The sequence below is a fragment of the Hyaena hyaena genome, unplaced genomic scaffold (assembly GCF_003009895.1).
Source record: "Hyaena hyaena isolate Hyena2069 unplaced genomic scaffold, ASM300989v1 scaffold_509, whole genome shotgun sequence".
Lineage (NCBI taxonomy): Eukaryota > Metazoa > Chordata > Mammalia > Carnivora > Hyaenidae > Hyaena > Hyaena hyaena.
The window spans coordinates 1,363,747-1,435,835 of record NW_024081142.1 but is presented as its reverse complement, the minus strand read 5'-3'; the positions used below and the strand labels follow the sequence as shown (position 1 = coordinate 1,435,835).

Sequence of the window (72,089 nt, the reverse complement as noted above, 5' to 3'; positions counted from 1 at the left end):
GCAAGAAAAAGTTCTTTCTATATTCAAGCTGAGCTGCCACATTGGTGTTCTCCCACCTTCACACTTGGATTTGAACTGAAACTTACACTATCAGCTCTCCTGCTTCTCAGGCCTTTGGACTCCTGGGTCTCCCAGCTGCATGACTACAGATCTTGGCCTTGTCAGCCTCCATAATCAGCCAATTCCTTACAGTAAATCAGTCTCTCTGTCTCTGTCTGTCTCCTGTGTATGCGTGTGTGTACATGCGTGTGTGTGTTTCTCTGGAGAATCCAGTCTAATACCAAGGACTGTCAATTACAGCAATAAGCAGTGGCTATTTTCAGTATCATCATTTTCACACTGGTTCCCTGAGCCTCAGTACTAATAGAGCAACACAAACAGGGTCAGATGACCTTGAATATTTAGTGGGTTGCTTTACAAGAAAGGAATCCCAAGTTTAGGGAATTCTGATATTTTATATTGTGCAGCTCCAGCAACAGACACTCTCTCTTTCTTCTAAGACTGTTCATATGCAAACATCCTTAAAAAGATAATGTAGACAAAAGGCAGTTAAAGTTTTTTCTTGCATTTCTAGAGAAACGCAAGAGCCCCACGGAGAATTGTCTACCAACAGTATAATCTGTAGATCAATCTTCACATCACTGAAAATGGGGCATCTGATGTCTCCTGATGTGATGCAATAAGAAGTACACAGCACCACCTAGGAGTCATCCTTGCCAAAGAGGAAGTCTCTGGATCTCCTCAAATCTAGAGATCTCACTGCTAGCTTGAAAATAATAAAAGAAGAGGTAGAACAAGGGGATAAAAGATCAAGTTGGATGAAGAAGTGATCAGCCAAATCAGCCAAGAAGATAGGAGGTTGTATGCAACCAATGACCCAGTTCCTTCAACAAATAAGTGGAATTTTCAAAGATGGGAGGAGAAGGAATAGTTGGATTAACAGACACTTAGGAGAAGCACCTGGGTGGTTCAGTTGCTTAAGCATCTGACTTTTGATCTCGGCTCAGGTCATGATCTCATGGTTTGTGGGTTCAAGCCCCACATCAGCCTGCTTGGGATTCCCTCTCTGTACCTCCCCCACTTGCTCACTCTCTCTCTCTCAAAAGAAATTAATAATTTTTTTTAAAAAGAGAGAGAGAAACTACGGAAACAATGCAATGTGTGGGCCTTGTTTGATCCTAGCCTAAATGAATCAACCGTAGTATAGTTTTTAGAAAATGGAGAAGATATGAGTATGGATGGGGAATTAAATATTATTAAAACTACATGAAAGAATTATTATTGTTATGAATTATGTTTTTAAAAAACCCTTGTGTGTTGAAGTTAATTACTGAACTATTTGTGGATAAAATGATATGATGTCAGCATATGCTTTAAATTACTTCACCACCACCACCACCAACTAAAGTGGAAGGAGAAAAATGTAACAAGCTTGGCAAGACATTATTAATTGTTAAAGCTGGTGATAGTACATGAAAGTTAATAATACTATATTCACCTATTTAATTTTGAAATTTTCTGTTGAAAATAAATAAAACTGTGGAAGAATGAGAAAAGCAAAACAAAAGTGAAAGAAATGAGTTATAAGCATAAAACGTAGTAGGGGTCCCTGGAAGAATTGCTTTAACTTAGACTTTAGTGGAACATCTCATATCTTTGGAAGCCTGTCCTTCAAGAGAAAAACTTACATTTTTCCTTTTCAACGTGGAATAATTAATACCTTTTGTTCAGTGAGAAGATACAATTCCTATGGCAAAAAACAAAACAAAAAAAATGAGGTAGGAGAAGGGAGGTAGGGAGAAACAGGAGGGAAGGGATAGAGAGAGCGAGAGAGAGAGAGAGAGAGAGAGAGACTGATACAGATATATCCCCTTTTCTCGTGGATTTTATAGTCTAATAGAGGAAACATCCATTAATTCAATAGTTACAGAGACGAGTGTTTAATTATGATTGGAAAAAATGCTATGAAGTTAGAGAGGAAATTTCTGTAAGAACAAACAGCACAAGAACTTGTGAGGCAAAACACCCTCCGTAAAGAGTAACCCTGATCGTTCTGAGATCTGACAAATAAGTAGACATTACATAGACAAAAGGGTTAGAGGAAAGCTGTTTAGGGCAGTCAAGAGAGAAGGTCTTGACCTTAGGATGCAGGAAGGAGAATACATTGAAGGGTGGCACGAGACTACATAAAGAAGGGAGACCCTAGGAGATCTCTGCAGTGGCCCCACTAGAAATACTTGTGGCTTATGCTAGAATGGTGGCAATGGAGATAGAGAGAAGTGGACCCATTGGGCAGATATTTAGAGAGTAAAATTAATCCGTCTTGGTGATGGATTAGATATGATGATGGGTATGGATGTTTCATGTTATACTCAGTATTATTATTTCTGTGGTATCCACCCAAAGCACTGAGCTTTAGGGCCTGCTGTGCTAGAGCATCACTGGATGGGTTGAGTTGTAGGGTGCCAGGAAAAGAGACTGTGGATTGGTCCCCAGAAAGGACTGATCCAAGTATTTTACATGAAACCTGGAAGACTATTAGGAGAGAGCTGACGTTGCTGTCTAGCACACCCACCAGGCTCACACATATTCACACCCACTGCCAGGCTCTGGCTCTTAGAAGCTAGAAGATATGGGTCAATACAAGTTTCTGGGTCATGAGCTCAGGTGCTGCCACTGAGGTCTATGGACCATGGGATCCTTGACTCCTGTAATGGGCACTGGGCTGAAATCTTGAGAGGAAGAAACTGGGGGAGATGGGAGCCATCCAAAGTAGGAGTTTAGATCTGGAAGTGACGAGTTCCACCATAATCCTTTGAGAGCAGGCTGGTCTTTTCTTGTGAAATCACCCAATGGTCCTTTTTATTGTATAAATGTGAAGGAAAAAACCCTCTATGAAATATTTCCACTTCAGAGGAGGACCTTTGCTTTCACTTTGCATAAACCAAGGCCTGCTTTCCACTCCACCCATGAGAGGGAAAGACCCAGGATTGTCTAGCAGGCTAGAGTCTACTGTTTTCCCTAATTGTAGATCTGGAGAGAGGGGAGAAGTGTGCCTGTGTGACAGCTCCTGAAATGCATGCGTCCTGCTGCTAGGCTTACTTTTGTCCATGAATAGCATCCCTTGGAAAGGAAAACAAAGTCAAAATACAAGAGGTTCCCCAATATAGTGTTTATTCCACAAAGCACTGGATTTCAAAACAAAAGACCAAGGGGTGCCTGGGTGTCTCAGTTGGTTAGGCGTTGACTTCGGCTCAGGTCATGATCCCACAGTTGGTGGGTTCAAGCCCTGCATTGGGCTCTCTGCTGACAGCTCGGAGCCTGGAGCCTGCTTCAGATTCTGTGTCTCCCTCTCTTTCTGCCCCTCCCACGTATGCTCTGTCTGTCAAAAATAAATTTAAAATGTCACACACACACACACAAAAGACCAAGAGTCAAAACTCTTCATGTCCACTTACTAGCTGTATGACCATGTGCAAACATCATATTCTCTGCATCTCCCTTTCCTCATCTGTGGAACTGTGATAATAAAGTCCCCTCCTCACCAGGTAATTATGGTGATTGAATGCACCACTCTGTGAAAGAACTCAGCATAAATGATTAAAGAGGGGCTGATTGATAGTTGCTTTCTTTCTGCTGAAGGGTATCATTTTTTCAGTCATCTGCCCTTGTCCCACAGGGAAAACTAACGAAAGGAAGCACACTATAAGGAGGATCATTCGGCATGTGTGCTCAGCCTGTCTCCAGTCACTTCTCAGTCTTAAAGGACACTAACCAGCCAAACCCAAATGTCCAAAAGCCTGGCCTTTCAAGTTGGCATGCCAGAGGGCAGCCTGAGCAGCTCTGCTTGGTCAACCAAGTTTCTAGCTTTGATGCCACCCCTGTCGGACACACTAGCACAGCCTTGACACATGAATGTTGATGAACAAGCATAACATCTGTCCTGCAATCGTAGGTGCTGGAAACCAAGGTTCATCCCACTGATACTCTTGTTGACTGTGAAAGCTGTGCTGAGTCCTAATGAAAGAGGACTTCAACTGCCTCCGTTTTCACCCTCAACGTTCTAATGGATTAAGTTCTTTCCAGCTTATCTCTTAACTCAGGCAAAAGACAAGTCTTCAACCAGGGCATCTCCTGATGGGAGCAAACCTACCCCCTCAGGCAGCAAGGACTGTCCTGAGCCAGCAAGACCCCATGTGACTGACCCCAAGACAAAGATCGACTTGACCTTTCCTGCCCACCTGCATGTACCTTTCCCTCACATTTTCCTTATATAAACCCGGGGAGTATTTTTGCCCCTTTGGAGACAGTCTTTGAGATGCTGGTCTGCAGCCTTCCCGATGCTGGCCTCACTGAAAAAATTCCTTTCTTGTTTGACTGCCACTTGTCTCCCTGCCTTCGGCTTTTGTCCGTGGTGAGTGGCCGAACCTGATCTGTTTGGGATCCCCAGAGCCAGGTGCTCTGGCAGCCCTGACTTTAGCTACACTAATGACCAATTCTTCCTTGCTTATGACTAGGAGTGATCAACTACAGCTTCTAAACTGGAACTCTCCTGGACTTGAGTGAAAAAATGTTAATCCAGTATTTCTCAAGGTGTGGTCGCTGGGCCACCTGCTCCTGAAACTCCTGGGGAATCTCATTAAAATTGAGGCAATCCCCAGAGCTACTGAATCAGAATCTCTAGGTGTGGGCTCAGGGATCAGCACTGTTAACCTTCACCACAGGAGTTTGGATGCTCATTAAAGTTTGAGGACTGGTTAAGCAAACCCTTTCAAACTGCTAAGGCTTCAAGGGCTGTAGATAATAGATAATACTTCAAGCCAGAACAATGTTTAAGTGTAGTGAAGTGCTGAATTCCAAAATATTGGTTATAATTTTAAAATGGAGTGCAATCTGAGGGGTGCCTGGGTGGCTCAGTCAGTTAAGTGTCCAACTTCAGCTCAGGTCATGATCTCACAACTCTTGAGTTTGACCCCAAGTCAGGCTCTGTGCCGACAGCTCAGAGCCTGAAGGCTGCTTCAGATTCTGTCTGTCTCTTTCTCTGCTCATCCCCTGCTTGCACTCAGTCTCTCTCTCTCAAAAATAAATAAACATTAAAAAAAAAAAATGGAGTGCAATCTAAGATGTGTAAACTGGTGGCAAAATCTGATTTTTGGCATTTCACTACATTAATCAAACACATTGGTTGCACTAAAATGGGCAGATCTGTCCATAAGGTAATAAAAATTATTTACTAATGAAAAAAAATTATTTACTAATGGCTTCAATAGGGTGTTACATCAGTCTCTGATAATTAGAATATGCACAGTAGATAACCACTTGCCAAGTGCATCAGTAGCTGTAACCATTGAATGTGAACATTCCCTTTAGGCTTTTCCTTGTCTGCTGTGAACTTAGAATTGGATTTAAGTAGGAAAAACACTTTACATTATACTGAGTAGCAGAGTCTCCACTTCAGGCTTCATTAAAGAGAATAAACATGCCATCTCTTCCCCTTCCATATCCATTAGTTAAGATAAAAAATTGGTCAGTGGGGCTGGTGCCAAAGAGGCAGGCTGTGTGGTTAGAACATTAGTTACACACAGGAGAACTGGCCAATTTTGTTGGACTGGAATTGAAGGAATCAGTATAAATTCATGGTTTTTAACATATACACATAGATGGGGAGATGGATGGATGGATGGATGGATGGATAGATAGATAGAAAGATAGATAGACAGATATGGATGTGTATAAGTGTGAGTGTGTCATGCTGTCCTAGTCTGCTGAGAAGACCTAAAAGCAATGGCATTCCAGTAGTAATGAGCACCAAGTTCATGCTTTCCAAAATACATTCTCCACGAAAAGAAACCAGGACACTTTAAAGAAATGACTGGTTTCAGGGCTGCTGCAGGAAAATAGCAGGTAAGCCTAAAATGTGGTGTTGTGCCAGAAAGTAAAGAAGTGCTCAAAGAATGTTGGGGGCATGTCAAATGACATAGGAGCCAGGCTGAGGGGCTGATGAATACTGAGAGCAACAGGTAATAACATACTGAAAAAAACAGAAGTCCGTGAGTCCCTATGGATATAAATAAGTTAATTTATAAATGAATGAAAGAAAGTGAATGATAAGGATTCTAAATAATAAATATAGAAGGAATATTGTAATTAGCAAATCACCATTTGGCAACTATCATGGTGTTAATTTATTTAATTATGAATCATCAATGGATGCTAAAACTAATGAGTGAGATTAAAAACATAATATTTAGATGATCTCAAAGCATCTCCCTACAAAACACTTATTCATTACTTATTAACAAATGAATAATAGTTATTCATTTTATAATAAAAAGACCAGGAAGATGCCATCCTAACCAAGTGACAAAAGGCAGCAGCAACAGTAATAGGACACATGCATACTATGTGCCTCCTGATATTATACACTGAGAAGAACACAACATCACTTCACTTCTATTTCTGCCAGAAATGTATAATCTGAATCCAATCATGAAGAAACACCAAAAAGAAAAAAAATTTTGAGAAATATTCCACAGAGTAAATTTTTAAAACTGTAAATGTCACAAAAGATAAGGAAAGACAGGAAAGACTAGGGAACTGTTCTAGATTGAAGGAAACTAAAAGAAATGACAACTAAATATGACACATGAGCCTAGATTGGATCCTGGCCCTATAAAGGAAATTACTGGGTCATTATTGGGACAGTCAGCAAATTTTGAATGAGGCCTGTGTATTAGATGATAGTATTGTTCAACATTAATTTCTTGTGGTTATATAAAAGAGAGCCTTTATTTTTAGGAATTATATATGGAAGTATTAAGGGACAATAACTTTCAAATGGTTTAGAAAAAATTAGGAGTATCCAGGAGAGAGGAAATGATAAAGCAAAAGTGGTAAAATGTTAAGAGGAGGCAAAATTTGTCATTGTCCTGATATGTTCTTTCCCTAAGATTTGCATATGAAACTGGAGGGGGCGCCTGGGTGGCTTAGTCGTTAAGCGTCCGACTTTCGCTTAGGTCATGATCTCGCGTTTCGTAGGTTCGAGCCCCGCGTCGGGCTCTGTGCTGACTGCCAGCTCAGAGCCTGGAGCCTGTTTCAGCCTGTGACTCCCTCTCTCTCTGACCCTCCCCTGCTCACGCCGTGTCTCTCTCTCTCTCCTAGAAATAAATAAAAATATTAAAAAATAAATAAATAAATAAACTGGCAAAAGACAGGTTAACAGGAGAAAAAGAGTTATTCATGTGCCCATAGGAGCCAGTAAACAAAGTAGCTGGCTTCTTAAATAGTTTAAGTTAAAGGCCTATACAGTAAAACGTTGATTGGTGAGCATAATTCATTCCAGAAACACACTTGTAATCCAAGGCACTTGTACATCACAGCAAATTTCCCTATAATAAATAAAGGAAACTCAGATGATTTGTTCCACAACCCAAAAATATTCATATAAAAATAATTATAATACAGTAATATAATACAAAACAATAAAGAAAATACAAAATATTAAGAAAAGTAAACAAATTAACTTGCACTTACCTTTGAAAACCGTCATGGCTGGTGTGAAGGAGACAAAAGAAGAGGGTTATTGTGTAGGACGACTTTCACTATCACTAATGGAATCACTGCTAACTATTGGCTCAAAGGAATTTTTTTCTGGATGGGGGTCATTGTATATATTCATACGGATGTTGACTACAGTACAATATTAATAAACTCTCGCAGATCACAACCAACACTGCAGATATAAAACAATAATGAGAGAATATTTGAGCAATTATATGCCAATAAATTGGGCAATTCCTAGAAACATAAACTACCAAAACGGAAACAGTATGAAATAGAAAATTTGAGCATACTTATAACCAGTAAAGAAATTGAATTAGTAATAAAAAAATCTAAAAAACAAGAGTCCAGGGCTGGATGGCTTTCCAAGGGAATTCTACCAAACATTTAAAGAGGAGTTAACACCTATTCCTTTGAAGCTGTTCCATAAAAATAGAAATCGAAGGAAAACTTCCAAACTCATTCACTGAGGCCAGCATTACCTTGATTCCAAAACCAGACAAAGACCTCCTTAAAAAGAACTATAGACCAAGTACCCTGATGAACATGGATGCAAAAATTCTCAACAAGATACTAGCAAACAGGATCCAACAACACATTAAAAGATAATTCACCAAGATCTAGTGGGATTTATACCTGGGATGTAGGGCTGGTTCAATATCTGCAATCAATCAATGTGATACATCGCATTAATAAAAGAAAGGACAAGAACCACATGTTCCTCTAAATATAGGCAGAGAAAGCATTTGACAAAATACAGCATCTTTTCTTGATAAAAACCCTCAGGAAAGTGGGGATAGAAGGATCATACCTCAGGGTGCCTGGGTGGCTCAGTTGATTAAGTGTTCAACTTCAGCTCAGGTCATGATCTCACAACTCCCGGTTGCAAGCCCCACATCTGACTCTGGGCTGACAGCTCAGAGCCTGGAGCCTTCTTCATATTCTGTGTTTCCCTCTCTCTGCCCCTCCCTGTTCACACTCTGTCTCTCTGTCTCTCTGTCTCTCTGTCTCTCTCTCTCTCAAAAATAAATAAAAACATTTTTTAAAAAAGAAGAAAGATCATACCTCAAGATCATAAAAGCCATAGATGAAAGATCCACCACTAATATCATACTCAATGGGGGAAAAACTGAGAGCTTTCTCCCTAAGATCAGGAACATAAGCGATGTCCACTCTTACCACTGTTATTAAACATAGTATTGGAACTCTTAGCCTCAGCAAGCAGATAATGCAAAGAAATAAAAGGCATCCAAATTGGCTAGGAGGAAGTCAAACTTTCACTCTTTGCAGATGACATGATACTCTATATGGAAAACTCAAAAGATCCTACGAAAAAACTGTTAGAACTGATCCATGAATTCAGCAAAGTCACAGGATATAAAATTAATGCACAGAAATCGGTTGCATTTCTAAACACCAATTATGAAGCAGCAGAAAGAGAAATCAAGGAATTGATCCCACTTACAACTGCACCAAAAACCATAAGATACCTAGGGATAAACCTAACCAAAGAGGCAAAAAAATCTATACACTGAAAACTATAGAAAGTTTATGAAAGAAATTGAAGAAGGCATATAAAAATGAAAAAATATTCTATGCTAATGGATTGGAAGAACAAATATTGTTAAAATGTCTATACGACCCAGGGGCACCTGGATGGCTCAGTCAATTAAGCGTCCGACTTCAGATCAGGTCATGACCTCGTGGTTCGTGGGTTCGAGCCCCGCATCGGGTTCTGTGCTGACAGCTCAGAACTTGGAGCCTGTTTCAGATTCCGTGTCTCCCTCTCTCTCTGCCCCGCTCCCACTCATGTTCTGTCTCTCTCTGTCCCAAAATTAAAGTATAAAAAATTTTTAAAAAAATTCTATACTACCCAAAACAATCTACACATTCAATGTAATCCCTATCAAAAGAACAACAGCATTCTTCACAGAGCTAGAACAGAGAATCCTAAATTCATATGGAAATAGAAAAGACCCCAAATAGCCAAAACAATCCTGAAAAAGAAAACCAAACCAGGAGGCATCACAACTCCAGACTTTAACCTGTATTACAAAGTGGTAATGATCAAGACAGCATGGAACTGGCACAAAAACAGACACTTAGATCATTGGAACAGAATAGAGAACCCATAAATGGACTCACAAATGTATGGCCAACTAATCTTTGACAAAGCAGGAAAGAATAGCCAATGGACTAAAGACAGTCTCTTTAGCAAATGGTGTTGGGAAAACTGGACAGCGACATGCAGAAGAATAACACTAGACCGCTTTCTCACACCAGACAAAAAAATAAACTCAAAATAGATGAAAGACCTAAACCAAAATCCTAGAGGAGAAAGCAGGCAACAACCTCTTTGACCTCAGCCACAGCAACCAACAGAACAGTCAGCAACCAACAGAATGGGAGAAAATATTTGCAAATGACATATCAGATAAAGGGTAAGATCCAAAATCTATAAGGACCCCCCCAAAAAAAAAAAAAAAAAAACAAATAATCCAGTGAAGAAATGGGCAAAATACATGAATAGACACTTTTCCAAAGAAGACATCCAGATGGCTAACAGACACATGAAAAAATGCTCAACATCACTCATCATCAGGGAAATACAAATCAGAACAACAATGAAATACCACCTCACACTTGTCAGAATGGCCAAAATTAACAACTCAGGGAACAACAGATGTTGGCGAGGATGTGGAGAAAGAGGAACCCTTTTGCACTGCTGGTGGGAATGCAAACTGATGCAGCCACTCTGGAAAACAGTATGGAGGTTCCTAAGAAAATTAAAAATAGAATTTCCCTATGACCTAGTAATTGCACTACTAGAAATTTATCCAAAGAATACAGGAGTACTGAATCAAAGGGGCACATGCACCCCAATGTTTATAGCAGCACTATCGACAATAGCCAAATTATGGAAAGAGGTCAAATGTCCATCAACTGATGAATGGATAAAGATGAGGTGGTATATAGTTGCAATGGAGAATTACTCGGCAATCAAAAAGAATGAAATCTTGCCATTTGCAACAACATGGATGGAACCATAGGGTATTATGCTAAGCGAAATTAGTCAATCAGAGAAAGACAAATATCATTGACTTCACTCATACGTGGAATTTAAGATACTAAACAGGTGAACATAAGGAAAAATAATATAAAAATAGGGAGGGGGACAAAACATAAAAGATTCTTAAATACAGAGAACAAACTAAGGGTTGCTGGAGGGGTTGTGCGTGGGGGGATGAGCTAAATGGGCAATGGGGCATTAAGGACGACACTTATTGAGATGAGCACTGGGTGTTATATGTAGGGGCTGAATCACTGGATTCTACTCTTGAAATCATTATTGCACTATATGCTAACTAATTTGGATGTAAATTAAAAATAAATTAATTTAATTTAAACAAATAAACTCTTGTCATATACTCTATTTAATGTAACTGGGAATAAAGCCGCAAAGGAAAGGGTCTATATCGGCTGGCAGCCTGACCTAGAATGAAGCAAAGCATTCCTAAGCTTACTGTTTAAAAGCAGAAGACTGTCCATAGGTGCTTTGAAGTGACAAAAAATACACTAGTGACAGTTGTGGGCACCTTCCAACGTTCTGAAAAATCATTGATTTCTGCCACACACCTTGGCCTGAAACAGAGCATCTGAGCTGGGAAGACTATCACCCATAATCCCGCAGAGAGAGAGAGAGAGAGAGAGAGAGAGAGAGAGAAAAGAACCATTGGCTCACTTGTGATCATGTGACATTGGGCATCCCATACTACAAGTTTTGCAAGACGTTGCTCACTTATCAAGTTAAAATTTATTACAAATGTTTGCTTGTCTTGCAGAACACTAAAACACAGAACAAGTTAGTCACAATCAGAGGTTTTACTGTATACCTAACTTGATAGAAGGAAAGGAGAGAGAAAGACTTTTCTGCAAAGAACAAATAAGTTTCTTTAAGAAAAACAAATGGGTGTTTTGAACAACTGAGAGATAAGAAAGTGATAGTGTTTGTCTATATAGGTATGAATGGTTTTTCTGTCTCCCTCAGGCCCACAAAACTCCTGGGTGAAGGAATTTGGGGAAAGCTTTATTTATGTTTTCCCTTCTGGGAGTAGATCTTCCCAAAAGAAGGAATTTATTTTCCAGAAATTGCTGCTTTTAGTCAGATAAGGAAAGCTCCAAAAAAGGCTTCTTTCTGCATCTCTTTATTCTCAAATAATCTCTCTACCAACCAACTCTGAGGTTCTGAGTTGGGAAACTTTTTTTTTTCTTTTTGAGAGAGAGAGAGAGGAAGCATGCACAAACAGGGAAGGGAGAGAGAGAGAGAGAGAGAGAGAGAGAGAGAGAGAGACTCTTAAGCAGCTCACACTCAGTGTGGAGCCTGCTGAGGGGCTTGATCTCACAACCCTGGGATCATGATGTGAGCCCAAATCAAGAGTTAGATGCCTCACCAACTGAGCCACACAGGTGCCCCCAATAATTAGGATATCCTGATGGAAGATACGTAGGAGTCCTTTGTATTATTACTTGCAAATTTTCTGCAAATTTGAAATTATTTCAAAATAAAAAGTTTTTAATGTATACCCTAACCTCATAAATTGGAAAGTTAATTTAAAAATATATACAGTCATCTTGCTTTATTCTAGTGCCAACCCTGAAGGGCAATTCTGAAATATAAAAGGAAAGATTTAATTTCCATAAAAAAGTTAGTAGTAAATGTCCACCCTTGAGGAAGCGAGCACTGTAAGAAACATTAGCAACTCAATCCGGGTGGAACAATGTGTTGTCCAGGATTCTCAGAGCTCTTAAGGAAGAAATGCAGCCTCTCCTGTCAGACAACAGATCTCGGGCTGACTGTAGGCTAACCACCTAGCTGAAGGCTCTGTGGACAGCTTCCTGGCATATAACCCATTGCAAAGATGACCTGTGTCCACGGTTTGATTCTCTTGCCCCAAATCCCTTCTTAGAAACTTATATAATGTTCAGATCTCGCTGAGGGCCTCAGCTTTTTTATTTTGCAGAACGCAAGTCCTGATATTTTCCACCAATAATAATAATACAAGCAACTCACATGTATTTAATACTTACTCTGCATCAGGCCCTCTCCTAAATATGTTACCTGCGTTGTTTTATGTAACATGCCCATTTTCCTGTGAAATAAGGACTATCATTATTCTCTTCCTTTTACAGAAGAGGAAACCAGGTGCTCTGAGTGATTAAACTCTCCAGGATTACAAAGCTGTTAAGTGGCTTCATCTGGGTTTGAACCCAGACTTTCCAAGATATAATAAACCAGGATATAAGACGCTGTGCTATGCCTCAGCATTTTCTGGTTCCCTCTAGGCTCCAGCTTGCGGTAATAACTTAGTGTCAAAATTTTGTCACAAATATACCATCTCAGTTAAGAGAATTCCTGAAGTGCCCAAATGGACACCATCTCAACACAAACCCAAGAAAGAAGGGAAGTGCTCTGCAAACAAGAGCTACCTCAGGTCAGAGTTGATTCCCATACTGATGCCTTTGGTTGTCTCACTGTCATGGCAAACTGGTAAGTGTTCGTTATCTTTAGTTTGCATTGGTTAAAGGGCAGACAGAAAAAGGTCGTTTATAAAAGATACTGAAGAACACTCATCTCCAATTTTAATGAATTTTCCTTTATATTTTTAATTATAGACTCTAGACAACATTCTTTCTTCCTCAGCTGAGTGTTATGTACATCAAAAGCTACTCCGGAACAGTATCTACTAAAATAAATTGGTAGTCTCCAAGAACCAGGACCAAACTAGAAGAAAATAATGATCCCTAACTCCTAGTTCAGTCCTAAGAGTTCTCAAACTCCTTTTCTGCTTCCGTACACAATGGATGATAGTTAAAGTGTGTCGCACCTCCTTACACATTTCCTGGAGGAATGCTACCCATCTCTCTTTCATTCAAGAAAGGATATCAGAATCATGGGAGCTCAAGTGACATCATTACAGGGATAACATTAACTAATTTATGAAAAAGAACACCTTTTGCAAATTTCTATGTGTTAACTATTATCAGGAATAAGTCACAAGTAGCTATGGATATGATATGTATTATTTGTATATATTCTAGATTAAGTTTATCACTTCCTATTAAGGGCTATAGTATTTCCCCCTCTTCTTTTTCAATTATTTCATTTTACCTAGATCACCAACATAGCTGATCTGACAGAAGCATAATAGGAGCATGAAGTCTGTTAGGAATTCCTGCCCAATCAAGTCTGGATCTCTTCATCAGCTGGGAGACAAGGATGGTGAGGAATGGGATGTGGAAAGCAAGGCTAAGAATCTCTCTCATTCTCTCTGTCTCTCTCTCTCATTCTCTCTCTCTCTCTCTCTCTCTCTCTCTCTCTCTCACACACACACACACACACAAAGTTATTGAGGTATAATTGACACATAAAAATTGTATGTATTTATTGGGGCACCTGAGTGGCTCCCTCAGAGTTAAGTGTCCAACTCTTGATTTCTGCTCCGGTCATGATCTTGCAGTTCATGACATTGAGACCCACATCAGGCTCTCTTCTGACAGGGTGGATCCTGCTTGGGGTTCTCTCTGTGCCCCTCCTCTGCACATACATGTTGTCTCTGTTTCTCTCAAAATAAATAAACATTTTTAAAAAATTATATGTATTTAAGGTGTACCACTTGATGTTTTGATATATGTATACATTGTGAAATGATCACTGCAATCAAGAAAAAACATCCATCACCTCACATAGTTACTATTTCCTTTTTCCCTTTTTTCTGTGAGTGCTGAGAACATTTAAGATCCATTCTCTTAGCAAGTTTCAAGTATACAACACAGAATTGTTAAGTGTCACTTTGCAGTATGTTAGACCTCCAAAACTCATTCATCTAGCATAAGGGAAACTCTGTATCCCTTGTCCAACATCTTCCCATTCCCCATTCCCCACCCCTGGCTTCTGTCAACCGCCATTATACACGTTTCTTCCGTAAGTTTGACTATTCAGTTTCCTCATATAAGTGAGATCATGTAGTATTTGTCTATGTCATCCCCACATATAGGACTCCTCTGGTTGTAGACCATTGTCATCAAGGCACTGGTGGCCTGACTTTGGTCACATTTATCTCAAAGGTGACAGGTTACAGATGAAGGTCCAAAAGGATCAGAGATGTGTTCTTCAGCCCAGGTGGGAGCCACTACTTGTGTAATTATATTTGGGTTCTATCCTTATATTCCCAGACCTCAGAAAGCTGGACAGCTTGATGCCACAGGTACTCCAAGCTCTGTCCTTGGTCTACGTATGTGACATAGGCTCTGAACACTTCATTATTAAATGATGATGATGATGACAAGTTTGAGTACATCATGTCACAGCTATTGCCAGAAATACATGAAATAACTTTTATTATCTCTATTTCCCAGATGAGAAAATTGAGGTTTAAAGTATTTAAATAACTCATCTGGAGTCAAAAAGGCTTTATTTATTTATTTATTTATTTATTTATTTATTTATTTAAATTCAAGGTAGTTAATATACAGTGTAGTATTGGTTTCAGGAGTACAACCCAGTGATTCATCACTTAGATATAACATTCGGTGCTGATCCCAACAAGCGCTCTCCTTAATGCCCACCACCCATCTAGCCCATCCCCCACCTCCCTCCCCTCCAGCAACCCTCAGTTTGTTCTCTGTATTTAAGAGTCTCTTTATGGTTTGCCTCCCTCTCTGTTTTTGTCTTATTTTTCCTTCCCTACAATATGTTCATCTGTTGTTTCTTAAATTCCACATATGAATGAAATCATATATTTGTCTTTCTCTGCCTGACCTATTTCACTTAGCATGATACACTCCAGTTCTATCCACGTTTTGCAAATGGCAAGATTTCATTCCTTTTGATTGCCAAGTAGTATTCCACCGTGTCTATATACCACCTCATCTTTATACATTCATCAGTTGATGGACATTTGGCCTCTTTCCATAATTTGGCTATTGTTGATAGCACTGTTATAAACATTGGGGTGCTTGTGCCCCTTCAAATCAGCATGTTTGTATCCTTTGGATAAATACCTAGTAGTGCAATTGCTGGGTCATAGGGAAGTTCTATTTTTAACTTTTTGAGGAAACCCATACTGTTTTCCAGAGGGGCTCCATCAGTTTGCCTTCCCACCAGCAGTGCAAAAACTTTCCTCTTTCTCTGTATCCTCACCAATACCTGTTGTTTCCTGTGTTAGTAATTTTAGCCATTCTGACAAGAGTGAGGTGGTGTCTCATTGTGGTTCTGATTTGTGTTTCCCTGATGATGAATGATGTTGAGCATTTTTTCATGTGTCTGTTATCCATCTGGATGTCTTCTTTGGAAAAGTGTCTATTCATGTACTTTGCCCATTTTTTCACTGGATTATTTGGCTTTTTGGGGTGGAGTTTGATAATTTCTTTATAGACTTTGGATACTAACCCTTTATCTGATATGTCATTTGCAAATATCTTCTCCCATTCTGTCAGTTGCCTTTTAATTTTGTTGATTGTTTCCTTCACTGTGCAGAAAACCTTTTTATTTTGGCAAGGTCCCAATAGTTGATTTTTGCTTTTGTTTCCCTGGCCTCTAGAGACCTGTCTAGTAAGAAGCTTCTGTGGCTGAGGAAAGAGGTTTTTGCCTGGTTTCTCCTCTAGAACGTTGATGGTTTCCTATCACATATTTAGGTCTTTCATCCATTTTGAATTTATTTTTGTGTATGATGTAAGAAAGTGGTCCCATTTCATTCTTCCCAGCACTGTTGCTGTCCTGTTCTCTGGACAGTTGTCCAGTTCTCCCAGCACCATTTGCTGAAGAGACTGTATGTTGGCTATTCTTTCCTGCTTTGTCAAAAATTAGTTGGCCATATGTTTGTGGGTCCATTTCTGGGTTCTCTATTCTGTTCCATTGATCCATGTTTCTGTTTTTGTGCTGGTGTCACACCATCTTGATGATTACAGGTTTATAATACAGCCTGAAGTCCAGAATTGTGATGCCTCCAGCTTTGGTTTTCTTTTTCAACATTACTTTGGCTATTCAGGATCTTTTCTGGTTCCATACAAATTTTAGAATTGTTTGTTCTAGCTCTGTGAAGAATTCTGGTGCTATTTTGATAGGGATTGCATTGAATGTGTAGATTGTTTTTGGTAGTATAGACATTTTAACAGTATTTCTTCTTCCAATCCATGAGCATGGAATATTTTTCCATTTCTTTGTAACACACACATAATTTGAATCCAAATCTCATTGACTCCCAAGCAATGCTTTTCACCCTAACTTGATTTTGATCGGGCTGAGCCCTTTCAATATCCTTCCCCTAAGCCTAGGCCCTGGCAGAGGCTCTGGTTTTCCTGCCACAGTTCTCCTATCACCCTCAACAGGCAGAAACATCCCATAATCCTTGACAGGTAGAAACACAAAGATGGTTAGTATTGACGTCATTTACAAAAAGGGCCTCCCATCTCTGCACAAGTCTCTGAGCCAGCCCTTCGGGCATGCCTATATTGCAAACAGGTTTCCTGGGGAAGCAGACTGTGGATGGAGGTCAGCATCCGGGAAGTTTGTCAGGATGTACTCTTAGGGAGCACGGTTGAGCAGAGAGGGCAGCTGGGCTGGCATGCAGCCCCCCCATTCCCCATTGGCTCAGCCAATCAAAGGGGCGTTCTGGTGCTGGGATGGCCGTTCAGCACAGGGCAGCCCATCTTTACTGCCCACATTACTCAGGCTTTGGATGTGAGCTGTCCTGGGAAAGCATGGAACATTGAGCAAAGCAGCTCTCTTTGGCTGAGGAAGTTCCTAAGGGGGGCTGACAGCTGAGGACTGTGCAGGCAGCACTCCCAGCAGTAGGTAAGATGAAGGAGGTATCTCCGAGGGATCTTTGTGGATGACACCTCCTTCAACACACACACACACACACACACACACACACACACACACACACACACACACGTAACATCCACGATACTCACAAATGCCTTTTGGAATTTTGTCTTTAAGAGGAGGGATAGAGAGAGGCTCCAAGATGACCTGAAAAGACAAAATTGGGCTGCTGAACAGATCCAGCCAAGTTGCACTACTTGTGTCACCCAGTTTTCAACTGCTTACAAAGAAGAAGCCTTCTCCGTTTCCTAATGCATCTTTCAAAATTTGCTTTCTGGAGCTCTGACTCACAACACACCCAAGTGCTTATTTAAGTGTTCCCAAGCTTCCCGTTAGAATATAGGGACTGTCTGCTGGGAGAATACAAATAACTCCAGGACCCCCGCAGGCCTTCAGTTAGCATCTTCCCTAGGCTTCTGCTGTCTTGGACCTCACAGACTATGTGATGTGAAGGGAGAGGAGATTTTTCTGTACAGTGCTAGGTGCCATGGCTGGCATGCAGTGGGTGCTCAATACAGGTCAGCGGCCCAAATGACGTGTTCTCGTTGGGAATTTAAACCCCTCTTCTAATGCTCGTAACAGTCCACCACTCAGTCCCTCAGTCTTTGTGCCGTGTGTTTTCCTGCTCTCTGCCCAGTGCAGGTTCATTTTCCAGGCTCGGACTTGGTATCAAAAGGATTGAAATTACTTCCCACGTGCCCCTATATGTAGGTATCCAAATACATAAGCTGGTAGTTAATCTAGTTAAATCCTTGAGGCTTAAATAAAAAAATAAAAGGTGAGGCTCACACATAGTTGTCTAAGCATTCAAAAGAGAATTCAGTACTTCCCAATGAAGTCAAAAATATGATTGACTCACATACACACGCAGAAAATTCAATTCTATTTCCCCCTTGGTGAAGGCAAACTAAGCCAAAAAGCTACGGATCTTTTGAGGTAGATGTAATGATTTTGGCTGACACTGCATTTTGGAAAGATAATATCCTTACAATATTTTCAGATCTCTTCTTGCAAGAAATAAAATCATTCTGTGTTGGGACTCAGAACCCTCTACGTCAATCCACAAAATCTCTGCTGATATCCTTCCTGTTTCGTCTGCCTATTTAAATAACCAGACTGTTGGCCCTTTGCTGGCTGGATCCCTTTTGCTTCATCTATTTTTCTGTTTGTCGGCCTTGATTCTCCTTGCTGTAAGTAGGCTGCTTTGCCTGGAAAGCTGTGTCCTGTTCTTGACTCTGCCAGCAAATGGGCTGCATAGCTGACTTGACAAGGTTCTTTGGGTGGAGGAGACAGAAGTGACATATTGGGTGGCCAAGGAACAGGAAAATTTAGGTTACAGGTTAGAAAAACTTGAGAATGTACATTTTAAGTTTTAAAAGCACCGTCAATTTTTTTTTTAAGTTTACTTATTTCTGAGAGAGAGAGAGAGACAGAGCCCAAGCAGGGAAGGGGCAGGGAGACAGGGAGACACAGAATCCGAAGCAGGCTCCAGGCTCCGAGCTGTCAGCACAGAGTCCGATGCAGAGCTCCAACCCACAAGCTACGAAATCATGACCCGAGCCCAAGGAGGACGCTTAACCAACTGAGACACCTAAGTGCCCCGAGCACTGTCAGTTTTAAAGCACTAAAGTTATTCCTCGTAACTAAAGTTATGTACCTTAAAGAACTTAAAAACAAAATAAGCGTCCAACTGAATTAGGTTTATGAAGCGTTATTTCATTTGGGACAAAATATAGAAATCAAACCATAAAACTTTCTTCTTCAAATTCTTAGGTCTCATTTACAATTCAGGAATAATTGAAATGTGTCTGAGGATTTGGATGTTTGACATGATAAAAAGAATATTTATATTCATAATACAGTAGGCCTTTGCTTGTTTCTCTTTTTAACAGAGTAGGAAAATAATTCAGGAAGAAAAATATCTGGGATCTTACTGATTCCCCAGAGTTTTTGCCTTCTTAACATCTCTGCATTCATAAAACAAAACAATTTGGCAAATGCCTCTGCATGTCACACAAAGCTTCACGAGCCTCACAGGAGCCCTTTGACTGGCCCCGTCGTCTTTGTGCCTAACGTGATGGCTGGCCCAGAGCAGGTCCTCAGTAACTGTTTAATAGGTAATGGAATAGAGCTACTGCCTCATGGCGGGAAATAACCTCTCATGACCTTATGAAGTAAAGGTAAAGAACACCGGCAGAGAATGCATACATCCAGGAAGTGTCAGAAGACGAGAGAAAGGGAGGGAGGGAAATACATAGTCTACTGGTTAACACCTCTGATACCTTTGATGATATTAAGTCTGAAAACTTTCTGCTGTGCACTTTAAAAAGAATCTGCATCAATTAATACACTTAGGTAATAAACATTTATTTTATGCCTAGTATGTTGCAGAAACTGTTCTAGGCAGTGAAAAAATACAGCCATGGGCAAATTCCCTACTGTCATTGAGTTACACTCCAGGGCAACCTACATCACCAACCTGAAAGGCCAATACTGATACCTCCATTTTTATGAGTAGGGAAATGACACAGGTTTTCTTGCATACTATGCTTGGCATGCCTGAACTGTCCAGTGTCATCAAGTGGCCCTGGTTTTGCATATTAGCATCCAAATGTATTTAAAGGCAGCTTTATAGACAAACCCAATCACTTTACACTGTATAGCCAGCAATTGATACTCTAATTCAAGCAAGTTTTTACCACTAGGAAAAAGGTCTATTTAAAAAATACATACATACATATACACATACACACATACGTACACAAAAAATAACTTCCTAATGTTTGCATTAATGTAGCACTATGAAGAGAATATTAATATGCCCCTGATTTTGCATGTTTTTATTAACTATTTTTCCATACTTTAAGTAGACTTCAAACTTGATTAATAATCAAGCTGGTTTTTCTATGAACTCCATTCTTTCTCTTAAAAAGTATTTCCATGGGCTTATTGGATTTTTGACAAAGTGAAAGTTTACTGGAAATATAGCAAGAGTTACATGCTAAAGCAAAAACATTTGGAAAATTTAAAATTAAACAAATATATGAGTGTTCAACCTTTACAGAATGAGACAGTACAAAAGGAAACGTTGTTTTAAAAAAAAGAAACCAAATTCAGTCCTCTTGAAAGATACTATAGACTTAATGATTAGATAGCAATTAGATATTAAGAACCACTTGATCTTAAATCCTTCAAAGGCTTGTACAAATTGGACCTATTAAACAGTTTGAGCATTTACATTTTATGCTGAATCGAACAGCTGAATTTATATAATTTAGAATTCATTAATGTTTTAATTCTATCCACCAGAATTAAATCTTTTGGATTCTGTTGCCTTTGGGTTTCACCAAACACTGAGTGTGGTGAGAAGAAAACCTGATCGAGGAGACTCAGGAGGCCTGGGTTAGGGTCTCACCATTGTTGTGTGACCTTGGACAGAGGTGTCATTTCAGCACTTTGAACTTCAGTTTTATCTTTCCATCTCAAAAGACCTTTTTAAAGATGGAATTAGGGGTGCCTGAGTGGCTCACTCAGTTAAACATCCAACTCTTGATTTTGCCTCAGGTCATGATCTCAAGGTTCACAGGCTCAAGCCCTGTGTGGGGCTCTGTTCTGACAGCACGAAGCCTACTTGGGATTCTCTCTCTCCTTTCTGCCCTTCCCTCGCTCCTTCCTGTGCACACTCTCTGAAAATAAACTTAAATTAAAAAAAAAAAAGATGGAGTAAATGTAGGTAAAACTGCTCTGAAAACTGTAAGAAGGCAGTCCTGTTGCGTCTGACTTATTACTACTATTACTCTGCTGCTCTCCCAGCACTGGAGAGAGAACACTAATCACAGTTCTCCACCTCAGGCTGAGGGGGTCATATCCCAGCGGCTACAAGTATCCTGTAACAGGCCAGACCACACGGATCCTCTCCTCGGTAGGTCGTGCAAAGCCGTCTAGGTGTTCTTCGGTTTCCAGCTAGTTGCTCTCTTAAACAAAATGAAAACTGGACTCACTGATTTGAAAGAACCAAGATTCTGTATGTGATTCACACTCCAGAAGCATTTAGTGTAAGCTACAGTACCAAAACCTTACAGAATCTCCTGATTTGGTGCATTTCTGCCAACTCTAGCCATTAGTTTAGGATTTCCTTGTATGTTCTGATAATTGCTATAATGAATTTATCCTGAACTATTTCTCTTATTGATCCCTTTTTGACCACAGTATTGAGGTGTCTGGATGTAGGGTGATCCTTATCCTTTCCCCACCTTATTTTCTCCCAAAAGAAAAAATACACCCCCCCCCAAAAAAAAACCCCTGCATTCACTTATGCAATCATCTCCATTAAAATTTTGTGCCTATTTTACCACCCATATCCTATCCTGCTCACCCAAGTGTCTTTTCTGCCATGGTTTGTTGATTATATTTCAAAAGCCCAAGCCCTTCTAAAGTCATTCCTTTGTCACTGTTGGCAATTTCACCAGATTTATCAATTTTGTTTCTTCCCCAATTTTCCCCCATGTTTTCACACAGGAAAACACTACATATTTGGGAGGCAGGACAGAGCCCCTGCTTTCGACCTTACTCTGCCACCACACTTATCCTTTCTCTTAGTCATTTGTCTGTGCCTCTAAATTCACCTACTTAGGTATCCTTGTAACAGAAATTGTTCATCCTTTTTGAAAAAGCAGGCTCCTCTGTTTTCATATTTACCCTCCACTTTTTAAACATCTCAATGCTGCTATGAAAAACAATCTCCTAGAAATTGTAGTATTAATACCGGTTGTATGATGATTAAGGATTATGATGTGTGTAATGGTATTGTGGTTTTGCTTTAAAAATGAGACCTTAACTGGGGGACGTCCGGGTGGCTCAGTCGGTTGAGCGTCTGGCTCCCGGCTCAGGTCATGATCTCACTGCTTGTGAGTTCAAGCCCCACGTGTGCTCTGTGCTGACAGCTCGGAGCCTGGAGCCTGCTTCCGATTCCGTCTCCATCTCTCTGTGCTTCCCCTGCTCACTCTCTCTCTCTCTTTCACTGTCTCTCAAATATAAAATAAAAACATAAAAAAAAATTAAAAAAAAAAAAGAGACCTTACTGAATTTATAGGTAAGATATAATCTCTGGGGTTTGTTTTGAAAAACTATGAGAAGGGGTGGTGAGGAATGATAGGGCCAGATTGGCCATACTGTTGGACCTAGCTGAGAAAAGTACATGAAGAGATCACTATACTCTTCTGTATGCCTATTTTAATATTCTCTACAATAAAATGGCAAAAAGTTTTTTTTTCTCTTCACCTGCTATAGTTTGAGCTACTCTCATAAGATCTAACATAATATGTAGATGACTTTTGCTATTTAAATATTACTACAAAACCAATGCCCAAAATACAAAATTACTATATACTATGGTATATATATTAACATTATATATACCAATATTAAATGCCAATGATAAGTGGTCATTTATTCTTTACCATGCACTAAGCCAGTAGGCATTGTTAAGATAATTTACATAAATTATCTCATTTATTCTTCACAATATGCTTCTCAGATAGTAATCACTAAAGGCTCAGAGGAGGTTAAGAAACTTGCCCCCCATATCATAAGGATGGAAATAAACAGTTCAAATAAATGTTCATTACCAGTTCCAAATATGAAGAATATAATTATTCCCACAATAACTCAAGCACAATGTTCACATTCATATTGATGTACTTCATTTCCAAATTATCATAAGCTATCAAGTAGACTTGGCCAGAAACAAGGTTGAAATCAGTTTACATTTACCTAGTTAATACTTGGTGGACTTAACAAATTTTATTTGCATTCACAATAAAATCAAGTATAATGCTAGCTGACTGCAGAGTCACTATTTACAGCCACAGGTGGAGGGGGGGAGGTAGCAAAGTTTAAAGGCAGCAGGTTTGGCCCCCTTAAAACAATCAATAGCTGTGTGCAACCATGGGAAATCTGGCCCTAAAGACGATAGTAATCAATCCCCTATATTAGACCATTGAATCCTGAGTAGTTCACATACACACACACAATTTAGTGATTATATATTGTATCAGCTTTAAAAAGGTTCATGCAATTGTGGATTTTAATGCAGCACAGTTCCTTAAAATTGTCATTATTTCCTTAATGGAACTAATGCATTCCTAAACATATATTTTCACAAATTATTTTTACTGGCTTTACCTAAAAAATTGGCTATTTTCTTCTGGAATATAACTGAATCCCAGGAAATAAAACTTGAGAATGCCTGTGTAAGGTGCAAAAAATTATTTTCAGTTCGTGCAACCTGCTGGCTTTTTAAAGAGTGTTTCTTTGGCATGAAAAGAAAACATAGGAGACATACAAATCTTTGCAGCTGTAAATTAACAAATCAGGGTACATGCTTCCTGAACACAGATCTCGCTAAATAAGAGTATGTTCACTAAAAAAACAAAAACAAAAACCCTCAGTCAATGGGACCAGAAAAGGCTATAAAACGTTTTTTAAAGAAATTTCAAATCGATTCACTGTGTTAACAAATCCAGTAACAAATGTCTTTATACAATTTCTTTAAAAGCCAGGTCCTTCCCCTAGCATATGGTAAATTCTTTTATTTACAAAAGCGCACATACACAGAATCTCAGGAAATTGAGGTATTAGAAAATTGAGATATATTTATACAGCAGAGGTAGTAATGAAAATCCATAACTAAAAATGAGCTTATTTCTTAGCATTATAAAAACTTTACATTATGACCCCTACATCGTTCACATTTTCTTAAGTAGTATAAGATAGATTTTGGCACTTTGGTGGTCTTTGTTATCCCTAGGTCTTTTGACAATTAAACATTGCTATCAAACATTTGCTTTGAGCTTTCTCCAGCAGTGTTAACAAGCTGTACCAAGCTCGGCATTCTTTGGCCAGATGTTTTCCACCCCTACTTCTGCCCTTTTGATGAATTAAACGAACTAGTTGACCAGCTAGAATCAAGGGTGACACACAACATGGCCAGAGAACACAGCAAAACTAATCTTCTCTCAAAAACAAAAAGACACTTGCCTTTCCATCAGTATGAATGATCTTCCAGAATTAAAGTTAGTATAAATATGATACGTTTGACTACTGGTAAAATGAGAAATGACAAATCTCATTTAGGGATGAAATGACTTCAAATTCATCTCAAATGAGAAATTATTGGGTTTAACAATGTAAAATATTTTATCACTGAAAAGACAGGACAGTCTCATCAAAAGCTAATTTTTGGCACTTGAATTTGTGCATCTCTGCAACCCAGAAAACGTCCGAAGAAAAACGGAAAGGGCTGCCTTTCTCAGAAGGGCTAGATCACAATGGGGGCAAGGAGAGAGGTGGTGTCAAACACTGTACTGATGCAACAGGCAATCAACAGAAACAGTGCGTTTATACTCTTGCTTAGAGATCATTTTTAATCATGACCCTTCCATTTCATAGTTCAATAAATTAGTAGTCTTAAAAATCCTATTGAAAAAAACTGCTTTCCTTAGTTACTACCACTTAAATATTATCTAAAGCTATGCTGTCCAGTAGCCACTAACCACATGTGACTTTAAGTTTCAGTTAATTAAAATTAAAAATTCAGTTCTTCAATCATAGTAGCTTCTCTTCAAGGGCTCACTAGCTACATGTGACTAGTGGCTACCATACTGGAGAGCACAAAAAACATTTTCATTATTGTAAAAAGTGCTATCGGATAGCACTGATCTGAAGAAAGTGCAGTGTGCTATATGCTCATGAGATTTTTCACTCTTCTTGAAAGTTGTTTAAAAATATCACTAAATCTCTGGGCTACATATGAATAGTGATCTCTGCTCACAGCTATCACAGGATGGTATCAACTTTCTGATCACCATTCAATTTATGAGGTACTCAGGAGTTCCACGTAAGACTCAAGGAAAACATGAACAAGATTATTTTCACTATCTGACCATAAAAGAACAAAGTGAAGACTGCATGGATGATGAAAGTAACTCAGCACTCATATTTAAAACAGATCTTTCTTCTACTAATATCCATAAATCTTGAAATGTAAAAGCATGCATAGCTACCATTTAAAGCTTCTCACAAGAATGGGGCAAATAGCCCAGATATTGCTCTATTTTACTTTGGTGTCTTAGCAAGAGGGGAAAAAACATTACTTAAGTACAAACCAAAAAAACAGTAAATTAAAATAAAAAGTCTTAGGAATAAATTGCTACCAAACTAGGACAAAAAACCAAGTTTTGGTTTCATGCATGCAAAAATGCTCTCATTTGTATTGATATCTGATATCTGAGCGGACTAACTTTGAATGCCTTTGGGAAAATCAAGTTCATGTTGTTATTTTCAAATTTACTTTGTCAGAACACAAAGTAGATAATAATTATATATCACTTCTTCCAAATAATTCTTGGATGGGAGGCACGAAGTGGGAAGCTGAGTGGATTGCTTGTTTTTTTTTTTCTTAGTAGGTAAAAGCAGAACAACTCAATCATAAAATGCACACAGCTGTATCTAAAAGAAAAATGCAAACACAACTTAACCAACTTTATTTGACTGCATCTTATTTAGACAGCTTGCACATTTCAAATCCCATTAAATCTCTCTCTCCAAAAGGATATGGGACAATAGAAGAAAATTATGCAGCAATATCCAGTCATCAAACAGCAGTCCAATATTTTGAGATACACGTGATATTTTATAGATACTCAACTCATATCTGACGTCAATATAATTTATGGTTATGTTTTTACAAACCTGAAAGCCCTGTAACATTATAGCACTCATTTTAGTGATGTCATGGTGCACTGAAAAGAAACTGATGCACTACCAATTTGCTTTTATCTATGCTCCTGGAAAGTGATGAACTCCATGATTTTTAGACACCATAATAAATATACACATCCAGTCTTATACATGTCAGCCAATACCATAACACAGGGCAAGGTAAAGTTAAAACATGTGACAAACAAACTCCTTTACACAGATTTGTCAAGCAAGTAGGGAGGGTAATTTACTCAGTAAGTAGGGAGAGTAAAAAACCAATTTTTTAATAATTTTTTCTTTTTTTATTTTGTTGGCTTCAACTTCAAAAACTACTGTCTGGTTTCTGATCTGTGGACTCCCCTAGAGTAGTTTCATCCTAATGTAAGGGAAATTACAATCAGTCCACACATCAAAAATGGTAGCATACCCGTTAGCTTTTTCAATACTAACATATATAGCTTCATGGTAGCATGTATAAAAATGTTCAGCAGTTCCAACTGCCAAACCAGTGTCAGTGGATAGTACAGTCAGTCTTAAAGAGGCAGCACCCCGTTAAAAGAAAGTTGCACCAATTTTGCTCAGTTTTAGCCAAGTGAACTCACACTATCAATTTTAAATGAGACTGTTTGAATATTATATAAGACGAAAGCCCAATATCAAAAAGTAAATGAATGCCTGATGCTGCTTCAACTGGAATGGAGACTTAATTTTGATGCTGGGTTATCATGCCAGATGTTAACATTTTAGTCTACTTAAGTAAACAACTTTTGCATACCCAATTAAAGACATTAAGGTAGACATTTATATTCAACATACACCAGGTTGAAAAACACGGCAGCCATCTGACTCTTTGGCCACAGGATTTAAGGTCACGTTTATAAACACCCAGTCAGTTCAGCAACCTGGTCAATTCTGGGAGAAAAGGGTCAGTAGAGATGGTTTGACAACCTACCAAAAACATAATGGCTGAAATGAAAATCTAGCATGTATCTATCCACTTTAGAACTGTCCCCATTAGTGAGTCAAGCAAATATATGTTCATCAACAATCATTACTAATGAATCAGCAGGTCAAATATAAAGCAGTGAGATAAACTTTGACAACTCTTTTAGTTCAGTTCCCTCCATATCAAAAATAACAGAAGCATCACTATGATTGGCATTCCTCTAAATGCTAGAGCCCAAATGACGTGTGACCAAAGACATACTCAAAACAGTCAGCTGGAATCCAGCTGAGTATCGAGTGATCATCACATTTTTAATGCAATCAGTACTCTGCCCATTAAACTTTCAAAGAGCAATGTAAAATGGAAAGAAAAATTGACTTTAAAAATGAGGAACTATAAATGATCCCACCAGCAGGAAGATTTTATTTTCACCAAATCTGTGTATCTTTATTTTAAAAATATGTGTTACCATGTTCACTTTCAAGACACTACACTGAGCAAGGAGCAGCTTTCCTTTAAAAAGAAAAAAAAAAAGGCAACAAACTTTCCTGAAAGGGGGCTTTTACCAACTGTTAATGGAGGTAGGGTTTTTAAAAATACAGTAATTATAGCCATAAAATAAAATTCAAACCAAATCCTAGAGCAGAAATAAAGCATATCCAAATTAAAGAAAAACAAACACAGATTCCTAGAAAACATTTTTCACAGAGAATCAATCTTTTTTTTTTTTCATGGGTACCTAGGTTTTCCAGTTAAATTATCCATCACAGGTTTCCTGACTCAACTGAAAGCAATTAACTTAAAAATTTGGTACACTGCACAGATTGACCAAAATACAATGTAACTGAACACGGAGATAACTATTAAGAAAACCCATGGAACTCACTCCAAAAAAAATTCCAATTTTCCCTTTTGTTTTTCTCGGAACTAAGCAAAGCTTCCCCAAGAATTTGCTTAAATAAGTGAAAATAAAATAAAATCAGCTTAAAATGGATACAATGAACCTTCAAATTTATTTCCAAGACCAAGAACCAAAAGTGAAACATTTTAAGAAATGGAAGCAATGTGAATCCAAATCAAGTGGGAAAAAAGTTCCAGCTACTTTGTAAAAGCTGTTTTTCACAGCTTAGCAATAATTTTGATTAAATAAAATCATACCAATTTACATTAATTTTCTATTCTTTTCCAAAACTTCCCTCACTCTCAAAAAAAAAAAGTGCATCCAAAACCCAGCAATTCCCGGCTCCATCAACTTTTCTCAGCCCTTTTGAGTCATTTCTCAAAGATTTTCCAAGAAGATTCAACTTCTTACTGTAAGGAAAGACGGGACTTTACAGTAAACCACTCTGTCACTCACCTGGAAAAAAGTATCCAAATTATAAAAATCTGAAATAATTTATTACCAAATTTAGAATTTAAATAAAAACAAAAGTTTGCTTGCAAAGGCCTGAAAGAAAAGGAAAAGATAGCATGCATTCAAAAACTAGAGATGAAGACAAATATACTTATCTACACAGGCACTGGCAGACGCGATTTAATTGTTATCTTTACTCATTGTAAGACACACCCAACCCTACATAACATTTGTTTTTCATTCACTAATCACTGAGGTACCAATATCCAAGAATGGAAAATTTAATATTGAAAAAATAAAACCTAAAATTGAAGCTTTTCCCCCACCCCCTTCAGAAAACTATGGCAGGTTTCATGTGAAATGTTAGTATACTTAGAGATTTTTACAGTCTACATTGGCTTTTTTAAGGAACAAAAATCATGTTCCACTTACTGGTTCTGTGACAAAATGATCACTGTGTAAATAACATTGTCAGCAGACTTTGCAAATGAACAAACAAATCTTGGCTATCAACTGGCACATCTTGCTGGTACCAAAAGAACTCTTTAAGTTTAAAACAATCTCTTTTAATTCAGAACAAATGCGCCATGCCAAAGTGCAACAAATATTGTGCGACACTCAATGAGACACTGACAGATAAGAGCTGCATGGAAATTACTAAATCCACCTGCAAAGCAATTCTGTACAAATTGCATTGCATGCAAAGGTCGATTCTGCGTGGTTGGAAAGTTGTTCCTTGATATCAGTTTCTCAACGCAGCCACAATTTAAGTCGCAGTGCATCAACTCCGTTTAAATAGTATCTGAACAGCCTCTTATCTCGAACAAAACCAAGATTTTCATAAAGTTTCAAAGCAGACTTATTCGTTATTTCTGTTTCCAAAACAACCTTCAAAAAAATATGAGAAAACTAAGTTATAATTTTATACATTTGAAATTAATACATAATTTCATAATTTGACAAATCACATATAAAGTAAACAGATCAAATATTTAAGAAAAACATTCCATATTGGTTTTAAAATTGGTGGTAAAGACAATAAATAATGATGTATAGAAAGAACCCAGAAAATGGTCATTGAAATTTTAATAGTAATTTTCTCTTGGGGCAAGCAGAGGTAGGAATGTGGACATTTTCTGTTCCACTGATTTTTGTGATGTCTGAAGTTTTTAGCAATGATTATACTAAAACAAAGATGAATTATTTCCCCGTGGAGAGAAGAAGTGTGACAAAAAAATGGAAAAGAAGAAAAACACCAACAATACAAACTTTAAGAAAATACAATCTGAAACTATTCAAATTGACCTCCAACTCTTTACTCCTATATTTCCATTAATTTGTCATCATTTATGCTGGCAACAACTACCCTATTTGTCTAGAATCTAGACTAGAATCTGCAAATTATGTCCCTTGGGCCAAATGTGTCTACTGCTGATTTCTGTAAATAAAGCTTTATTGGAACGCAGCCATGACCAATTGTTTATATACGGTCTATGACTTCTTTTCTCAATATAAGGGCAGAGTTGAACAGCTGCACCAGAGACCTATAGCCCACAAAGTCTAAAATTATTTACCCATCTGGTCCTTTGCAAGAAAGTTGGCCAATCCTAGACCGAAGATACCCAAACATTAGTCAACTGGATCACAGAGAGCCTCCTCCAGAGTTTCTGAGTAGATTTTGGGTGGGGCCCAGGAATTTATATTTTTAAAAAATTGCCAGTTGATGCTGATGATGCTAGTTGGAAAACAACAGTCTGAGAGCCACAGACTATACATTATGGACATCACACTTAACAGAAGAATACACAAAATATTAACTTCTGAGTCATTTTTAGTATTACTGAACCAATGGCCCTGACAATGAAGAACTGATACTTTTTGAAGACTGTGTGATTTTCTTTTATTATTACTATTATTATTTTGTTTTTCCCTTCCTCTACCCAAACATCCTTTATTCCATCCTCCCACCTTTTACATACACAGCTCTATTTGCCTTTCTATCGATTCTCAACCTACCTCATTGAGCCACAGTTACTGTTGGGATGTCATAAGCCTCAGGTGTTTGAAGTGGGACAAAAAGGGCAAAGTATAATTAAACAAAGGTCTGAGTCACTTTTTGTTCTATCTCAAGCTATCAAAACATTTAACAAGAATTCAAATAGATGTAAATAATAAAGAAGAAAATGTACTTCATCATATCCAAAACTGAACTCATGATCAGTGCCTCTTCTACAATTCAATAGATCATTAACAATACTACAATGCCTCAAACCTGAAAACCTAGGAGTCACTGTTGAACTTCTTTCCTCTCTACCCAACTACATACATCCAAGTACTGAGTATTTCTATTCTTTCTCTTAAACCTCTCTCAAATCAACCTTTTTCCTTTTATCACTACTCCTACCACTCCAGTCCAAGCTGGCATCAACTTTCATTATAATTACAAGATACTCCTAACTCAAAAGGTTTCCCATTTTCTTTAAGTAGAATGATGTTCTTGTTAACCCCTGCTTAGAACCATTTACTGCCTCCCTTTTGTCCTCAAGATAAAGTTCTCAATTTATAGATAATCTAGGGGTGCCTGCCTGGGTGGCTCAGTCAGTTAAGCATCCGACTCCTGATTTCAGCTAAGTCATGATCTCATGGTTTGTGAGACAGAGCCCTGCCTTGGGCTCTACAATGACAGTCATGATCAGACTTTGGTCATAATCTCACAATTCGTGACATCAAGCCCCACATCGGGCTCTGTGTTGACAGTGCAGAGCCTGTTTGGGATTCTTTCTCTCTCCCCCCACCCTTCTGCCCCTCCCAGACTCTTTCTCTCTCTAAAAAGAACTAAATAAACTTTTTTTAAAAAGTTAAAAAAATAAATAAAGACAATGTAAAGAAACCTAAAAGGCCCATCAAGTTATGGGCTCTATCTACCTCGCCAACTTTGCTTTAGGTCTATCCCCTGGCTCTCCATGATCAACACTAAACTTTCAATTTCTGGAACCCACCTTAGGCTTTCATATAAATTGTTTTCTATCCGGAAGGATGCTCTTCCTGTCCCCCCTGCTTTTGGCCTTAACTTATCACTTCCAGACTGGGTGGATTATCCCTTTCTTTTCATATTACCCCACTGCTCCTTATTCAACTGCATTCTCATTCAACATTTGATGACCATGTCCTCTCTCCTGCCATCTTCCCGTCTGGAACAGTCCAGTCTGATCAATACAGGTTTTCAATTTTGAACAAATCTCTTAGGTAACTCCTAGACCTCTGTTTTAGACCACCACCTACTTACAACTAAAATATTTCATCAAAACAATATGTGAAACAATGGTACAACTCAAAACTTGGAACTTGATTTCACAGAAAAAGGAGTGACAGTGTTTTTTTAAGCTAATACTTACTGAAGGCTTATTAAATGCTATCTAAAGCATTTATATACATCATATCATTTTATATCCATTTGTGATTATATTATTTTCATAAATACCTCATGAAATAGAATTTTCTCCAATTTACAAATGAATGAAATTCAAGGCCACCAGTAGTGCAAAAACAGACCAGACTCCAAATCTGAACTAGAACTTAATAATATCCACTCTTCTGTGCCTCCCCAGATTGTTTCCCAGAGTAAAACAAAGGAGGAAATGGGAGATCTAACCTACTTACAATGCAATGAAGGGGATTTAAGTCCATCTTCATTAACATTTGGCAATCAAAAATATTCAAGACACATCTGAGCCTAATTATGGCTACATAAATACACACTTGAGGTGTGGTAAAGAGTTGAATTTGCCTTTGTTGGCATCCTAGCAGATGAGTGAAATACAGCCCAATTACACAGACATGGAATTACACAAAGGGCTGACCTTAGTTGAAAATCAAAGGATTTTTAAATCCTCTCGGTACACTCATACTGTGTCAACAAAGAGATCATCTGACAAAACAGAAAATGTCAGAAAAAAGTAACTACTTTTTAATACTTAATCACTTAAATTCTTTTAAATATATTAAAAGAGAATCTGGGTTTATAATGAAAACTCAGTATGAAACTATTCGCTTAGTCCACATCATGGGAGTATTACATAGGAAGCCAAAGGATAATGAAGTTATTTTGGTCCCAAAGAAACTTGGCAAAGTTGAATTCTACTTAACAGAAAAAAAGGATTACAGTGAAGTTCCACAGATTCTCTTAGCAACAAACCATTGTCAGGATAAGCCAAACTATTAGTTTAGAAAGCGCTCCTCCCCCCCCCCCCCCGCTTTTTCTTTTAATATTTTAGGCTGGAACTGCTGGAGCTGCTCACTGCTAGAACGTAAGTACTAGCTTATCATCTGGCACTTCATAGACCTTATACTGATACTGCTGAATGAACTTTAGTGCTCTTCATAACATTCCTATAAGATTAGAATTGCCACCATACTGCATAGACAAAGAGACAGGCTACAAAATATGTTAAATGACTTGCCTACAATCACACAACTATACTAAGTGACAGAAGATGAATCTAGAACCCAGGATTCTCATACCCAGTTCTTGAATTAGAATAGACTACTTGACAAAAACTCCTTATAGCTTAAATAACTCCATTTTACTCTGCTCTTTACCTAGCAGCCTCTGTCTGATAGCCAAAATGTTTCCAGTGAAACTAAAAATGTTCAACATCTGATTGCTAAACATAAAAAGCTTAAAAGTCACCTTTGTACATTATCAAAAAATAATAAAAATACATGATGTGTATTTGTACATATCAAAATATCAAATGTATTTTGTTAAAATGTAACAGATTTATTACTGGTTATACTAAATTAGACCACTGTTGGTAGGAATGTAAATTGGTACAGCCATCACGGAAAACAGTATGAAGGTTCCTCAAAAACTTAAAAATAGAACTACTATGTGATCCAGGACTCCCATTTCTGGGTATATATCCAAAGGAACTGAAATCAAGATCTCAAATAGATTATCTAGTATCAAATAGATACTCCCATGTTTATCACAGCACTACCACAATAGCCAAAACACGGAAATAACCTAAATGTCCAATGTCATATACATACAATGGAATGTTTTTCAGCCTTAAAAAAAAATCCTATCATTGTGACAAGATGGATGAACCTGGAGGATATTATGCTAAGTGAAGCACATCAGACATAGACAAATACTATATGATGTCACTTATATGTAGAAACAAAAATAAACTCATAAAAGCAGAAAGTAGAATGGTGGATGCCAGGGAAAATGGGAAGATGCTAGTCAATTAAAAATGGTTAAAGGTCACATATGACACATTCAAATTCAATTACGAAATGTGGTGTATTCTCATCATACAGGAGTTAATTCTGAGTATTAACATCATGGCAATCATACCTTAAATCAAAAAATTTTTTTGAAACTTAAATTCCCAGAGATGAAGACTTCAAAATGACACGTATAGCTTAAAAAGTAAAGCATTTTTCACCATGCTGACCAATCACCTGCCCCATTCTAATTTATTTCAGGAAAAGAGCACATAAAAGCAAATGGTCACCGTGTGGGTTCATTATTTTAGATATACAAATCCTACTTTAAAAGTAACATCCTAAGGGTGCCTGGGTGGCTCAAGTCGGTTGAGCAGCTGACTCTTTGATTTCAGCTGTCATGATCTCAGTCGTGGGATGGAGCCCCACATCGAGCTCCATGCAGGATGTGGAGCCTGCTTAGATTTCTCTCTCCCTCCATGCGTGCATGCACATGTTCTCTAAATGAATGAATGAATGAGACATCCTAGAAAACTCATTCATACTATTTGTATGTGTTTTTCTTACTACTTCCCCTAATGTAACACACAGAGAGAGCCAGGATGCCTGTCCCAGTATGGCAGCACAAGCGTTCACAAGTATAACCACATTTAAGCCAGATCAGCAATATGGGTAATTTATTTCTGATTCATGAAGCAACAAATCTCCTTGTTTCTTTTTTTGAATGTTATGACTTTTCAGACAGCTCCAAATATACAAAAAATGAAAAAGATCTTTTAGTTATGCTGTTTTAACAGGTCTAATTCTGACATAAAAAGTTAGGAAAGTCATAAGGCAAAATGAAAATATCTATTAGATCAGGAGGGTATTTTACTATTGCTTGAGCCAAAACATGATCTACATTTCAACACTGTGATTATTAACTTTGGTTTAATTTGCTGTGAATTTATCCTAAAAATGACAAAAGCAATATACACTCAACTCAAGGTCACAAATAAATTCTGCAAACAGAAAAGAAAATAAAAATATAAATGGTAAGGCTTCACAGAGATTTCCAAATGTCCCTCTCTTTATAGGTGCATACATTTAAAAATTTCTATCTTTATAAGAATTTTAAAAAAGCAGCACAACCTAAGTACTAGAAAATGTAATTTATATCCCTTCTCAAATGTCTTTCTGATAATTTGTCAAAACTCCTTAACACTAAGAGAAAGGAAGCTTGGCCTAACTTAATAAAAGTAAAATCACATGTTGGTTACTTCAAAATTGGTCACTGTATCCCTAGATAATTAAAATTTCAGTTTTCCTCAGAACAATGAATTACATACAAGATTGTTTTTACATATAATTTTATTTTTACCAAAAGGTGTTTTAACTAATTAACCCTGCAGATACTTAAAAAAAATTTTTACTATGTACAAAAATTAGATAACTGCTCTTCCTAAAAAGCTTATAGAAAGCTCAAAGAAATGGGATGCGTGGGTGGCTCGGTCAGATAGGTGTCCAACTTCGGCTCAGGTCATTATATCATAGTTTGTGCGTTCAACGTGGAGCCTGCTTTGGATTCTGTGTCTCCTCTCTCTGCCCCTCTACCCACTTGTAATCTGTCTTTCAAAAATAAATAAGTGTAAAAAAAAAAAAAAAAGCTCAAAGAGAAAGACAAATTAGTAATTATACAAGTCAAAATTCACAAGTACATTTAAAAAAAAGAGGTAGAGATAAGATGCTATAAGCACAGAACTAATCCGTCCACAAGTATTTATGAACCATCATACTCTATCACAAATGCCACACAAGGACCTAAGAAAACAGCAGTAAACAAGAAAAGGTATCTCTGGTCTCCATCAGTGGCTCAGGCACAGACTCTCAACAAGTATATTTCAGTGAATTTTATAAAAAGAGAGGTCAAGGAAACCACGGAAGCTACACAGTTGATTCTTTTTTTTTTTTTTAATATTTTTATTTATTTTTTTATTTCTAGGAGAGAGAGAGAGACAGCGTGAGCAGGGGAGGGTAAGAGAGAGAGGGAGATACAGACTCTGAAATAGGCTCCAGGCTCTGAGCTGGCAGTCAGCACAGAGCCCGACGCGGGGCTCAAACCCACAAACCGCGAGATCATGACCTAAGCGAAAGTTGGACACCCAACCGACTAAGCCACCCAGGCGCCCCGCTACACAGTTGATTCTGTCCAGAAGGATTAAAGAAAACTTTAAAAAAGTGTTACTTGTATTGGGTCTTAAAGGCTGAGAAGTAGGTTAACAAGCAGGAGGACCAAGAAGCTAGTAGGCCTGGCAGACACATCAGTGAGAAAGTAATTACACTCGAGTGGAGGGGGAAGAAACCAAACCAAATAGGATGAAATGGCAATAAAAGGAAGTGGAACAGACACATACAAATTAACTATCAAAAATTAAAAGGGAGAGGGGGATAGAATTGTTGCTTATTTAGTTTAAAACTCAATGAAAGGGAGAGTGAAAGCCTTATAAGGAGTAAACAAAGGTTCTAACCTTTCCTAGAGCAAATCCTTTATCTGAACAATGTGGGGACGCACACAATTTTGTTTAAAACATGGAAGAGTTCTTTAATCCAGAGGCAGAGCAATTCAAACTGCAAAAAGCCACACAAAAGAAGTAAATTCATGGAACTATATCCATTTCAGATTAAGATTAAGTAAAACTCACTGCTTCAAAAGAAAACTCAGAACTAGATCTTTCAGCCCACAAAGAAAAGAGTATTTCTGCCATAAAATGTTATCACTAATTTAGGATCTAACTTTGAGATTAAAACAATATAACCCAAATCTCCATATCATTCCCTGGAACTTTCAAAGAAAAACCAATTCCAGTGAATTCACTCTATTCAGTAGCAGTGGAGGATCAAAACATGGTTCTATCAACCCAAAGAGTTCTCCAAAACATTCAGCAACTTTTATGAAGCTTGACTTCTCTTCCTGATGGGCTACACCAGTGTGGCTATGGTCCAAACAGAGAGACTTAGACTCATCAATACATGCAGTCCAATCCTCTTCTGCAAATGTTACCAGACATTTAATTGGTCAGGGTCACTGCATCTTTTACTCTTTGATATTAATTGCTGTGAATAAGGAGATCCTTCACTGTATATGAATTATCTTATTTGAAATAAAACCGAATGCCCTGATATGCCAGGAGGACTTCCTCTGTGCTACACAATAGATCTGTAGGCCTACCTGGACAACTGCTACTTAGAGTGACCTGTTCACTAATGTGAACAAGGAGCAAGAGAATACTCTATGGTAAATCTCTGTATTCTGACATGGAACACGTTCACGAGATAGTGTTAAATGAAAAAAGTAATTATTGCAGAATAATAATTATGGTTTTACGTGTATAAAAACTACTACACAGCGAAGATGTGGGCTTAGAATGGAAGGATACATATTTAAAGATGAACAGTAGCTATGAGTGGAAAGAACAACAAAGCGTTGAAGAGTGTGAGGGCAGTGAAAGAAGGGACTTTGCGCCCCCACATATACACATACACATAATGGTTAATGAGTCAGTATAAATTCTGTACAGAACAAAAACCCACCTTAAACAAATTATCAAAACAAGTTACAGACTTTTGAGGAAAAAATTACCTAACTGCAAGTAGTTTGAGAACTGACTAAGGCATATTTGCCCTCTAACAACAAAGACAAGCGTCCCTTGTAATGTTCATAAAGTTACTGGCACAAAACAACTTTGTTCCCTCACTGTCACCACTGCTGTATTAAAGACATCTACACCTCCCTGGTTTATACTTCTTCCCTTCTGCACGAGGCAGTAAATCGTAACATCTCCAACCACCACCTTTAGTTACGGAGCACTCACCACGTGTACAGCACAGTGCTGCACGATACCACACAAATCCTACCTATGGCTGGACTGTACAAATGAGCTAAACGGAAGAGATGCTCTTAGGTTAAAACATAAACAGGTCTACATTCAAAAAGTAGTTGTCTTTTTTTCTTGCTAGCCTTTTCATTATTTAGTGCTGAGAGATTTTTTTTCAAACACGAAATGTCTTTCCTATGAGCTGACAGTTGGCCCACAGATTTAAAAAAAAAGTTATTTAGAGAGATACTAAGGCCAATACGTAAGAAAATTACAATAAGATATGTAACAAGAGCTGCCTTAAATGACTTAACTGATAACAAATCCTGTAAATACCAATCCCTCTGAATACCAATTATTTACTGAAAATGTCTAAGATTTCACCTCTACATTTGGATAAAGAACAAATTTTAGCTCCCATTATCATCCTAAAATTTGTTCTAGGTCAAAACTCATGTGTTTTTAAAAGGAATATAATTTTCACCACAAGCTACAATGTTATGATAATAGTTTGCAATGAAATTTGCAATACAATTTATTGTGGGGTATTTATTTAAAAAACAAACAAGCTGATAGAACACAGACTTGGATAAAAGGTTTTAAACATTTAGAAAGACTTACCTCATCACAGTCTCCTTCAACCATGGCATATATAGCTTTCTTAACCAAGTTAGTACCTAGAATATAGATTTGAGTATTAATGAAGGATAATTTAGTTTCTTAAGGATACCTAAATTATATTTATAATAAGCATAGAAATACCAAATGCTGGCTTTTACCTTGAATGGAGATTAACAGACTATCTTAAGTGAGAAAAAATTTATCTTTATACTGAGAGACCAACAGAACCTACACAGAGTAACATAAGTTTCCTCTTAAAAGACTTATCTCCTTACGCATCTCTTCTTCTCAGGTGTAATTATTTGCGTCAAGCAGGAGTTTGTGCTATTCTGTTTCAAAGTAAGAGAAAAGGGAAAAAAGAAAAAAAGCAAGCTATGGGATGGCCAAAACAGCCCAGGAAATCCTTAAATTAGCCAGAAGTTACAACAAGACCCTTGAGTCAATCTTGCCAAAGATCACACCAGAAACTGCTGTGACCCAGAGTGGGCCCAAGACACTGGGTTGGTTCCTACAAACCTTACAGTGAGCCTGGGCATTCCCAAATGATGCCAGTGGGGTCTCTGCAAATGTCTAGCTACATGTATCCTAGTTTAGGGTCAGATATACTTGGTACATTAAAGGGAAAACAATTGCCAAATCTGATTTTAAGAAACCCAAATTCTGTTAGGAAATCTCTTAATTTTCAAAACAAATTACAGGAGCAAGAACACATTATACGGGCCAAACAAAATGTCTGAAGGCCAGGGTGCAATCCTCAAGCCACCAGTTTCTGCCTTCTGAACTAGACAGATAATTGCCTATCATTTTGCCATGAGCTCTTATCAACTCTTTTTAATGCAAAAACTCAAACTTGGCTTATATAACAAGTTCAATTCATTAAAAACCCTAGCAGCAAACTCTAACACTGTAAAAAAAAAAAAAAAAAAAGTTCGTTAAATCTAATGTATTAAGTCAACTTATTCACAATAATTTCTCATGACCTCTCAGACTGTGACAGTCTTAAATTGGACAGTAATACTCGTATTTAAAACAACTACAAGTGACAAACTGCTAGTAACTAAATACTGGTCTAGGCATCAAATCTTCTTTCACAAATACTTAGTGTCATTAGATCCCAGAATTTGACATGCTCAGACAAGTGCTTGATCCCCCATTCTGCACAAAGAGCCAGTAGGTCCTAGACACTAGGACATCACAGTCAGCTGGGGACGCTTCCATCCTACTTCTAAGAGGCCACACAAGATTCCCAGGAAGAGGGACCTAAGCATTTCTTTTTCAACCACCCTGATGATTCTAATGACCATTATAAATCACAAGTATAAGATTGACTGAAAATGCCAGGAAAAGTAGACCCAAGAAAGTGATGAATTTGGGAACAGTAAGAAACAATTCTCCTGGTCCTCCATGAATTGCTGATATAATGTTTGATGACTAGTACTAAATAATGGTAACAATTTCTCCATAATTTTGCCTTGAGGTCCACTTAACCTAAGTATAGACAGCTCCTCAAGGGCTCTGATCATGTGGGCCAATAATGCTATTAAAAACTGCAGCACATAGTCTAATGCAAAGCATTTTGAATGTGATCAAAAAAATGTTTGGAGGTAAAAACTGATCATCTGTTACTTGTCAGAATGATAATTTCTCAAACCAAACATTAATAAAGAAAACAATTCATTTTAAGAAGAGTTTGAAAATATTTTGAAATAAAAACAACCTTAATTTTCTCCCTTTAGCTTCTCATTTCTATATATACACTTATGTCTTCTGCTTTAAAACACAAAAATGAAAATAGCTTATGCATTCTTTTAGTGACATAGTGTTTTCCTTACCAATGCCATTTCTCCTGTATTTGGAATCCACGGCTAACATGGCTATATAACCTCTGCGGAACATCTTTTTGTGCATATCCAACTTGCAAACGATGGCACCTACACACTCCTCCCCTACCATGGCCTTAAAAATAAACAAACAGTTATGAAGAATACATTGCCATCAGGTACTGCAGAATTACCCAGGGAAACAGCAACCAACTGCTGGTCAGCATTTTTGAGGAAAGAAGAGAGAAGAATTTTAGTAAGAGAGCAATCACAGTTTAAATCCCAGAACTCCTTCAAAAGTTCCAGTTTTAAAATCTTTCAACATTGCTTAGGGCACAAATGTCTTATGTTTATTATCAAAGCCTGGAGGGGAAAAAAGCAAGATTTCCACAAAGTAAATATCCAAGTACTTTATAAGAGGTGCTTATAATTATTTGCAATAAAGACCTACATATTTAAAATTCAGGAAGGGGGAAATACGTGAAAGTAATTTTTTAAAGAAAATGTCTCTTCAATAGGGCATAAAATATTGTGAAACCTATCAAAGTGCTATAAACTTAAATACAATTCTAATAAAGTTTTAGTGAAAGACAGATAGAACACCTAATATTTATACTACCTGAACAGTAGAGTTCGATTTTGATCAGGGGAAAAAAACCAAAACAGAACTAAACAAAAAACCATAAATGACTTTCAGAAAAAAGATTTTTTTTAAGGTATTCCTTGCATCCTACATAAAGACTACAAAGACTAGATATTCCATGGTCTCATTTTTAGGACACTCTTGAAGGTGTCTTTATCATAAAGTTCAAAGACTATCTAGACCTTAAAACCAGAGCTTAATAGTAAAGCAAAAGCTTTAATTTACAGAGCTACTTTAATAAAAATGTATGTCTTTCCAGAGTATTAAAAGGTTAAATGTTGAATAAATGCTAATTATCCCCCATTTTTACTAAGATTTCCAGTGTTATCACTGAAAATGTTTTTCAAAAGTTCTGTCACTGATGAAAAGTTCTAGTAATACTGTATTCTGGTAAATATCAATAACGTAATAGCTCTCATCGTTTAATGTGTCAGCTAGTTAGAAATACTTGTTTGCTCTAAAAAGCTCTCATTTAAAAGACATGAAAACTTCATATTATCTCTTAATAAAATTTTCAGAAGAAACTATTTCAACAGTAAAAAATGGGAATTGGTTTAAAAGATTAAAAAGCAGTTTATACTTAATTTTAACTTTATTTTGATGTGACATTTTTTAGTTCACCATTCTGTAAAAGGATTAAAAAGCCTTTTTTAAACTCTGGAGAAATCTTTTAGATAAGACAATTCTAATGTATTTCACACAAACCTAAACTAGGTTACAAAAATCCTTTGAAGGGATATTAAATTCAATAGTCTACTCTAATTCATTTGTTTTATCACACAATCCAAAACTATCTTGTAAAATAAACCTCTAAAATTGTTATTTCCATTTTCATTCACATTAAATCAGTCTGGTTCTGTTAAAATTGTTTCCAGAACTAAAATTTCTGGGGAACCTGGGAGGCTTAGTCGGTAAAGCATATGACTCTTGACTTTGGCTCACGTCATGATCTTGCAGTTTGTGAGTTCAAGCCCAGGCTCTGCACTGACAGCGTGGAGCTTGTTTGGGATTCTCTCTTTCTCTCTCTTTCTCTATCCAGTTCTCACTCACACTCTTATCTCTCTCAAAATAAATAAATAAACTTAAAAAAAACAAGCACCATAAAATTTCTTTCTGAAATAAGAGCTGATATATATACACACAAAAGTTGCCTGGTTGAACAACTCTGACAGCATTTTCTGACTTTAAAATAACTCATCTCAAATATATGTGGTTGTGTGTATATAGATGTACATACATGTTAGACCAAAAGGTACATTAAAAAACGTTTTTAAGTAGGCTTCACGCACAGCACGGAGCCCAATGTGGGGCCCAAACTCATAACCCTGAGATAAAAGACCTGAGCTGAAATCAAGAGTAGGACACTTAAAGGACTGAGCCATACCAGGTATCCCACATTAAAAAACTTTTTCACCTGACCTTGTAAATTAGGGAAAATGGAAATCTATAAAAATCTATGACATAAAACTGTAGGACAGCTACCCTCCATAATTAATAAACCATCCCAAAGAGGAAATAATCAAAACCACTAGACACAATACATTTGGACGACACTTTCAAATAGGACAGGAATTTCAAATCTTATCTTTTGACCAACGGAGTAATAGGCAAAAAAAGTATTATATCAGTTCACGCTTGGACTAGGTTGACCCTTTCTAATTAAGAATCTGTAGGAGCAAAAATCAAGTGGTACTCATCATTAAAAAATAAAAGCCCAATGTGGAGCTAGGGTGGCTCAGTAGGTTAACCGTCCAACTTCTACTCAGGCATGATTTCTTGATTCGTGGGTTTGGGCCCCACATCAGGCTCTGTGCTAATACCTCAGAGCCTGGAGCCTAATCAGGCTAATATATAATAAAAGCCCAATATATAAAGTACTGTTACTAATAAGATACTGGTAGTGAGAAAGGCCTATCCATTTTTTTCCTAGGAAATTGCTGATGAATATATAAGAATTACTAAACTGCTTATCAGTTTTTCCAAATAAAAGCTTCTGCACATATATCTGGAAGTCATACTATTAAATGTGTTCTTTTTTCAAGGATGGGAACTGAAAAAATCCTGGCAAGAGTAAGACTTAACTCCACAAGGACAAATGCTTGTCAATCTATAAAACTTGAAAAATAGAAGTTGTGTGAAATAGAAATTTCCAAATTCCAGAATGCTATACATAGAAAAACAGAGGAAGCCAGAAAGTTAAATTTAGAATAAACAGAAGTACTACAGTACATCACTGGTAATAAGTTTAAGAAGTTCAAAAAGACACCAAAAGCTAAAAATACCATGAACTCAAAAACAGCAGAGATAAATTAGTTAAGAACAGAGTAATTGACAGGGTCTACCATTTGTATAGTACTCTACTTTCATATCTGTTACAATTATTAGGAAGAACTATAAGAAACTGTCATTTTTGTTAGGTATGGTCAAGTGTTGGCAATTTTCTAAAGTTCAACCTCATACATTCCATTTGATCCATTACAGGTTATATATAGAATCCAGAAACATTTTGGAGGTTTTAATCTCTTGAGATTATTGACGTTTGCCAGGACAACTGTCTCTTGATGAAACATAACTTGGTGACACAATGATCTTCCCTGACTAGATCAAGGGTATGTCATTTTTTAGGTTCTTACTTATTTCCATAATGAGAAGTCAGGTAAAGTTCTAGCATTACCTCTCTGCCACTAAATATCTGAAGCCTTTTTCTTTTTCTTTTTAAGATTTTAATTTTAAGTAATCTCTACATCCAACTTGGGGCTCAAACTCACAACCCTGAGATCAAGAGCGGCATGCTATGGGGTGCCTGGGTGGCTCAGCTGGTTACGCGTCCAACTCTTGATTTTCAGTTCAAGTTGTGATCTCATGGATTGTAAATTCGAGCCCCATATCAGGCTCTGTGCTGACAGCATGAAGCCTGCTTGGGATTCTGTTTCCTTCTTTCTGCCCCTCCCTCAAAAATAAATGTTAAAAAAAAAAATAAATAAAGAGCCACATGCTCCACAGACCGAGCCAGCCAAATACCACTAAATACCTGAAGATTTAAACACTTTCAGTCACTCTGGTCCTTAATTTTTTTTTTCATTAAAAAAAAAAAAAAGTGAAGCTGAGCTAGATTACATTTAAGACCCTTTAGAATTCTAAAATATGATTTAAAATAAACATACACACTTATATTTGTTTTAAACTGTTCTCAAAGAAAGTTTAAATTTTTTTAAATGCCAACATAAAGGCTCCAATTCTAAGTGGCCTCTGATTAACTGTTGTATTCTGTTCAATATCTCCAGATACATACTTGCACCAATAAATCTTAGATGTCAACCACTTGTACATATCTCAATTTCCAGATATTCAGAATTTAATATTAAATAAACTGACTATTAAGGGCTAATGTACAAACTAGCTGGTAAATTGGAAGGAGTCTACATAAAATCAAAACTAAAGTTTAATACTGAGTTTATCAGAGTCTAAAATGGCAGACAAGTTGAGAGAGGCCCAGGTAATATCAGAACTCAAAGCTGACTAAATATTATATATACAACTATCTTCTGTAGTTAACAGAAATACATATTTCAATTTAAAGTTTGACTCAATCATATACTTTTGTGGGTAAACTTACAATTTTTGGCAATTACAGTGGCATTTAATGACACATATATAGTGCTATAAAGTCATCCCCATATTCACTGACACAGGCATGTCTCTGAACTTGTATTTTGATACAATGATTAGAATCCTGTCAGAGCAGTTTTGCAGAATAGAAGACAGTTCCTACAGTTTAAACAAATACACTAAATGTAAGTTTAGCAAAGTGAACATAGAAAACAGCAGAACTACCATTATCTACAATTCTGAGGTTATATTTTTAGATGACCACGAACATACAGAATCAGAATCAGAAAGATGGATTTCTAAATAGTGTCAAAACACTTGGGATTTGCTAAGTGCAACTGAGTCAATGCTAAAACATAAATTATAGTAGCTTTTCCCTTTACATAGCATAAAATATTTCCTAAAAGTATGTTGCCTTTAGTGAAATTCAAGAAATAAAATGCTTGCGAGGACACGATACAAAACATACCTCCAGTTAATATTTAACTGAAAGGTTTCAGACTAAAATTGGTCAATATTATTGGCAAGAAACTATTGGTACTGCCAGTACTACATAAATTAAAAAAAAAAACCAAACACCTATTTAGCTGGTTTCATAGCCAAATCTTTTTCACTTACATAGAAGTCAAAAAACTTTGTCCACTATGCTTTACACAAGCCAGGGTTACTACTAGTGTATAGGTGTATCTATGATCAGTTTCGTAAAGGAAAAAAATTAGGTTAGTAACAATTTCACACTTAAGTTTCCTACATGCCACAGAACGGCATTTTGTTCAAGCTTCAGGAGTCTTTTCAGCCACCAGAAGTGTTAGTAGCGCCTTCTACAATCTAGCACCAGAAAGCAGGATGGCTACAACTGCTAATTGTCCTGTTGAAGTAAAAGGAAACAATCTCCATAATTACAGAAAACGCTTGTAAGACTGAATTCTCCAATGTGGCCGCAGCAAGTTTACTGACAATCATGTGCACCAAAACATGTTTATGCATACACTCTTCCCTGATTACGGCTGTAATTGAGAGATTAATAAAGCCTGTATCCGAACAGAACCATGTTCAAATTAAATGATTGCAAAGTGCTTTGAGGATGAGGGAGGGTAATTAAAGACGGTTAAACATGATTATAAGCTAATATAAACAGAATCCGAGACCCCCAACATGCATCGTACAGGCTTGTCGTCGCATTTACAGGAGCACCAAGGTAAGCCAGAGCACGAAGTCTTACCTCCAGAACAGTTTCATTAAATAACTAGGAGCGTGGACACGCACTTTTACATCACGGAACGTACTACGAAACGCAGAGGTATGTATACATCCACTGCCACGCTCAGCCCTCACACACCCTGCCCTGCACGGCCTGGATCTCTCTGCTGCGTCCACCCTGTTCGCATTCCATCCACTTACCAAGAAGCACAGCTGTGGCCAGTTGTGGATAAAATATCTATAGGTATAAATGGAGTAGGGTTCAGACAGATCTTTGGTGATCAGTCTCATGATATCGGGCATTTGTAGCTCGGATTCATATCGGACATAACGTATCGTCCGATCCTCCCCGGGCTCAACCTCCCTGCCCGGGGGGCTTCTCAAACTGCAGCCGGCGGTCAGGGATGAAGACAGCAGCCGCACCTGCTCCTCTTCCTCCTCCTCCTCGGTGCCCTCCGCCAGTCCATTGCGGGCCGCCGCAGGATCGCTCGCCGCCACTGCCTCCGCCGGGCTGGGGAGCGCAGTTCTTCCATTACTGGGGAGGCAGTGAGGGGGGCTCTCGCCCGAGCGTACCCCAGCTCCTTTTGTTGCAGTCGCTCTGGGCCCCCCGTCGGGGGTGGCCGTGGTCGTGGCCGCCTCGGCCGCGCTCAAAACCTTGCTCTTGAGGGAGGCGGCCGCCCGGAGGTGCCGCAGTTCGGGGCTGATCAATCCGTTGAGCTGCTGCTGCTCCTGCGGCGGCTGAGGGCAGCGGAGGCACGGATGCCCCTTGGCCGCCGCCGCCGCCACCTCGCCGCCCGCCGGGCTCCTGCCGCCGCCGCCTTCGTGCTCCTCGTCGTCCTCCTCGTCCTCGCTGCAGCAGGCGAGGGCGGCCCCCGCCGGGAAGGGACAGCGGGGCTCGGCCGCCGCCGAGGCCGGAGGTGCTGGTGGTGGGAGGAGGCTGCTAGGCCCAGGCGGTACCTCCGCCATCCTAGAGGCGACACAGACCGAGAGGGGAGGCCATGAGACCCGGCGGACGAGCACGGAGCAGAGGGGGTGGCGGGCGGGGAGGGGGGCGGCGAAGGCGGGGGGGGGGGAACAAAGGCAGAAACCGTCCCTCACGGAGCAGCCCCCCCAATTCGGCGCCCCCCCCCGCTCTTCAGCGCCGCCCAGCTGTTCAGCCGGCCACCGTCCCCGTCCGCCCGCACCCATCCGCTGGCCCTGTCACCTGCGGCCCCTCCCTGTCCCCTCCGCGCGGCTCACCCCGCACAGGTCCCCGCCGCCACTGCCGCCACTCCTCTTCCTCCTCAGCCGCCGCCGCCGCCGCCTCCTTCGCCGCCGCGGCCGCCTCCACCGCCGCCAAGGTTCACACTCAGCCGCCGTCGCCGTAAAGCGCCTCGGCTGTTACCCCGGGTAAAGTTTCCTAGGCCTGGCTTTACGACACTTCCCTGCCTGCCGGCTGCCGGGGCCAAGGGAAAGGGGCGTGGAGGGAGGTGACCTGTGGAGGGGCGGGGACGAAGGTGTCTCCTGCGGGCTCTGGGAGAGGCTGCGAGTTAATGGGTGGGGCTGTGGGGCGGGGAGGTCGGCAAGGGCTTTGGAGTCTCCGGCGCCCAGTCCACTGTCCTCGGCGTTGGGACTCCTCAGCCGTCAGAGCTTGAGACGCAGGACCGGGCAGAGATGGGCGGGACGGGTGCGCTGTCTTCCAACCCCGTCGCCTCCACCGAGCTGTCGCGAACCCCGCCCGCTTGTGGCTTGCTGACCCCGCCGCACACGAGTCTCCTAAAAATGCTCCTCCTCCGCTGTACTACCTTTGCCCTCACCCGAGGAGGGGCGAGGGAGGGAGGCAGAGGAAGGAGGGCGGTTACCCGAGCCCCTTAAAAATGGAGCAAAACGGGAGAAAATCGAAAGAGAGGAAGTTAAAAGCTGTTGAAAACTGGTAGGTTTGCAGTGTGAATTAAGTTGAACTATTCTGCGCTTTTGACACAAGAGAAGGTGGACAGGTAGTCCTCGCTCGCTCCCCTTGTCCCCTTCCCTCCCGCCCAGTAATTTGGAGGGAAATGTGATTTAAATGTGCTGGACGCATGCAAGCACGCCTGGGCAAGGGTTAGAGATGGTGGGAGAAAGTGACAACGACTGGAAAAGCACACTCCCAAACTTGTGACACAAACTGTCACCGGGAAAGAGACGTCCTGAACCTCCCCAGTCACTCCACCAAGTGGTCTGCCCGGGCGGATGCAGAGAGAACAGCCGCACGCACTTGAGCATGTGGCTGCGCTCCTCCCCCAACCGTAGTCCGCAACTGGTGATTTCCAGCAGTTCTGTTCTTGTAACTCACCAGCACACGGAGCAAACTCAGTTTTTTGAAAACTGACTTGTAGAGCTAGTCATGTCAGCAGCAGATGGATGTTTTCAGGGACAGAATCTATGACTGATTATGTTTACAACTTTCTGCCTTGATCTAAACTCTAAAAAGTGGGATTTACTGTAGCATAGCTGTTAGGTACCATTGTTAAGATCCTTGTCACTAAAGAAGGCAAGGAGAAGCTATCACGTTCCGTCTGGAAGTTCAGTCTATAGTGATAAAAATAATAAAAGGTGTTACTATGTGCCAGTACTGCTGTATCTTACATGTATTTATTAACTCATTTATAGGTTTTTGTGAAAACTAATTTGTAGATGTTTATAGAAATACTGGCATTTGTGTACAAAGAGATGTAAATGCTTATTTATTTCAGCCTTGCCTATAGTAGGAAAAAATAAGTCCAAACAACCTAAGTATCTATCAATACAGGAATGATTAAGCTTAAGATACCAAAATACTATAGTTAATTATGTTATTGTTTGAAAGACCGAATATAATAGAATATATTGAGTTATTAATAATAAAATATATTGGTACCCTTCCAGTTAACTAAGGCTGCATTGCAAATTACCCCCACAACATAGTGGTAAAAAAACAGCCATCTATTATGCTGACAGATTCTGTGTGTCAGGAATTGAGACAGCACAGCACGTGTGACTTTCTTCTGCTCTCTTATGCATAGGGCCTCAACTGGAAGGCTGAGGATTGAAATCCTCTGAAAACTTTCATGTAGGTCATTGATACTGGCCGGAGGCTGCGGGCTGGAGACCTCAGCGCACCTCCTTGCAGACCCCTCCAGGGGCTTCCTCCCAGCATGACGGTGAGGTTCCAAGGGTGAGTATCCTAAGACCGTGAGAGCCAGGTAGAAGCATATTATGTTTGATGTGCCTTAGACATCATGCAGGGTCAATTCTGCTGCATTCTCTTTATCCAGGCCCTTATAAAGCCTCATCCAAGTTCAGGGGCAGGGGAGATAGATTCTCCTTCTTGATGGGGAAAGGCAAACTTTGTAGGGAGCACGTGGGACCAGCAATATTCCTGTGGCCATTTTTAGAAAACACACATTGCCCTAGGTGCTTAAGACCTCCTAAACACCCTAAGGAGGTAAAATAAACTACTAAGTACAATGGGATCCTATTTATGATTTTTTAAAAGTACAAAATAAAACCATATTTTCAAATGCACGTACAGCGTTTAACAATACATCTTTTTCAAATGACATAGTTTCTTAGTTTAACCTGGGTGGTCCTCCCAGAAACCATAATCTGTTCAAGTGGTGGGGGGTGGGGGGCGGAGTGGCCAAAATAGCCCCACACAATTCCCTAAGACGGGTTTAATTTTTTCCTAGCAAAATGCCTCTCAGTATCTGTGGAATAACTGTGTCCTGAAAAAGATACGACTCCACTGTAATGAATGAGTGGCAGCAAGTCTTATTGTTCTTTCCGCACTGTAACTTGGCACTGAGCTTTCCCACCCTGAGGGGCTCACTTAATGTTGTCCCACAGTTATTTTCAGAGAGATGAGAATTATAAAGACCTCCTTAAAGTCAGTGACTGAGTCTTATTCACTCAGTATTCACATATTTAATACATAAAAGGGGACCTGTTGGGTTTTATTTTTACTATGTTATGCTATTCTCTCAGCAGTGTAGGATGTTTATAATTACGGAGTAAATTCTGGCCTCCTTCCTAGTTAACCAGCTAATAAGATCTCTGATACCTCAGCTCCAGTGACTCTTGTTTTACATCCCAGTATTAAGATCCCAATGATGATCATCTAAGTCAGAAGACTTCCTCAAGAAATCTGTCCTTCTATTTGTAAAACCTTTTAAAACTGATGCTTGTGAGTAATATGCTGATATGATGATGGCATTATTTTAGGTATAGAAATAGGATTAGTTCACTCCAGTGTTGTAGGCATATTTGCCTATTAAGAAACTCCGAAAAGGCAACTATCTCCATGAGCGATGACTTCATGGGAAGGAGGAAAAAATGGTCTTGGAGCAGGGGAAGTGTAACAAGTGATAGTCTTTTAATTAGTGTTTTCATTGCTTTGTAATATCTTATGATGCAATAGTCACTTATTTACTATTGTCTTTGTTCTCTTTTGAACAATGAAAGGACACACCTTAAGGGTTTTTTTAGAAGAAAAAACTCCTCATTAAATCAATCAAAATAACCAACAGCAGTTTTGAAACAATATCCTCAAGCGACTTCCTTAAGTTAGCTTGAAAGGAGAATCGTTCCTTCCCAATTCTAACAGCTAGACCTTTTTTTCTTATTGGCCAGGTTTTGGTAAAAGTAACTGGGAACGGACATGTTAGTAATGGAGATATCCTCGAAGTTCTCTGACTCAGCATGATGTCATGTTATGTACCATAGGCACACATACTGAATAATTTAAATATTTGTATAGTTTTATTTTATCTGCCACATGGCTCTTAATCCTACTAATCCTACCTATTATACATAAAGCCTTGTATATGACTGTCCTTAGTTTTATCCTAGATGAAAGAAAGGGGATACATTGAATTTGAGGTTTATAGAATTTAATCAAAGGATGAATATTAGTATGTTGTGTTGCCACCTGCAATCCTGGAACACTGTGAGATTCCCAGGTAAAGTGCTTTAGTTAACAACTCGATTCCTCCCTTTGAACTTGAGGAAGTGACATTCCGTTCTTTCAAATGCTCTGCCCCTTTGCGAGCAGTGTTTCTCAGTCCCAATTGTAGGCACGGGTTTTGTTTTTATAATGGAGGCCTCAGGAGAGTAGAAGGAACCAGAGAGGACTGTGAGCAAACGGTCAGTATTTCCATTACTTTCAACCTCATACTTTCATAACCTGCCCAGGGCAGGAACACGTGGATTCTCTTATCTCCACCTGGGTAAGTGAGAGGTGCTGGGCAGAATCATATATTCGTACATACCAAAGCCATTGAAAATATTTGATCTCCAATTTAGCTATGCTCTCAGCCGTCAGTACTCTAGAGTTGTTTTTACCAGTTTTCCAGGCCAGCTTCATCCAACAGCAACTATCTCTGACCACTACTTACTTCACACTCTGCTTCTCAGCAGATGCCCCTATCTCTACTTCACTCAGAGAAATGAACTCTTATAGGGATGCACTCACTCCACTCCCACCCCCCGTGCCAATAAATGCATCTATATCTGCACTGACCCTTATATCCTTCCCCGTCAGTTTTAGAGGGTAGAAGATGGCCCTATTCTTCCAGACTAATACCTCCCTCTACCTGTGAGCTTGATGTCATCTCTTTCAGTCTCCTTTTTTTAAAGCTTTATATATAGATATAACTTTATTTTTTAGAGCAGTTTTAGGTTCACAACAAAATTGGGTAAAAAGTAGAATGATACACTGTTTACAATTTCTTTCTTTCAAGTCCCCTTTGGAACCTGTCCCATCATTGTTCTCTCTCCTGAATGTTCAGTGGTACCTTTGCTGGCTGTTGCCTCAAAGCTTATACATGCACTCCATCTGGAGACTTCTCCTACCATCCTTTCTCTCTCTGCTTTCCATCGCAGTGAAACTGCCAATCTGTAGTAGGTAGCCACCATCTGCACTGAGATGCAAGGATGCAAGGTCCCTCATTAGCCAATCAGTTGGCTTCCACCTCAACCCTTCCACTGACACCTCTCTGGCAAAAGTCACTCGTATGCCCCAAGGGCTAGTCCCATTAGCCTCTTGAACTCACATGTCACTTTATTTTCCCATGGCATTTGATCCTGCTATGCCCTTTTGAAACTCTTCCCTTGGCTTCTGTCATACCATACTCCTTTGCCCTCCTCCTCTGAGCACTCCTCAGTTTTTCTTGATACCGTAGTCTATAATCATCACAGCAGTAGCTAGCATTTATTGCGGGCCTACCATATATTAAGTATCTTATAAGCAATAGCCCATTTTAGTTCTCACAATAGCTCTATGAAATATGAAGCAAAATTAGTGGTTACAAGCCAGACCAGAATTGGGTCACTGGCCTATTTCTGAGTCAGTCACCGGAAACCCAGTCATTGGGCTTACTCTTATATCAATGAGGCCCATTTGAGGCTGAGAGTAAGATGAGCTTCTCCTGATATATATGACTGGGAGTCTGGGGAGGTGAAGAAATATCTATAATAAAATTGGGGTTCAAATCCTGATTCTGCCACTTACTGGCTATGTGATCTTAGGCAACGTAATGTCTCTGAGTTTCAGATTGTTCTTATTATGTGTGGATAATACTACATGCCTCACGGAGTTTTGGAAGGGTTAAGTGAATTAATATATGTAAAGTGTTTAATACAAGCACATGGTGTGCCCTCAGTAGATGTTAGCCATTCTCCCATCCCACCCATCTATCCTCAACATTTCTGCCACTATCGTCCTCATAAAATGCAAACCACAGGGTGCCTGGATGGCCCAGTGGTTTAAGTGTCATTCATTCACAGTGTTACTTCAGCTCAGGTCATGATCTCACAGTTTATCAATTTGAATCCACATCGGACTCGTATGCTGACTGCTGTCAGCGTGGAACCTGCTTCAAATCTTCTGTTCTCCACTTTCACTGCCCCTCACCTGCTCACTTGCTCCCTCTCTCTCTCTGTCTCTCAAAGATAAATAAACATTTAAAAAAATGCAAACCAATTATGTCAGTCTTTTGCTTAAACTTCTTCAGTGACTCCTCATTGCCTAATAGGGTGCTTTGGTCACAAATAACAGAAAAACCAACTCAATCTAGCTTAAAAAAAAATAAGGGAGTGAACTAGATCATGTAAAAGACCATAAAAGACTGTCAAGGTGAAGTACAGGGTTAATTGGTTCAGTGATAATTGAGAACGCAGGTGTCTTTCTCTCTCCTGCCTTTTATATAATCAGCTCTATCCTAAAGCTGCTTTCCTTCCTAGTTATAATATGGTTGCCATAAGTGTTTGGGGCTATGTGTTTGTTGATTCATGCGCAGTGAGAGGAAGGGACAGGCTTTCAGTAACTCACAGAGTTACTTTCCCAGAAGCCTCTAGCAAACCTCTCTTGATGTCCCCTTGATCGTAATTGGTCATATGCTACTCTAGAGTGAGCCAGTGGAAAGAGACTAGGTTTACCCCCACTTAGGCACCTGGGACTAAGAGTGGGTGAGCTTCTTTAGAGGCATACATGCTGAGGGAGGAAGGTGTATACTAACAACACTGAGATTCTGTTAGAAAGGAGAATGGGGAATTGATGTTAGGAAGGCCGTGTTTTGTGTTCGCTGTATAGACAAGACCCTCTTGGTCATTTTATTTTGAAGCACGAATTATTTCTTGCCATTCACAATTTCAACTCAAAGCATCTGTTTAATAATTATTGCATATGTGAATGATTGAACTTTGAACCAAACTATTACCTGTAATACCCACAATGTATGTGTAAAATGATTTTCTGGTTTGTGTATGTGTGCTCTTCCTGCTACTGGTTTTTAAAATCATTGCCTCTACCATTCCTAATCTTTCTGTCTCTCTGTCTCTCTCTCTCTTTCTCTTGTACCCATGCATGCACATACGTGCGCGCACACACACACACACACCCCTACTCTCACCACTTGCAAAACTGACTTCTCCCTACTCTCCGAGTGCTTCTGATTTCTGTGACCAAACTTGCTCATGACTTTCTTACTCTTCTGTGACTTCTTTTAGAATAGAAGACCTTTTTTAAATGTTTATTTATTTATTTTTGAGAGACAGACAGAAAAGTAGAGCACACAGGTGAGGGGCAGAGAAAGAGAGAAACAGAGAATCCCAAACAGGCTCTGTGCTGTCAGCACAGAGCCCAGTGGGGGGCTCGAATTCACAAACTGTGAGATCATGACCTAACCCAAATTCAGGAGTTGGACGCCCAACCAACTGAGCCACATCGGCACTCCTAGAAAAGAAGACTTTAAAGGGTGGGAATTATGTCTTATTTCTCTTTTTGCTGGTAGATGCATAATACATAATTCTGAATGCTTGAGTCAAAGATTGATCTTGCTCTACACTTTTTCAGACTGTAGATGTCTCTCTGTGTAAATGTCTTTAAACACATTTTTTTATACAGGTCTTCTCATCACTAGAAGTGATTAAGAAAAGTATCTTCATGGGTCCTGAGAATCTAGTAGTATCATCCAGGGTCTTTTGCTTAAGGTTCTTTTTATTAAAATAAGCACTTACAGGATTGCCTAGGGGTGCATTCTTGTCTTTCTTGCATTGGTCCCAAGTTGGAAGCAGAGACGAAAACTGGAGAAGCCGTCAGTCCTTAATTAAGTCCTTGTCACTGGGGTCAGTTGTTACATAAGTTGGTTTGGATTCCCACATTGTGACCAGAGGTAGCACTCTGGCTTCCTCCAGGTCCAGGTCAGAGCAGCCTGGCTTCCCGAGTTTTCACTATAGAGGGGGGGGTTGGTGGGCAGGCTGCTCCAGCTTCTGGGTCAGAGCTTTGTTTTTACATATGTCTGCCTTTGTTGGCTACTGTAGTCAGTATCAGAAGTCAGGAATGTAGAAGAGGGCCCAAGAGAGAGTTTTGAGGTGCTGGAAATATTCTTTAATCTATTTTTTTGTCTGAATGCTGGTTATTTCAGGAATGTATACTTTTTATAGAAATTTATTGAGCCATAAGCTTATGACTTATGTATATATGTGATATTTCAATACAGAACTTTTTAATAATGTCATGAAAAGTAAAGAAAAATCACTTGCAAATGCTTTTTTTATTATTAAAATGAACACCCTGAGACGATGTGTTCAATGACAACACAACAGTCTACACACACGGCTGACAATTGGTCAGCTGTAGCTCACCCCAGGTTACATGAAATGCTTCAGTGAAGATACGCTTTCATCACTAGGGACCTGAGTCTGGAAACCGATCTAGGAAAAGTAAGTGATTTTGTAGACTTTGTCTGAATATTGCATTAAAACACAAACTATGTGAAACGAAGTAGTTGTTTCATTGCCTTCTTTCTCAATGGTAAAATGTGAAAACAATCAAGACATTAAAAAGCTAGGTTTAGAGAGCACAGCTCTAAGAATAGTGTTGTGTTCATTGGGAATGTGTAGGTCTCTGGTCCTAATATATCTTGCTTTGTTATTCATTTTAATATGTGTACAAAACTGTCAAATCTCAAATGCAGCCCTAGTAAAGAAATAAAAAGAATATGATAGCCAAGATATATGTTATACACTGCAATGGAAGTCCCTAAGTACTCTATAAACTCACAGCTGCTTCTCAGAGTTCTTATAGGAGAAACCTTTGAAGTTCAGGGAGTGGTTAATGGCTCCTTTGATCTTCTTAGTCTTTTTGCACTTCAGGGAGCTTTGGAGGGGGGCAGTTCTGCTTATCACTAAACCTATTGTTAAGCAAAAAGAAAAAAAAAAAGAAGAAAGGCAACTTCCTAGATCTATTGAGATAGGTGGTGCAGGTGAGGGACTTTCCCAGACAAGCTGTAGGAACTGCTCCTTCTGGCCTGTTTCAAGAGGTAATTCTGCCCAAATTACCTCTCCCCTAATCAACTTCCAGTACCTATGTGGTTAGTTAGTTGCCTCCACCCAACCTTTTTAAAAAATGTCCATCTCAGTTGTGTTTGGCATATTAATATTGCATTAATTTACTTTCCAAAACATCTCATGAAATATTCTTTAATAAAATTGTTTTCCCTCGAGACATATGAAGAACTCTGAACATGAGGATATTTGAGAAGTCAGATTCAAGATGATTATAGTTCTTGGGGCGCCTGGGTGGCTCAGTTGGTTAAGCGACCAATTTTGACTCAGGTCATGATCTCACGGTCCTGCGTTCAGCTCTGTGCTGACAGCTCAGAGCCTGGAGCCTGCTTCAGATTCTGTCTCTGTCTCTCTGTACCCCTCTCTGCTCATGTTGTCTCTCTCAAATATGAATAAATGTTTAAAAAATGTAAAAAACATGAAGATGATTAAGTTCTGTAATGTTTTCTAGTAGAATCTGCATTAAAGGTCATTGCATCATTGAAATCTATTAAGTATAAAGTATTTGCATTATTACACCTATTCAGTAAAATTGTTAAAAATATATATATGCTGTATGAAAAATGTTCATGCCTAGACTTTAGTCTTAAAACAATTTTTGAAACAACTGCCTACCCATAAAGGAATTTGTCTTATTATAAAGATATTTTAGATAACTTTTGGTGTTTTAAACAAACTACTGCATGCTCATTCTGAAGAGAAATGCTGAAAAGTGTAGGGAAGAAAAGCGTCTTTTTTTAAATGTTTACTTTTGAGGGAGAGAGAGCAGGGGTGGGCAGAGAGAGAGAGAGAGGAGAGAGGGACAGAGGAAAAGAAGCGGGCTTTGTCTGACAGCAGTAAGCCAGATTTGGGGCTCGAACTCACGAACCATTAGAATCATGACCTGAGCCGAAGTCGGCTACTCGATCGACTAACCCACCCAGGTGCCCCAATAAAAATGTTTTACATGTGATGACACTCAGAAAAAAATCACAGTATATGATGCATTTTCTTCCAATCTTTTTATTATGTAAATATATAATATGTACCTTTATATGTGGGAGTGATTAGCTTATTCTGTATGTGTAGTTTGTATACTTTTATAAAAAGTATTATTTTCTTATGTCTTTAAAAATTATTACTATTTTGTGAATTATAATATATTTACTCCCCCATTGTTGGATGAAAATGCCTTTTTTTTGAGGATTAGAAACAATTGGTTAATGTATTCAGAGTACCCCTGGTTCACCCCATAAGGGTCTTGAAAATTAATTTGAAAAATCTCCTGAAGCGTATACACACATGCACATGTTTCTGTTAAGTGAGAATAGGGTTCAGGACTACAGTGCTGAATGAAGAACTCACAGCATCCCCAGGACCACCACCATCACAGTGTGTATCATCTTTATATTAATATGCACTTTCATCGGGTAGAGTGAATCTTCAGAGCAAGTTTTGGAGAGGTTCAATATAATCAAGCTATCTCACTTATTCATCTGTTTATTCAGCAAACATCTATTGCTCCACTCTTAGGCATTGTAGGTATCAAGGTGAAGGACAGACTTAGCCCTTGCCCTCACAGACCCTATAGTCCCAATGAGGACAGTCAAACCAGAGAATGTAGTAACATACAGAAAGGGCTATGACGGGGAAAGCAATGATATGGTCAGTGCACATTGCAGGGGCAGCTGTATTTTCCCAATGAAGGCAACATTTAACCAGAGACTTGAAAAGCAAGCAGGAGTTAACTAAACAAAAGAGACTGGATGGGCAAAGCCTGGGGAAGATCAGAATGCCTGGAAGGTGGAGTGACAAGTAGAAAAGGAAGCTGAAGATTTAAGCTGAAGCCAGATCTTAAAGGGCCATGTCAGCCACCATAAATTTAGATTTTATCTCGAGAGGTATGGGGAATCTGTTGAAGGTTTGCTCTTTGAAAGGATCACTCTCTCTGTGGTCTTGAAGATGGATGGGAATGGGAGTTGAGGGAGGCAAGGATTATTGCCAGATTACAGGTGGGAAGACCAGCCCTTTAGCTACCATTGGCCGAGGGGTCCTATGTGATGGCTGGAAGTGGAATTCTGTAGCCATTCTTCTTTTCATTCACCCATTCATCACATTTAGCTTTTGACCCTTGCAAACCAACCTAGCACATATTAAGCACTAAATAAATGGTTGTTGCTTTTTTACTCCTTTATATGTTTGGAAAAGGAATCCATCACCTAACTCTACTTTTCTCTTCTTCCAAAGAATGAAGTATTGGGAGAGAAAGTATCCATCCTAAGGGACTTACCTACTTTCTTCCTAATTGAGGGGCTTCTCCACTTTCCTACAATGGCTCAACTATCCTGAGCCAGTTGCTGAAGTCTTCATTTCCCTTATAAAAGCTTTCTGAGCTTGTACAGAAAGCCCATAAAATTCCTGATCTGTATAAAGCGGACAGTACCTCAATATCATGCAGGCTTTCCCCATTGTAACGGTAATACAGGTTCAACAAAAACACATGGAAAACATAGACAAACGGAAAGGAAAAAAAAGCCACCATAATGCCACCCTCAAATGACAACCAATATTAATATTTTAAGACATTTCATTTTGGTCTTTGTCTATAGTTTGGGGAGAATTGCTTTTAGATCATTGTGATACATGCACACACATGTATATTTATATTCTGAATTTTTAAAACAACATAGAAAAAGTTCATGTTACTTTAAATATTATATTAACATTTTAATTCTTACAAAAATCTCACTATATGTCCCAATCGATTTCAACACACAGCCATCTTTAGGTTGTTACCAATGTTTGCACTATAAATAGTGCTATAATGAGTAGTTTGAGCATAAAATTTTGGGGATACTTGGGATTGCGCTTTTGAGATCAATTCTTAGAAGCAAACCTAATAATCCTTTTTTAAGGCTTTTGGCATATACTGCCAACTGGATTTACAAAAAGGAGTGTATCCAATTTACATTTTCAACATATGAGAGTACTTCTTTTATTATTATTATTTTTTTTTCCAGAGAAAAATAGAGCATGAGCTAGGAGAGGTACAGAGGGAGAGAGAGAGAGAATCTTAAGCAGGCTCCACTTTCAGTGTGGAGCCTGATACAGGGAGGGCTTGATCCCACAACCCTGGGATCATGACCTGAGCTGAAATCAAGAGTCAGACATTCAACTGACTGAGCCACCTGGGCACCCCAAGAATACTTGTTCTAATTAGACAATATTGAAAAGAAAATCTTGCTAATTTAATAAGAAAGTAAAATTTTTTCAAAATAATTTAAAATGTTAGCAGTGTTTTTATATTAATAACTATATTAATAATAATAATATTAACCATAATAACTAAGTAAGCTAAAGGGAGAAACTGACTGCAAGGATATTAAGCCAGACCTATCCTAACAGACGAATTGGCTGCATCTTCCATAACTTGCTAAAATGAGGAGTAAGTGTCAGAGTTTTAGTATTCCTTGACATACTCTAAATTTTTCTTCATGTATTTACTTCTGCTTGACTCTGCTTCTTCTTAACTTTTGTCCACAGTATTTTATAAATTAACTCAGAGATTTAAAGGAAGAGATGTACCATAAACCATAGCACTAACATTAACTACTGATCATGATTTTTTTAAATTTAAATGTTATTTAGTTAACAGACAGTGCAAAATTGGTTTCAGGAGTAGAATTCAGTGATTCATCGCTTACATACAACACCCTTATTGTGTGTGCCCTCCTTAATACCCATCACCCATCTAACCCATCACCCACCCCTTACCCTCCATCAACTCTCAGTTTTTTTTTTTTTTTTTTTAAATTTTTTAAATGTTTTTATTTATTTCTAGGAGAGAGAGAGAGAGAGACAGCATGAGCAGGGGAGGGTCAGAGAGAGAGGGAGTCACAGACTCTGAAACAGGCTCCAGGCTCTGAGCTGGCAGTCAGCACAGAGCCCGACGCGGGGCTCGAACCCACGAACCGCGAGATCATGACCCAAGCGAAAGTCGGACGCTTAACCGACTAAGCCACCCAGGCGCCCCTCTCAGTTTGTTTTCTATCAATAAGAGTCTCCTTTGGTTTGTTTCCCTCTCTCCTCTTGCCCTCCTCCTTCCCATATGTTCATCTGTTTTGTTTCTTAAACATATGAGTGAATGCTCATATTCCACATATGGGTGAAATCATATGGTATTGTCTTTCTCTGGTTGACTTGTTTCACTTAGCATAATACATTCTAGTTCTATCCATGTCGTTGCAAATAGCAAGATTTCATTCTTTTTGATGGCTGAGTAATATTCCACTATGTTTGTATACCATATCTTCTTTAGCCATTCATCAGCCAATGGACATTTGGGCTCTCCATAGTTGGGCTGTTGTTGATAATGTGCTATCAACATAGGGGTGCATGTAGTCCTTCAAATCTTTATTTTTGTATTCTTTGGGTAAATACCCTAATAGTGCAATTGCTGAATTGTAGAGTAGCTCTATTTTCATTTTTTTGAGGAAACTCCATAGTGTTTTCCAGAGTGGCTGCACCAGTTTACATTCCCACCAGCAGCGCAAGAGGGTTTTCCTTTCTCTCCATTCTTGCCAACACCTGTTGTTTCTTGTGTTGTTCATTTTAGCCACTCTGACAGGTATGAGACAGTATCTATCATGGTTTTGATTTGTATTTCCCTGATGATGAGTGATATTGAACGTCTTTTCATGTGTCTGCTAGCCATCTGAATGTCCCCTTTGGAAAAGTGTCTATTCATGTCTTCTGTCCATTTCTTAACTGGGCTGTTTCCTTTTTGGGTATTCAATTTGAGTATGGTTTTAAATATAAGGCTTTGAAGTTCATTTAGTGAGTTAATTTTATTTTGTTTTATTAACCTATTTTTTAATGTTTCAAGTTTTTATTTAAATTCTAGTTAGTTAACATAATATTAGTTTCAGGAGTAGACTTTAGTGATTCATCATATATATTAAACACCCAGTGCTCACCCCAAGTGCCTTCCTTACTACTTATCACCCACTTAGCTCATCCCCCCACCAACCTTCCCTCCAGCCATCCTCAGATTGTTCTCTATGTTTATCTTTCCCCTATGTTTATCTGTTTTGTTTCTTAAATTCCACATAAGTGAAATCATATGGTATTTGTCTTTCTGTGACTGACTTATTTTGCTTTGCATAATACTCTCTAGATCCATCCATGTCGTTGACTAAGTTAATTTTAGATGAAAAAGTTAAAAGCTGAATATTAAACTGACAAAAATAATAATGACTTAACTAGAGAAAACACAAGAGGGCAATATTGCACAACAATAAAATATGTTTGTATAAGATAAAAAATAAGGCTTTAATCAACTGTAATTTTTTCAGTAGATGTTTAAAGTCTTGTCAATATGTGCTATCTTTTTATTCACAGTGATAGAAGAGTGACTTTGCAAGAAAGTTTAGTGTCAACATCCATACAATGAATTTTGATGTATTTGAGTTGTATTTTTTAATCCTCAAAAGAAGTGAATCTGCTTTCCACTGACTACTACATATTGCCTGATTTCAGTTTATAGAAAAGCAAGCAAGTAGATCCACTATAGAAGAGACACCAAAAAATAAAATATGTTTTCCTCTGGGAATATATATGTATATATTCATTTCATTTTTTTCTGACTAGGAATATGTGATCCATTAAATCTCCATGAAAGAGATTTTTCTTTTAAAATAATATTTTTAATGAAAAAATTAATGAAATGCTAAAGGAAGAGCATATTCTAATGATTAGATAAGCAAACATGTATGGTTTTTTACATTCTTTAATTTCCCGACACTTAAATAGGACTATAATTTTGATTAACTGACTAGGCCCTAAATAAGAGCATGAGAATATGGGAGGTTTAAGGCAATTGCATGCACCTTTGTATGTGCAAGTTCTCACAGATCTTGATTTCATCTACAAAACAAGCACAGGATAGTATCTGTGTGGTCATACTTCCCATAGTCTTAAACTAATTTGGAGTTTAGAGTGCCAAACAGGAGAGAGAGAGAGAGAGAGAGAGAGAGAGAGAGAGAGAGAGAGAAGTGTTTTTCTGAGCATACTGGTGGGAGCAAGTCCTGAGAATTCTGTGATCAGGTAACTGGTACTTAGAAAAGCAACATAACATAATAGTTAATCGCATGGAGTTTGAATCCTCAGTTTCTGCCACATACTAGCTGTGTGACTTTAACCTCTCTGTGCCTTATTTTCCTTATATGCATAGTGCAGTTATAGTCATTCACATCTCATGAGGTTTATTTTGTATATTAAAGGCATATATAAATACTTGGAGCAGTGTCTAGTGCAAACTAAGCTTTATTCGTAACTTCTATTATGCAAGGGAGTCTAGGAAAACCTTTAATGGAAATAAGAACCCAAATATCAAAAAATGAAAATACAGGCAGGAACCCTATTTGACATACTGAACCAACAAGAAAAAAAACTTTAGATTACAACCAATTTCTCTTTGTTTTTGAGTTTAATTATTTATTTTGAGAGAGAGCACAAGCTGGCGAGGGGCAGAGAGAGAGGGTGAGAGAGAGAGAGAGAGCCTGACATGAGGCTCGAACTCATGAACCGTGAGATCATGACCTGAGCTGAAGTCAAGAGTCAGATGCTTAACCGACTGAGCCACCCAGGCACCCCAGTTAGAACCATTTTTCAAGGTCAGCTTGACTAAGGTTTTTCTACAGTTTCTAGGGAAAAGGACTCAGAAATTAATAATAGTGACTTACTAAATGCTGTAAGAGTGTTGTTCACATTAACCATGTAGAAAACCATATCTGCTTCTTCCGCTATAAGGAATGGTTAGTTATTCTAAAGTCCTTTGTTTAATGCTCATAAAACTCTCTGTTAAAGAGACCCTTTGGGCCCAGTGCTGTTACTCACAGGATCCAAACTAATGAGTATGCTTCAATTGCTGGAGTTAGGGTACAGGGTTTCTGAGAAGGCAAATGGGTTAAGCAACACCTTCTAGAAGGAAAATAAACAGCAGCTTATTTCTGCCATATACAACATGATTTGTGGTGCAACATAGTTCAGTCAGGCCACTTTCATATTCAGAAACTAGTTTCTCTTCAGGCAACCCTGAAATTGGAAACCCAGGATATATGAGTTCTGTTCTTGCCACTGACATTGCTGTTCTGAGCACAGGTAAAGGATTCTCTGTGATACTATTTGGTCTTTGAGTGAATTCCTCACATCCTTTATCATGGTTTCTAAGTTGTTTGAAATATCAAGTAGATAGTTAAATGAATCATTTAAAAAATTATTAACAATACTGTGGCCATGTGTAGCAACGTGGATGGACCTTGAGGGTGTTATGCTGAGCGAAATAAGTCAGGCAGAGAAGGACAAATATCATATGTTTGCACGTATAGGAGGATTAGGAGGAACTTGACGGAGGAACAAGGGGGAGAAGAAGGGCGGAAATGGTGGGGGAAAGGGAGAGAGGCAAACCATGAGAGACTCTTGAATGCTGACAAAAACTGAGGACTGATGGATGTGGGGGGGAGGGGGGGTGGGCATGGAGGAGGGCACTTTGGGGATGAGCACTGAGTGTTATGTGGAAACTAATTTGACAATAAAATATTTGTAAAAAAAATAAAAAAAAATAAAGATAATTTTAAGTAGTGAAAAAAAAATTATTAACAATACTGAACTTTTGCTTTGTAGTATTCCATCTATATTTTAGTTTTCACTTTGGATAGAGTGGTTAAACTCTGGCAGTATCTTGCTAGGAAGAAATAATCACAGTAATTTAAGTGCTTGTGCACATTTCTACAGAGATCATTTTGAAATATCAATGAAACTTTCTGTCATATCCCCGTGGTGCTTGAGCAATTCTGAGTGCTATTGTGGTTTGAGAGGGTGCCCAGTGGGCTGGGAAGATTTCTCCAGGGAAAGCTGCCTGACTGGCTTTATTATAAGGTAAGTTTATCTTGGTGAATTACCTAAAGTTATAGCTTTAACTTTCCAAGTTCTGGCATTTAATTTCCAGGTTCTGAGCTGAGCAGATTAGACCAACCAAGATTGTAGGAGACTGATTATAAATGCAGCGAGCACTGTGCAAAAGATAAACACAATCCCCATCCTCATTGAGCTTAAGGGAGAGAAAGAGTAAACAAATAATTGCACAACTAATTATGAAATTAAAAACTCTAAGTAAAAAGTCCTTGGAGCTATAGAACACGTGATAGGGAATGACTATCAAGTAGATTATGAGAAAAGACTTCTTTTTTATGGTTTCCAAGTTGATATTTTTGTTTATTTAGTTAAATATGCTATCATACTGTAATAAATTGCTATGTCTATCTCCACAATAAATGTATCTATTCCACAGACTTATAATTTACAGTTTGCTTATCAGGGTTCTCCAACTTCAAATTGCATCTTCACCTTTTGCTTTTTCTTATACCTTTATATAAGCCATTTCTAATTATTGATACACTCTGTCTTCAAGTAGGCTAATATCACAAATCAAGTTATATGAAAGGAAGAAATTCTTTTATCTTCAGAGGCTTGTTTTTCACTATTTGTTAATGTTATTCATCAAAATCTGGGGTTCTTGGGTGGCTCAGTCTGACTCTTGGTTTTGGCTCAGGTCATGATCCTAGGGTTGTGGGATCAAGCCCCGCGTCCAGCTCCACACTTAGTGTGGAGCCTGGTTGGGATTCTGTCTCCTTCTGCTGCTCTCCCTGCTCATTTTCTCTCTAATCATCATCATCATCATCATCATCATCATCATCATTATCATCATCATCATCTGAATTTGTGGGTTCCTTAGTGCCCCACTACACTCATGGCAAAAACAAAAACCATTCAGAAGTTAATGTATGCTCTGATCAAAGTCCTGTGCCTTCAGAATGAAGTAGCAGGAAACAGCCACCTAGCCAAGTGCTACAAAAATGTATAGCAGTGTTATTCAGAATAGCCAAAAGGTAGAAACAAGCCTAATGTCCACTAACAGGCAAATGGATAAATGAAGTAGGGTGTGTGTGTACATACAATGAAATATTCAGCATTGAAAAACAATAAGGTTCTAATAGATGTTACAAAATGAATGAAACTTAAAAAAAATCATGCTACGTGAAATAATCCAGACGCAAAAGGATGAATATTATGTAATTATTTAATTAATTTAATTATTTAATTCCACCTATACATGAGATACTTAAAACAGTCAAATTCATAGAGATAGAATGTAGATTAGAAGTCCCTGGACTGATGGGAAGAGGGATGGAGAATTCTTATTTAACAAGTATAGTTTCTGTTTTGGATGACGAAAATGTTCTGATAGTTGTACAACATTATGACATAGTTATGCCATCTGAATTGTACACTTTAATTTTTTTTTAATTTTTTAATGTTTTATTTATTTCTGAGCGAGTGAGAGAGAGAGGGAGACAGAGAGACAGAGACAGTGTGAGCAGGGAAGGGTCAGAGAGAGAAGAAGACACAAAATCCAATACAGGCTCCAGGCTCTGAGCTAGCCATCAGCACAGAGCCCAACACGGGGCTTGAACCCATGAACTGTGAGATCATGACCTGAGCCGAAGTCGGATGCTTAACCAACTGAGCCACCCAGGCACCCCCACTTTAATTTTTTTATGTTTATCATTTATTTCTGAGAAAGAGAGACACAGTGTGAGCAAAGGAGGGGCAGAGAGAGAGAGGGAAACGCAGAATCTGAAGCAGGCTCCAGGCTCCGAGCTTTCAGCACGGAGCCCAATGTAGGGCTCAAACCCATGAAGTGAGATCATGACCTGAGCTGAAGCCAGATACTTAACAGACCAAGCCACCCAGACACCACCTGAATTGTACACTTTATGGCAAATTTTATGTAACGTAAATCTTACCATAATAAAAAGATATCAAAACAAAAGACTATATGAAAAGTTGGCGGACTGAGGGGGATACAGTCACCCGTCCAGATGGTGTCACTATGGGAAGCCTGGTACCTTGTATGTCAGTATTGTTTGTTATAAAGTTAAAGCATTTTTTAAAATTTCTTTCTTATGTTTTTCTTTCTACACTGGATATTTTCAACATTTTTAGCTACCTTGTAGTTGTTTTATTGTGCCATTTAAGGTATTTTTGCATGTAAGGAATACTGTATTATTATCCTTATCATCATTATTATAAATTCTCAGATTGCTTTCATGGTTCCAGTGTCCTATTTATACTGAGGGTTTAGTGTGCCTGGTATCAGCCTGTAAAAGCAGGGACTATAAGAAGAGTTTGGTAGGGAGGACACTGCCATAACATTTTGTGTGATTCTACTGCACTTTTGTTCTTAGCATGTCAGTACTGTCAGATGGAATTGCAATTTTTTTTACCTAGTTTTGTGCCTTTTAGAGATGACATAGGCTCCTGTTGACCTCAAGAGGATGCCTAGATTAGGACAAGGTCTACAAAGAAAGTGCAAGACTAAAGATGGTCCGTCCAGTATGAGAAAACTCTTTTTACAGAATTAATGAAATTACATGCAAACTCTTTTACTTCTAACACCTGCTTGGTCCTGTAGAAATACTTTAATCACCACAAAGCATACTTACATGTTGGCAGCAGGACAGACTTGCTTTGATTTATAAGAAAAAAAAACCCACCCAAATTCATTAGGTTCGGAATTAGCTAAACCTCTTAAAAAACATGCTTTATGATTTAAAAGGAGCATAAGGAAATACACCATTATTCTTAAAATCATGGAAATTATTTAGAGATAGCTTTTATTATATAAAATGATCAAATAATATATTTTCACTTAAAAAGCCAACAAGAATGGCAGAAAAAGAATAAATATGAGAGTTTCCCACCTCACCCCATCGCAGACAATACCTGTCTTCTGAAATAACCAATGTTAACAGGTCTGTCCTTTGTCTATCCAGTACATACAAATAAAATAAATAAGATAACAATAAATAAAGTAATATATATTATGACTATAGTAAGAACAAAACATTGTTCTGTAACTTGGTTTTTCATATATTTGTTAAAATAGTAAGGAAAGAAAAAATATATTATTATTTAGATTTGATTTGTAAATATTGCCACATTTCTTTTTTTTGTTTGTTTGTTTCTCATTTCTTTGGGGGTTTTTTTGTTGTTGTTGTTTCTCATTTCTTTTGTTTTGTCCACTGGGGAGCCCAGTGCAGGGCTTGAACTCACAACTCTGAGATCAAGACCTGAGCTGAGATCAAGAGTCTGAAGCTTAACTGAACCACCCAGGTGCCCCACCTCTTGTTTCTTTATCTGTGAAATAAGTATGAACGATAGAAAAAATTCAAAGTGGAAAAAAAATCGCTGATGTCTGTTTCCCCTGTTTTGTTGCAAGCTCCTTCCGGCCAGGAACAGTGTCCACCTGATCTTTGTAGCCTCAGAGCCTAACACAGTGCTTGGCACAAAATAAATAACAAGGTAAACACTTGTTAAGTATTGCTGACTCAACTGGGGGAGTATTTTTTACCTTGTATGGGTAGATTGTGGCCCTACAGTGTGTGCTCCAGGGTGCAATACCTTGCTAATACAGTCATGTGCTCCTATGGTATGTGACCCTGGCCTGTTTAAGATACCACTTCACATCACAAGGTGAAGGCCACAGGCTATGACCTGCCTTGAGAATTCAGGAATCCAAAGATATGAATCGTGCACTGATGGCTTTCTTCTCCCAGAGCCCCCAAATTCAGCGGTAGAGGTGACATTCCTCTCTGTCAGATTTCTAAAACACACACCAGGAGCTTCAGGGAATCTCAGAATCCTAGATGGTTTCCATAAACAGGAGTTTGGAAGGGTCTCTTAGATTTATGTATAGCAACGTTAATCTGCTAAATATTTGAATAGTCTTAATCTGCAAAATATCAAGTAGAAGAGAAGAGCAGTTGTGTTCCCAGGACAGCATGCCACAGCAGCAGTGAAATTGCCACACTGTATAAATGTGGACTAAATACAAAGAATAAATAGAAATTTAGGTGCACTTAATTAGTTCATACTTTTGCCCCAAACATCATTTATCCCTTTAATGTCAGTGTTTAAAAATTAGTATCACAATAAATATTAATAATATTAATATTTAAATTCACAATAATATAATATTTTAACAAATTCCCAACCTTGGATCCATTGCTATTGTGTGGCTTTGGTCAAGAAATTACTTGATTCCTTATGAGTGGTTTAGTCAAAAATAATCAGTTTCAGCTTGCATGATTTTAACCTTTAATCTTTTGGTTGTGGTTTTGTGTTACACTTTGTTGAGGTGGACCTTAAGACTATGTCTCAACTCTACCAGAAAGCGCCATGATCATGATGAGTCAGCACTATCTGTCATGGTCAGCAAAGGAGGAGGGCAGTGCACGTATGGTGGTTTGTGCAAGTGCTGTTTTTCTGTTTATTCTGTTTTAAGTTAATTTTAAGGTTTCTTCAATTCTAAAAGTCTAATTCTGTTTATAAACATGGAAATATGTTATAATATATTGTCAGTGAAAAATTTTTATTGTGTATAAGTAAGTCCTTTCTGTGTATACATATTTTAGCATAAAATAAATTCTGGAAAGATTCTCATCAGATTATTACTTGGTAATCTCTTGGTGATAGAAATAAGGATATTTATGTATTTTTGTCTTTATTTTCTAATTCTTCACTGATCATGTTTTGCTTTGGTAATCAAATTGGGAAACTTTTTAAAATGTCTGATTTCTAAAACATACTTAAGTGCATTTGCAAGTTACAAATTTTAACAGGTATAAAATTATAGTTAATCAAATCATGTTAGATGAATCATTTATTATAATAAGCAAAAGAAATCTAACTGACATTAATATTATCAAATAATAGTTTATGTACATACTGAATACTAGTATCTATGAAAACTTTTTTTAGTAAATTTTAAATTGAGGGGCACCTGGGTAACTCAGTCAGTTAAGTGTCTGACTCTTGATTTCAGCTCAGGTCATGATCTCATGGTTTCATTAAATTCAAGCCCTGCAATCAGGCTCCTTACTGATGGTGTGGAGCCTGATTGGAATTCTCTCTTTCCCTCTCTCTCTGCCCCTCCTGTGTTCTCTCAAAATAAGAAAATTAATAAACTTAAAAAATAAATTTTAAATTGAATACCTTATACATTTTATAATTATAATTATGCAATTATAATTATTCATTAAAATTTCCAATAGTACAAAGAAAAGTACAAAGTAAAAAATAATCTTCCCCTACCTGATACTTTCAGTCTTCCTTCCAATCACAATCACTGGTTTACTGTATATCATTATGAAGTCACCATACAATATATAATCATATATAGGTATTTATACATTCTTCTTCCAAAAAGAAGCATACGAAATATAGCATGCATGTTTTTATTTGCTTTCTCTTGATAATATGTGTTAGAGATCATTTCCTATTAGTTCCTATAGTTCTACTCCATTTTTTCTGTGGACTGCATAATATTCTGTTTTAAGATGAATCCTGATTTGTTCAGTTAGTCCTCAGCTGATCAACACTTAGTTTCCAGAAAAGCTTTTTAGCTATTTCAAACCATGCTGCCCTGAATAGAGTTGCTCATTTATATTTGAGCAGTTGTGTGAGTGTTCCAGAGGAGAAATTGCTGGAAGCACAATTGTTAGGTCAAAGACATGTGCTTTGAAAACATTGATAGGTATTTTTCAGATTACTCTCGAAAGAAGTTTTATTAATTTACTTCCTCACTATCTTGTATGTGAATGCCAGTTTTATTTAATCAAAGCCAACAGTTAATTATAGGTAAAAGACGGTAACTTGTTGTAAGTGCCATTGCTTTAATTATGAGTAATGTCATCTCTTTCTGCAATTTTTATACCTTATTTTGAGAATTGCCTGTTGCTGTTCATTCCTCATTTTTCATTGTATTTTTTTCTAAAAGCTCTTCCAGAAATGGTTAGTGAGTTAACAGATGATAATAAAACATTATCTAAAATTAGTTTCTTCTAAGTTGTTTGTCATTGGTGTCTTGAAAAACATAGGTTCCGTTCCACTTAGTTCAATAAACACTTAAGGGAAGCTTTCCAAATGCAGAGCCATCCCCTCCATGGGGACAAAAAGATTAAATGGATAAAGGCTAGCTCAGGAAGCTCACAATTTAATACAGAAAATGAAAACAAAAAGCCAGCTTTTAAAATAATATTATGAGGCTGTAGGAGAGTACAAGAGATTACTTTAAACAGATTGGAGTCAGGGAAGGTTTAACGGCGTAGGTGCGGGATGAACTGGGCCTTGAAGGACAAATGTATTAGTTTCCCAGGGCTGCTGTAACAAAGTACCACTAACCGGTGGCATAAAACAGCAGAAGTGTACTGTTTCACAGTTCTGGAGGCTAGATCCAAAGTTAAGGTATTGGTAGGGCCATGCTGCCTCGGAAACTCAGGGTAGAGTCCTTCCTTGCCTCTGCCCAGCTGCTGGTAGGAGCCAGCGATCCTCAGCCTCACTTGGCTCATGGCTGCATCAGCCCAGTCTCTGCTTCTGTTACCATCACCTGGCCATCTTCACCCCTTCTTCGCTCTATGCATGTCTATGTCTGTGTCTAAATTTCCCCTTTTCATAGAGTCACCAGTCATACTGGATTAGGACCCACCCCAAATGACCTCATCTTAACTGAACTTGATCATCTGCAAAGACCCTATTTACAATAAGATTACATTCATGGTACAGAAGTTAGGACTTCAACATAACTTCAGGGGATACATGTTCACCCATAACAATGGATAAGATTTCAATAGAGAAAAAGGGAGGGCAGTTGGTGAAGGGTAGGTATCCTAGGAGAAGAGAAATGAGTAGAGACTTGTCAGTACAGGGCATGTCCAGAAACTTCAAGTGCCTGTCCAGTTTTGTGAGAGCATGTTGCAACTAAGAAAGCTGTGGGAGAGGGTCTTAGGCCCGCAGTCCCTCCAGGGAATGGGCACCCACTGAAGCTTTGAGTCACTGGTATCTTAGGGAGATTATACAGTAGCTTTGTGGGAGATGAATCAGATGGAGACACTAATGGAGGCAAGAAAACCAGAGAGGAAATTATTGTAGCTGCCTCAGAGAGGTCAAGCAGCCAACACTGAACTTCTAAAAACAGTGGGTTAGGGCATCTGCACTCACCCTCAGACTCTCTCCATCCGGGGCGCAAAAGGCCTGCTGGCTTGTGATTTGAGAATTTCTATAATCCAGAGGATGTCCCCACCCCTTCAGAAAACTGCTTGAAATACACCCATATATCTCTTCATCTGACTGGGTTGCTTTATGAGTGGCAGTATTGTACCTGACAAAGGTCACACATGTTGCTTATTCTAAAAGAGGCCCTGGTGTTTTTTTGTGACTCCTTGGAAGGCCTTCCTTTCTGCTTTCTTCCCTAGCATTTTCAGACTGACTCACCAAAATACCTTGAACCAGGAAATGAAATTTGAAAAACGTCTCCTCCTTTAAGTTCTTAAGAGCTTTTCTGCACCTTTTGCTCAAAACAGTGCATAAAAGTGGGTTAATGGCTGAATTAAGCGGTGCCAGCCAGGCAGATATTGTCTGCATCTGCAGAGGAAGTGTCCACCCACTGTTTACCATTGTGCTTGCCTGCGCTATGTTTACAATAATGTAGGGGATCCAACAACAAAGGGAAATAAAAGTTGCAAGAAATAGATGAAAGGTACCATTGCATATTGTGCAGAGGTGTTGCACATTTCAAAATGTCCTGTTTTTCTGCTCCAAGGAGAAGGGGAGCTGGGTATGTACAAAGTATCAGCCATCCTCTAAGACTAGTAGTATTCCTACCTGGGGCTGTTTCTCTTAGGATCCTCAAATACCTTTAGAATCTTCTTGGCTATTCTTTACAGAGAAGGCTCTACTTGTCTTCATCTTTCTCAGCAACTGACTTTCAATGTCATGTAGCCAATTGGCTTGATCCCAGGCTGCTACTCCTGCTGCTCCACATAACTGTGCAGTGCCAACATGCACGTAGGGGACAAGAAGAGCAAACCTTTCTAAGCCTGAATTGGGTTAGCCGAGTGCCCAGTGTTGCAAGCAGCTGGCTGATAACTCAAAAGACCACCATCTTACAAGGAAGAAAACTTGAGAAAGCAACTTAAAGTTGGATCCAAATTCCAGTGCTAATGCTTGTTTTAAAGATATTTTATGTGCAGTGCCAGACACCATGCATCTATCTGTACACATTGTAGGCAAGGCGTATGCTCAAGGCGTTCAGCAGCCCAAAAGCTAACGCCCAGATAGGCAGAATTGGGTTCTAACTGATAACATGGCATTTATAATCACAAGGTGGTCCTGGTAGTAAAGCTGGATTCAAAACAAGAACTGCACCAAAAATATTTGTTATCAAGATCAGGGACTCTTGTTTATCATACATTTTCTTAATGCGACAGTTTTAAATTCTAGCCCCAAATGTATTCATTGCCCTCTGGAAGAGTTAGATATCAATTTTGCAGAGTGTAACTTTTTTTATTATAATTTATTGTCGAGTTGGCTAATGTACAGTGTATATAGTGTGCCCTTGGTTGCAGCGTGTAATTTGATTTTAAGGTAGAAAAAGCTTTCGTCAACATGAATCTATAGTTTATTCACTTATCCAACATTTTCTAGAACCTTTCATTGGTGGGAAATAAAATATCCCTTAATCTATTCAATTATCTTTTAAAATAGACAAATATATAAACATCTTAAGAGTAAATATCAGCATAGGAAAATCTACACACTGCTTTTTTTTAAACCATAAGTAGGAAGTAATAACCGTACTGAATTATCCTTACATTCAAGAACATT

At 38.5% G+C, this 72,089-nt stretch overlaps 1 protein-coding gene across 1 annotated transcript; it reads right to left on the bottom strand.

The window, feature by feature from the left end:
* Positions 1-27,883: 27,883 nt before the first annotated feature.
* NAA30 (N-alpha-acetyltransferase 30, NatC catalytic subunit) lies at positions 27,884-46,859 on the bottom strand. Its single transcript, XM_039255136.1, has 5 exons — positions 46,725-46,859; positions 45,687-46,452; positions 40,046-40,169; positions 38,214-38,269; positions 27,884-29,394 (listed from the first exon to the last, which is right to left on the bottom strand). Exons 2-5 carry the CDS (start codon positions 46,449-46,451, stop codon positions 29,257-29,259), a joined length of 1,083 nt encoding a protein of 360 aa, XP_039111067.1. The 5' UTR covers position 46,452; positions 46,725-46,859; the 3' UTR covers positions 27,884-29,256.
* Between the last annotated feature and the right edge of the window lie 25,230 nt (positions 46,860-72,089).

Coding starts and splice junctions, on each gene's coding strand:
- NAA30 (XM_039255136.1), bottom strand. CDS start 46,451: ATGGCGGAGGTACCGCCTGGGCCTAGCAGCCTCCTCCCACCACCAGCA. Junction 38,270..40,045: donor ATACAGGAGAAATGGCATTG/GTAAGGAAAACA, acceptor TCTATATTCTAG/GTACTAACTTGGTTAAGAAA. Junction 29,395..38,213: donor TTGAAGGAGACTGTGATGAG/GTAAGTCTTTCT, acceptor ATTTTTTTGAAG/GTTGTTTTGGAAACAGAAAT.